Here is a 63,077-nt window from a genome sequence, read left to right as displayed (position 1 = left end):
GCAGAGGGAGCTTCCTGGGGGAGGCAAAAGTTAAGATGAGCCGGGGGATGAGGAGGAACTGGCCATGGGGAAAACAGTGAGAAAAGCATTCCAGGCAGAAAAACTGCCAGTGCAAAGGCCCTGGGGTAGGAAGAAGCTTTGTGTGTTTGGGGAATGAAAAGATGGAGGCTCTTTTCTCTGCCAGGCTGTCTGCTGGGGGAGGGGTGAGATTTCCAGTGGGAGCAGGGAGAGGAGGCAGAGTCTCTAGGCAACAGCTCCCCAGTGGTCCCACAGAGGGTGGGAGGCATTGGTGCCATAGATGTTCAGCGTTAGGTCATTGACCTTGTACGGCCCAAGGAGTTAGTTCTGGCCCTGTGCCTGCACCCGGGGCTCAGAGCTCAGCATGATGGCTTAGCAACCCACACTTGTACATCCCAGAGTGACCAACTCTACCCCTAGAACCTCTTGAATTTGCCCCACCAACATCCCCACAGCCCTTGGCCCAGGCCTTGCCATTTTCTGCCTGGACTAGGTCTCTGACCCCCACTGCCGCCCACCTGGGGGTGCTGACAGACCATAAAAGCCAGTGACAAGTCTTGCAATGGTTGGTATATCTAACCATACCCCTCCGCTGCTCCAATGCCTGCTATAGCTCCCCACTGCTCTGCAGAAAAGGCGAGCTGCTTGGCTGGCCTCAGAGCTCTCACCTTTGCTGACACCTCCACTGCCCTCCCACAGGCACCCTGCATGCCCGCCCTGCTCACTCCCCTTCTGGCTCTCTCTGGCGAGATGCAGCCTGTCAACACGCCTCCATGTTCTCTCCTTTGTTGAGGGGCACATCTCGGAAGGCTTCTCAGAGGAGGTGGCATTCTAGCAGGTAGATTTGTAGGGGTAGGGGACAGGGAAGCATACTGATGGTTCAAATTTCTGTGTCAACTTGGTCAGGCAATGGTGCCCATTTGTTTGGTCAAACACTAGTCTAGATGTTGCTGTGCAGGAATTTTCAAGATGTGGTTAACATCTCCAATCATTTGACTTTAAGGAAAGTAAGTTATCTTCAATACTTTGGGTGGGACTTATCTAGTCAGTTGAAGGCCTTAAAAGCAAAAACTGAGTTTCCTGGGGGAAAAACAATTCTCCTCAAGACTGCAGCATAGACACCGTCCCGGAGTTTCCAGCCTGCTGGAGGTAGATTTCGGACTCCCGAGCCCCCACAATCACGCGAGCCAGTTCCTCGAAACAAGTCTCTTCGCCTGTGTCGTATCCGCCCGCGGCGCCGGCCTGTGTCTCGGAGGCCGGGCAGCGGAGGCGGTGCGCTTCCCGGAGCCGGATTCCCTGCAACGCTCCCCGCGGCCGTGCCCGCTGCACCCCGCCGCTCGAGGCCGCGGACGCCTGCGGCGAGGACAGTCGTCAGAGGCCTCGGGTCCCCCCAGGCGACCGGAGCAGCCGGGAGCCCGGGGCAGCGGCAGATCCCGCCCGCACGCCTGATTCGGTCTCACCGAGCCCGCCTGATTCTCTGGCCGCAGTTTCACGGGGTTCAAAACGCCCGGGAAACGTTTACCGCCAGTCCCCAGCCCGCCCCGGAGAAGCGAGGGCGTGTCCACACAAACACGTGGACACGCGCGTGCAAGCAGGCTGCTCACCGTCGCCAAAAGGGGGAAAGAACCCAAGTGTCCGTCAGCGGATGAAGGAATAAACGAAACGTGTCCATCCACACAGTGGACTAGCGCTCAGCCTTAAACAGGAACGAAGCCCTGACACACGTCACAACGTGGATGAAGATGGAAAACACGCTGAGTGAGAGGAGCCAGACACAAAAGCTCACGCGGCGTGTGATCCCATTCACAGGAAACGTCCAGAACAGGCAAAGCCACGGAGACAGAAGCAGATTAGTGGGTGCCTGGGGCTGGGGGAGGGGCATGGGGAGGGACTGTTCATGGGTCAGGGTTTATTTTTGGGGCGATGAAAGTGTTCTAGGATCAAATGTGGTGATGGTTGCACTCATCTGTGAATATCCTAAAAACCATTGAACTGTACACTTTAAATGGGTGAATTGAATGGTATGTGAATTATATCTCAATAAAACTGTTTTTTAAAATGTTTCCCCCAAACCCCACATTACTGAGCACCCACTGAATACCAGGCACTGAGCTGGGTGCTAGAACAGAGCCCAGCAGGGGAGAAATTTTGAGTCAAAAACAGATGACCACAGTGCCAAGAAGTTCCTCTTTCACAGCACAGAGAGGGGAAAGATGACACATGTGTGTGTGTGTTGGGTTTTGAAGGATGAATAGGAGTTTGCCAAGTTGAAGGTGGGGGCTGATGGTGAACTCAACTTTATAAAAGCTAATAAACAGAATAAAATAAGCATAATTTTTAAACGGTAATAGAAAATGAATGCATTGCTCTTCGTCTGGGTGAACTGAAGGAGTGTTTATATTTGGACACTCAACAACTCACCCCAAACCACCCAGGCCAGTTCCTGAGTGACATTCACGTCCACTGCAAAACCAGCGCTGTAAACAGCATGTCAGTCTCTTGGCTCATCAGAAGCGTGGAGAAATTGGAAAATTCAGGCACACCCCTTGTTGCTGTCTCTGAGGATAAACAGAAGGTCAAATGCCAGGCCTGCCCCAGAACGTCCCCCAAGGACACGCCTGCTCTCAGCCTGGCTGGATCCTCTTGGTCTCCCTTTTCCCAGGGTGGCCAGCGCATGGCTCTGGCGGGTGGCCACAGAGAGTGAGGAGGACAGACGTTCTCATCCGAAAATAAATCGTGGCCCTGAACAGGTAAACAAGAAACTAGGGCAGAGGAGGGGCCCGGGAGGGGCTGAGGGAAAGAGAATTGGGCCTTTCCTCGGAGATGAATGCAGTCTTCAGAGGCGGGCCTCCTCAGGCTGGGCGGCAGCCATGTGCTCTGCCTCTGCTGGGCCTCCAGCTGCTCCCAAGTGCCCCCTGCACCTTTCCTGCTGAGTCCTGACCCTGGGGCCGACACCCCTCCCAACTGAGTGCAAGATGCTCCCTCCCTGTGACCCATTTTACAGATGAGGAAACTGAGGCTCAGAGGAGGGGAGAGGGGAGGGATTGGGATTCTGGGGTGGGGGTGGGGGCTCCCGCGGTCCTCCTCAGGCCTGATTGATGGCGATTTTGAAGCTGGAATCGCCTGAAGGGCTGAATATGCCAAGTCAAAAGCAGCTGAGATCAGTATAGCTCAAGGGTGAAGGCCTGGGTTCTGATCCTGGCTCTGCCCACCTGCCAGGTATGTACCTGCTCCTTCTGGGAACAGCATCTCGGTATGTATAGGGCTGACCCTCTCTCTTCTCTGGGAGGTCACCCAGGCCCTGCCAACCAATGTATTGTGGCCCTTTGGTCACTATGATTAGTTCAGAGACAGGCGTATGCTCCAGGCTGGGTCAATAAGAGGTAATCCTGGTGCTTCTGCTACAGCTATCAGACAGAAGAGCTTTTTTCATATTGCTTAAGTGGATAGGGGTCAGCTCAGAGTTGCTGGCTGCCATCTCACTTGCCTGGGAATGAAGCTGATGCGAGGATAGCAGAGTCAAGAGATGGAGAAAGACACTGCCCTGGTGAGGTTGGTTGAGCACCAGATCCAGCTGAGCCTGAAGCCATAATTTTCAATTCTATTAACCAAGTTGTTCCCTTTTCACTTTATGTAGCCAAAAGTGTTCTCCCAGATACAGCCCTTATTAGTGTGTAGTAAAGGTTGTTAAACAATCTCTCTGGTTCTTGGTTTTCTCATCTGTAAAATGGGTTGTGATTGTCTAAGATGAAAGGAGCATGTGCGGTGAGGGCCCTGTGCTGTACCTGGTGTTATCTAGGACACTCCCAGCTCACTCTGGGCTCCTGTTTACTCGGATATGGAAAGGTTTTCGGAGGGACACAGTTGAGCCCGGCCACCCCTGCCCACTGCAACAATCCGCCAAGAATGCTGAAGACAGAAGGGTGGAGGGAGTGGATATGTCAGATCTGGGCTTTGGGGTGACAGTCAGAGGCTCCAAGGCGGTAGTGGAGAGATGAGCCATTTCCAGAAAGGGCAGGCAGGCTCTGGGGTCCTCGGAAGTGGCCTCCCTTGGGCTCGGGGCTGGGGTGCAGCCCTGTGTCAGGCAGTGGCCTGAGACCAGGTTGTTCCGACGCGGCCCACGGAGACGGGAGCATCAAGGGACTGGTGGACCCGCCCGGTGAAGACACCGGGTCATTTTCCGAACAGCAGTCCAGCGCACGGGGCCTGCAGCTCTGGGGCTCTTGGCCCACAGGAGGACGTGACGCCCTCTGCCCTGGCCACCCGAGTCTGTGGCCGGCCCCCTGAGCAGAGCCTGTGATGACGATCTGTGCGTGAGCGACTTGGTAAGAAAGCTCCCAGGGGGACAGCGGAGGGAGGCTGTGGAGCAGGTCAGGGGAGCACGCCCACCCAGCAGAGCCCCACAGAGGGGACCTCGGCTCCGTCCTGCTGGGAGATGAGGGGCAAGGCAGCTGGGGTACTTGGTCCCCACGATGGTCAGCCATTGGTTAGGGCCGCCCTGGGGGCAGTCAATTCTAGACACTTCTGGCCCTCTGGTGGGCGAGCAGGCAAGGGCGCTCCAGCAGCCCAGGGCAGCTCTGCCCCCAACAATCACACAGGTGCCTCTTGTTAAATGGGGGCGGGATATTCCGGGTGTGGATGGAGCAGCACAGTGCCCGCTTCCGCTCCTGCCCTCCCAAGCTGCCCTTATAAAAGTATAAATTCAAGAAGCCAGACGCAAAAGTTCATATCTTGTGTGATTCCATTTATATGAAAGGTCCAGAACACGCAAGTGTATAGAGATAGAAGCGGATTAGTGGTTGCCAGGGGTTGAGGGAGGGGAATGGGGAGTGACTGCTCATGGGCATGAGATTTCCCTTTGGGGTGATGGAATGTTCTGGAACTAGATAAAGGTAATGATTGTACAACATTGTGAATGTGCTAAATCCCATGGATTTGAACACTTTGAAATGGTAACTTTTATGTTATGTAGTTTTTATCACAAAAAAAGTATAAATAGGGCTATGCCCCTGCTGTGCTCTGAAGCCTCCCACAGCTCTCCATTGTCTTGGGGACAAATCTCCCACCCCAGAAACCCCCCACCTCTGTCTCCCTCCCTCCTCTCCTCCTCTCCCTACAACCAAGCTCACTTGCACCTCAGGGCCTTTGCACATGCTATTCCTGCTGCCTGGCATGCTCTTATTCATCCTTCAGATCTCCAGTGAAATGTCACTTCCCAGACCGGGGCCCAGTACTGCCCTTTCTTTGTTCCTTGGATGTTTCCTTCAAATCTCTGACTGCAGTTTGTAATTTCACTGAGGTTTTAGATGTTGGATAGAAAGTTCCACCACGAAGGAGCAGTTAGGTGTTTCTCAAATGTGTGCTGAGTGAATGAATGAATGAGTGAACGAACGAATGAGTGAGTGAATGAATGAGGGAGTGAGTAAACGAAGGATGAGTAAGTGAACCAACGGACACACAGAGGAAGGTGGTGGAGAGACTGCCAGGGAGACACTGGTGGGACTTGCACAGCAGCCTGCAAACAGCGGTCCTGGGAGGAAGTGATGCTTAATCACCTGTTTGACACAGGAAGAGACTGTCTCCACTCAAATCTGGTGCTTTTTTTCTCCTAAGACCACAGCTGCCTCCGGAACAAAGACCAACAATTGGCGCCAGCACGTGCTTCGTCATTTCTACTTCCTTCAAATATTCTTCAATGAGGTCTTTCCCAGCTGCACAGGGTGCGTTCTCCGCACACGGCTTGGGGAGGGGCAGGAAGAGCCCCCCACCCCTCCCACCCCGCTTTTCCCGGGACATGGACGGTTTGGAGTGGCTCAAACACAACTGAGCGTCCGTACATGGGCATCTGTCTACACTTTACAAAATTTCTACAAAAATCACCTCACACTTTGCAACCGAATTTTATCCTCCAGGATCTAACTCCTTTGTGAAAAACTCCATCATATTTCACATCCAAAGGCCGCTTAACTTCCCCTTCCTTCCTTCTATTTGCTGTGTTCCCAGGATTCTGTCAGCACGAGCAAGGCTCCCGACACATCTGTGGACTTCGAGTGTCATGCCCTGGCTTGACCTCAGTGGGTTTGCCCCATGAAGAAGAGGAACACAGCTTTTACAGACGCCAGCCCAGATCGGTTACCAAAAAGGCTGGAGTGTGGTGCAACCCCTGTGGAGAACAGCTTGACGGGTCCTCAAAAGGGTAAACATAGAGTTACCATATGACCCAGTAATTCAACTCCTAGGTAGAGACCCACAAGAACTGAAAACAGTGTGCAAAGTAAAACTTGTACATGTGTGTTTATAGCAGCACTAGTCACAATCACCAATAGGTGGAAACAACCCAAGTGTCCATCAACTAATGAAGGATAAACAAAGCATGGTCCGTTCAGACAATGGAATATTACTCAGCCATGAAAAGGAATGAAGCTCTGACAAGCCACAATGTGGATGAACCTCGAAAACCTCATGCTGAGTGAGAGAAGCCAGACACACAAGGACAAATAATGTTTGATTCCATTGATATGAAACGTCCAGAACAGGCAAGTCCATAGAGACAGAAAGTAGATTAGTGTGGTCAGGGGCTGGGGGAGGGGAATGAGGAGTGATTGCTCATGGGGATGGGGTCTCTTTTTGGGGTGATGGGAATGTTCTGGAACTAGATGGAGGTGGTTGTTACACAACACTGTGAATGTACTAGATGCCACTGAATTTTTCACTTTAAATGGTGGACTTTCCGTTAGGTGAATTTTACATCAGTTGGAAACAAAGGTTGGGGTGATCCTCTCGGAAGCCAGCGAAGAGGGGAGTGCTGCCCCTTTAACCCAGGTGAGCACTGGGCAGTAGCAACTGTACCGCTTGCCTGGGCTGGTGGTCAGTGAGGGATTGCCTCTTCTCCAGGGTGTCTCGGCTGCCTGCACTGCTTCCTCTGAACCCCTTTCACACATGCTCTTCTCGGCTGACCTCCGGGATGGGGAAATATCCTTATCCTACAAATGAGGAAAGTGAGGCTTCAAGGGGTGAAGTGAATTTTCCAAGGCCCCCCATTGTGGCCCTTCCCTCACGTCCCAGGAAACCTTGCTTTTAGGAGGAGGAGCAGGCTATAGGAATCCTCCGTGACAGGCTCCCAGTGACACAGAACGATGGACGGAGTACAGCTGACATCCGTAAGCTTTGCAGTGTGCTGGCGCTGACTCTCAGAACCCCGCTGGCAGATACTACTGTTCTCCCGTTTTATAATCGAGGAATCTGAGCTCAGACAAGTGGATCTCTCACCCCAGGTCACACAGCACAGGGAGAACACGCTAGGACTGAGGGTTTAAACCCTCAGGTTGAGCCTTGAGCTGCCTCTGGGCAAAAACAAGTCATTAGGACATGGACGCTGAAATCTCGAAGCTGAAACCTCACTTCTCACACCTGGACCAGGAACTCCAGGAAATGGGTGGCACTCCCACGAGTCCAACCCGGGGAATCTCTGGAGAAAAGGCAAGTGAAGCAAAGCTCAGCTCGTGAGGTCCCCCTCCTGGGGTCTGAGGGAAGCGGCTGGTGCCAGACTCACTGTAGAGCTGCAGTTCCTGCGAGGGAGACATTCTCAGGGTCACGAGCCTGGGCTTGGTGGGAAATAGAAAGGGTGCATGTGCATGTGCATGCGTGTCTGTATGTGTGCATGTGTCTTTGTGTGTGCGCTCGTGTCTGTGTGCACGTTTCTGAGCCTGCACATGCACACATGTATCTTTGTTACATGCGTGCGTGAGTGTGGGTGCACACACACAGGTGTGCACGTATGCATGTGTGTGCACACACGAGCATTGTGCAGTTGCAGGTGTGAACACATACATGTGTGTATATGGGGAGCTTTGAAATCTGGTGAGACCTACTGCAGATCCTGGTGTTTAGAGGGTGGGTCTGGAGTTAGACTGTCCTGGGACTCAGTTTCTCCACTGGGAAATAGGCCAGCTTCTGCTGGAAGTGAGGAGAGACACCAATGATGGTCAGATCTGTCACAGTATATAGTCTGTGCTATGGGCCTGACATCGACCCCTGTGATCTCCTTTGACTCTCAAAGTGAACCCAAGGCTGAGTTTATCATCCATGTTTTCACAGACATTTGATTAATTTTTGTCATTCTAAAATCATACAAGACTTTGAACCACACAGAAATGTACGAGGTCAACAGTGACAATCCCTCCCACAGCTCAGCCCACTTCCCAAAGGAACCCCTGTTGAGATGGGTGTGGAGTTTTCCAGAATTTGTCTGTGACCATGCATTTATATATTTGAGTTTGTATTTCTATTCTATATAGTCCAATACCATATATTAAAATGGTGATGTAAATACTGAGGAAAACCGACTTTTCAGTTAACCATACATTGTGGACTTCTCTAGCTCATCCTTCATTATCTGATGTGACTGATGAAACAGATGGAGTCCCAGAGGCACAGGGCTTGCACAAGGCCACCCACCATCACACCCCCAAGCTGGGACTCGGCCTGGGTCTGCCCATCCACTCCAACGCAGGTTCCACTGGTAAGGAAGAGACTTCCTCGTACAGAGTGCACTCATCCACTGTCCTTTCATCAAACATTCAGTCACTGCTGAGGGTTTAAGATAAGATGCAGGCCCCGGTGGAGGAGCCCCCAGCCCAGGGGGGTCGGGGACAGGCCTGGGGAAGCCAGAGGAGAAGTCAGGCCTCTGGGGAGAGCAGGGAGGGCTGCCTGGAGGAGGGAACCTGGGACGTGGGCCTTGAAGATTGAATGGAGGTCCCACAGGCATAGTGGAGTCTGGGGGCAAGGTGGAGAGTCATCCCCATTGATGGGCAGCAGGGTAGCTTAGGAGCCTCCTCAACATTTGACATTCCGGAGTAGGAACCAATACTTGATCCCTACGCTCAATTGGAAGTCCTGACAAGCTGGAAAGGCTGCAGCCTGCTGCAATGCAGTGCCAGCCCTACCCAGATGCAGAAACAGGCTTGAGCAGGCAGGGAGACTTTGAAAGATGGCTTTGAAGAAATTGTGTAGCCTGGGACCAGCCTCTTCCCAGTTCTAGGCCTCAGTTTCCCCATCTGTACAGTGGGGTGGACAGCAGGCAGAGTAGTAGCTGGGTAGGAGTCTGGCTCCAGCCCCAGCACAGTCCCCCCAGCTCCTCCCCCTCAACTGTCCCCCAATGCCCCAAACACATGGGAGTTGGATAATTAACCCCTCTTCTGCCCGGACCCTTGGCCTCCGCCCCTCCTCTGTCGAAGGGGGACAGTTCGGGGGTGTGGCCCCCCCTCAGGCTGGTGGGGGAGGGGAGGGTGGGGTGCGCTGTGGAGGAGCTTGGGGATCCTCATGCACAAAGTCCACTTCACAAGTGGGGAAACTGAGGCCCAGGAGGGATGGACATGGAAGGATCAATAACAAGACCAATCCCTCTAGACCCTCTAAGAGGGGTCCTGGGTTACCGTATTTAACCCTGCAAACCCACCACCCCATTTCACCGGAGGAAACCGAGGCTTAAAGAGTCTCACTGCCCTACCGCCTCGGGGAGGGCCCCTCTCTGGCCCCTTGGTCCGCCGTGGGTGGGCATGTGGCCGTCACTGGATGGAGGGGGAATCAAGGCCTGGAGGGGCACGGACCCCTGCCCAAGCCCCCTCTGGGAACCCGGCCGCTCAGGATGGTCCAGGTTTAGGGGTCAGGGCAGGGATGACAGGCTCAGAGTGGGGGGACTGTGGGGGGAAGCAGAAAGGGGTGGCAGCTGGGCCCGTGCCGAGTAGAGCGCAGGAATGTAGAGCGGAGGGGTCAGGGGCCACGGGCTACAGTTTGTGGTGGCTTCCAGGGGTTCACAGCCCCGTCACGTCTTGAGGCAGCAATGGATGAGGAAACAGGGGTGCTGACAGGGTGGCCCCCAAAATCGGATGGCACAGAAACACTGTGGAGGGAGGTAATGAGGTGGGGAGACCCCGGGGAGGACCCCTTGACCCCAGAAATGCCATTTCTAGGGCTTTATCCACAAAGAGAGTGTTCTAGGATGTAGAGGCCAAAGCTTGGGAACAACCCCAGCGGCTACGGGTGAGGAGCTTGAATGACAAATGACAGCCTGTCACGTATAGATACACTTAAATTTGGGGAGGAAAATGTTTGGGCGAGAAAAAGCAACAGGCAGAATAAAATGTGCAGCGAAATGTAACTTGCATTTTTAAGGGTTATATCTAAAATAGGCCCGTATCGACAACTGTCTACACGTAAGGGATCCGAGACCCCGGTACTGTGGGTTGGGGACACTTCTTTTTCCACAGAACACACTTCTGTACCTTTTGATTTGGGCCAGGTGTTACTTACAAACAGTACTTGAACATCCTCCTCACGTGGAAGGATTGCTGAGACCTCCAGTCGTGTGAGGAAGTGAGTTGAGTCTCCAGGCAGAACGCATGGTGCGTCTTGTTATTTCGAAAAAATTGTATTCAATTTTATATAGTTTACATTTTACTTATACGTGGGACTGGGAAACAGGGGACACCTCTGCTTCCTTCTGCATATGTCTGGGGTTTGTCTTCATCTTTTACAAAGAAAATGTACTCGCATTGCTTGAATGTGCGCACTTGTGTGTTTTGCACATATGACACGCACTTGTGCATGCTTGCACACCAAAGGCCTGCTTTAAAACCCCGCCTTACTCTCAATGTGACTGCGGCTTCCGGCTTCCCCGGCAGTGCCCTCTGCCTCTCGCTGGGCCCTGGGGTGTCCAGGAGCGGGGAGGGTGGGGAGGAGGAAGGGAGGGGACGGGCCCTCCAGGCTGAGTGACATATTTAGTTTCCAGTTAGCCCTAAACGACAAGGTAGTGGAGGCAATTTTACCTTCCAAACTGGAAAAAATACTTCCCAGATTGCAGAGGAGAAACCGAGGCCTATGGAGTGACCTGCCTGAGGTCACAGCCTGGACGGGTATCCCAGGCTGGAGAGCCCCACTGTGTGTCCTCCTCTAAGCGACCTTCACCAGCCCCGGGCAGTAGTAAGAGGAGCTGGGGTGGGCAGCTGCTGGGGAGCAATGCCCATTGCTGCTCACCCCACCTCCAGTCTCCCAAGAGAGGGTGGGAGACACGGTGGGGTCTGGCAGGTTCCGGGTGATTTTCTCAGGGAGTAGCACTAATGCCAGCAGTCAGACACCCACCACCCAGGCTCTCACGAAGATGAAGGCAAAAGTGTGGCAAGTTCTTGGCTGATGATAGCTCCCATCATGGTCAAACGGGTCACTGTCACTCCTGAGTGTCCTCTGGGACACAGTGGGGAAAAGGGAGGCTCAGGAGTCCCACATCAGCTTCCTGGGGACCCTGTCTCGTCTGTCCCCCTCTAACCTGCCGACAGACCCCCCCCCCCCAAACCCTTCCCAGGCTCCCTGCTATGAGGCACAATGGGCACAACCACTGCCTGACTCCTGCCTGACCCGCCGCACCCAGGTGGAGGCCCCTCAGGGCCCCAGGTGCCACGCTCACCCACCTGCTGTGCCCTTTGCCCTCACTCCTCACCCGAAGGACCAGGAGCTGCTGGTGGAGGAATCAGACACAGGCCGGGCTGCACATGGGAACAGCAGGGAGCTCAGAAGATGCCCCGTAGGCTGGCTCCTCAGTCAGGGGTAGGCCCACGTGGGCCTTGGTCTAACTCTGGTAGCTGGAACCCCAGAGCAGGCAAGGCCTTGAGGGGGACAAGCGAGTCGTGGGCAGCTAGGGCACGGCTCCCACGTCCCAACAAAGGTGGGTTTCTGTACCTAGCAGTAAAGGCCCCTCCCCAGAGAACAGGGTGCAGCGCCCCCATTGTGGTTGGCCCTGATCACGACCTGCTCTCTGGCACCCCTGGGTCTTTGCCGGTGACTCACCAGGCCCCCTGCTGGGGTGAACCAGGCAGAGGCCCTGGCAGAAGAGGGCATGCCCAGGAGGCAGCAATGTTTCTGATGTGGTTCCACATAGGCTACATCTACCGTGTGTTCCCCGACAGGTCTGATTTTAAAAACATACCAATGGAGACCATGGAAAATTGGGTTTCCTCTATGTTTATTGCAATTGCTAAATGATTAACAACATTCACAACTTCTTAGATTAAAAAAAAAAAAAAACCCAAAAACTTCCATTTTGTAACATCACAAATGTCTTCTAGGTTTTACCAAGGACCAAAAATGCTAAAATTCTCTATATGATTTCCAGTGATGGAAACAAGCCAGAGACAGTAAGCACCCAAAGTGGCGAGTTAGCACTTTCCGGATGCCTGTTGTCCTCACGGAAGAGACCCTGGAACTAGAATGACAGAAAAGACACTGTGACTTTGACAAGGCCACGCAAACGCACATCGTGCTCGCACACATGCTCCCTGCAGAGCGGCCTAGGCCAGAGAGAGCAAGGGCAGGCACAGAGCGTCAGCACACTGGTCCCCAGCCAACAGCTGGCACAGGGACACACCACCACGCTCTGCCTGGCTCCTGCAATGCCTTCACTGCCTCAACATCAACTCCACAGGAAAAGCGTCACCTGAGTGCTCAGAGGACTTCCAAGGCTCAAGAAGTAGGTGTTCCCTTTGATGTTTGCCAAAAGCTCACAATCACTGTCAGCTCAAAGTGCGACGTCCCCAGGAGGAGAAGTGGCAGGAGGCTGCACGGACAGGGCTCACACCCTGGGAATTCCTAAAGCATTTTACTTATAAATAAAAGTGGAGAAAGCCCAGAACGAACATACTAGGACAAAGCGAATATGACGGGCAGAGCTATCTAGGCTCGAGAGAAAGCTAGGACCCATGCTGGGGGTGTGCGCCTCCCTCAGGGCCAGCTGGCACTCTGAGAAAGGCCACGGCGGACTGAGGCCCTGTTCTCAGAGTTCTATCCATCCGCTCAACCCTTGGCCAGCATGGAAGGCTGTTGGAAGAATTAGCAAAGAAAGGAGCAGAAGATGAACCTCCGTAGCTGTGGTTCCCCCAAACTACATGCCCCTGCAGGCTGGTTCAACTCTGCTGAGGCACCTCCAGCATATCCACGGCCATAAAAACCTGCCAGTTGCCAAAGCAACAGAAGCAACCAGAAGCAGAGCCCTGGGGGCTACACCTGACAAGAAGAAAGGCGCCACAGGGCGGGCACGTGAGATGCCGGCACAGGCCTGTGACGCTGTGCCATGACTGCAGACCAGACAGACAAGACAGAACCAGAGGGGCTTGGGACTACAGCCCAGGAGAGCTGTGGCTATGAGAAAGCAAGGATTTAAAGCCAATAAAAGAGGCTGACATGGTAACTCATTGCCATGTCCCCCAAGCTTGTAGTGTCAGCAGGATCCCAAGTTTTCCAGATTTTAATACATATTTAAAACATCAACACTGTTGCTTTATGAGGAAGGGTTGAGATTCCCACAGCCTGAGAATTTCACATGTAGCTGCAAGAAGCAGAGCACTGGGAGAAGCTGGAAGGGGCAGCAATCATATGCCTTGAAATAGCAAACAGCTGCCGAGCCCACCCCAAGAGGATCCTTGCTGTTCTGTACAAAGGCCCTAATAAAACAATTCTTTACACTGCCACACATGCAAAACAGAAAGACTCTTGAAGAGTTTATACCCTCCCCCACCCCTTTGTAGGAGAGACTCCACATGTGGTTTAAAAAAAATCAAACTGTAGTTTGCTTTCTTTGTGGATTCTAAAGAGACATGTCAATCTGGGGAAAGTCTCATCAGTGTGATGATTACTCCCCACTAAACACAGCTATGTTATACTGTTGCTAAAGTTCGTTAGGTCTCTTGGGATGCATTTAAGAGCTGAGACTCCAGGAATAACATGGTCATCCAATCAAGTATCTCCACCTGTTCAAAGAGCTTCAGTGTTCTGACCAACAGGCTGTGGTACCAGAGCACAGACTCCACTATTACCAATTTATACCCCCTATTTAAATTCTGGAAACAAGAAGACACAATGTGTAATCATTTCGCTTCAAGTTTAGAGCACTTCTGGAGAGCAACGTGCCCTGGGATGGGAAGACCGGCATCACCACCTTCTGAGGGAAACCAGGAAAGATCTGGGGGGGACTTGCGGCTTAAAGCATTCAGAAGAGCGGGGAAAGGCAAAAGGAGATTGGAAATGGTGCATTCTTGTTTTCTTTAAGAAAAGCCAGTGGAACCTCCGCCCCAGAAACTGGAGAGACATTTGTTTTTTGTGTACACACCAAACCTACTTGGGCACTGGCTCCAGGGCAGATCCGGGGCAGAGGTGGCGTTTTAAGAGTAATTGCTGCTTCAAGCCTTATCTTTCTCACCCATGGTTCTGATCTATTCAGGGAGAGAACAATTTTGTTCAAAACGGAGTTGGAAATTATGGGGGGGAGGGCAACTGAAAAAAAGAGAAGGAGGAGGATATTTATAGGCTCACAGCCCTACAGAAGGAAAAGGGCGTTAAGACCCTCGGAAAGGGACGTGCGTCGAAAAGTGGCCAGTCCTCTGCAGCGCCGGCTGCCAGCTTGCCCCTACACCTTTGGGATGCAAGGCCACTCTGTGGCGGCCTGTTTCCAGGTGAGCTGGCAAGAGGCGGCCGTGTGCAGTCCATGGGCAGCCCTGCACCCAGGCCCCACTGGTGGGCCGCATGCAGTTCTGCTTGGCAGTGTGGGGCCCACTCCTTCGGCTAAGCCTGCAAGGTGAGAGGTGGGACACATCTGCAACCAAAGACCCCTGTGTTTCCCTCACAGACTTTTTGTGTGTGTGTGGTGGTATTTTGATGCTTGGTGTTTGGGAAGTGGGGAATACTGATTTTTCTGGAGGAAAGGTCTCTGCGTACCAGAACCTCAGCTTAGGCAGAATGCCCCATGCACCAGCTCACGCACATACCTATTTGTTGGCCCGCTTGTGTCTGTACATCTGCATCATCCTCTGACGGAACACGTCAAACGTGTCTTCTTTGTGCTCCTGCCCGTCGGCACCCAACCCCTCCCCTTCCGAGGCAGTTCCCCTAAGGAGCAAAATGGAGAGTTAGCCACACCTGAGCCCCAGAGCCTGGCCACCAGGAGGCTGGCAATGGCACGAGCAGTCAGAGTGGGACGGAGGTACGCGGGACACACAACAGAGACAGGGAAGGGAAAGAAAAATGCAATCCACAGTGGGGAACAAGGGGTACTCACCTGTGCAGGCGTGAGGACCTTCTGAGGAGCGTGCTCAGAAGCCCGTGATTACAGCAGAAAGCCTCCCCTAGCAGATGCTAAGCTCAGTTTTAAATGAAATGCCTGCTAGATGTTAACAGGGCTTAACAAACCTTGGGCCGTGTTCTAGCCTGAGATGGGTTCATGGAAAAGGGAAAGTGGCTGTTGGTATGACTACCCAGAATCAGCACTCAGCTTTTATTACAATAGTAAATGTGGATGGAATGCCAGGGGCCAAGAAGCCATTTAAATATCTATGGAAGCACAGACTATTAATCTGCTTCTCATCTCATCTGAAGACTCCCTTTGTTAAAATACTGCCAGCTTTTTTTTTTTTTTTTGCGAGGAAGATCAGCCCTGAGCTAATATCCATGCTAATCCTTTTTGTTGAGGAAGACCGGCTCTGAGCTAACATATATTGCCAATCCTCCTCCTTTTTTTTTGCCCCAAAACCCCAGTAGATAGTTGTACGTCACAGCTGCACATCCCTCTAGTTGCTGTATGTGGGACGTGGCCTCAGTATGGCTGGAGAAGCGGTGCGTCGGTGCGCGCCTGGGATCCGAACCCGGGCCGCCAGTAGCAGAGCGCGCACATTTAACCACTAAGCCACGGGGCCAGCCCAAAATACTGCCAGCTTTAAGCCACGGTCAACATGAGGGGAACCAAGAATCAGGCTGCAGGTCAAAGGACTTAGGACTTGAATCCCAAAGAAAGCCTCATCTCCCCAGGCCCGATGCCCATGCCCCACCCCGGCCCTGAGCCCTGCCGCATACACGCTGACGGGCTCCCTGATGCCCTTCCCACAGGAGCCCAGGCCGTGGCCCTCCTTCCAGCCCATCTTCTGCAGCATCTGGAACCCCAGGTTCTTGTCAGTCAGCTTCTGCTGGGCGAAGTCTAAGTCCTTGGGTTTCTGAGGAAAGAGAAGAGTGTGGCACATGGGCTGCAGCAAAGTGCCTGGAATGAGGGCCTGCCCCAGGCTGTGCCTGGACATGGTCCAGCGCTGACACCCCCTAAAGCCTCCCTAACTCCCCAGACACTCAGGAGTAAGCCATGGTCACCTCCCTGGTTTTTACCCTAGAAGGAGACAAACCACCTGGAGAGGCACTGAGAGTTCAGCGACATGAAGTGGGGTGTGCCTGAAGGCACAACGCAGCATGTGTGCACGAGCTACTCAACGGAGCCAAGGGTGCTGGGAGGCGAGGGTACCAGGGGTCTTAGCAGGACAGTGTGGGCCAAAGTCAGTCTGAAGGGCATTTAGAGGGACTTAGGGAGGGAGGAGCTATGCTGCTGGCTGGGGTAGGAAGAGGAGACAAACAGCACTGCAAGAGAGATGTGTACAGGCTGAAGGCTGGGGGAATGACGTGCAGAAGCTGCTGACCCTTGGGGCCCCTCACCATCAGGAGGTGACCTGGAGAACAGAGGAGGTGGAACTTGCCCACTGAGATGACCACAGGGGCATCTGTCATGCCCTCTCAGGCCCAGAGAAGAACAGCGAAGACAGACAGAGGGTGGGAAAGGCAGGGCAAAGGCTGGCCATGTCCCCAAATGGCAGGCCTGCACCCCTTTCAGGAAAGCTGCTCAGGTGGGAGCAACGGCAGGGGTCAGCTTGGCTGGACAGATCCTTGTAAGTGTTCAATTTGTGTCTAAGAATCACCCTGTCCAGTTTCCTGGAGCTGTGCGCTGTGCTGAAGTGTGCACCCTTGGCCCTGCTTGCCGTTGCCACAAGGCAGGACTTGAGTGTGCAGGACACCCGCTGTGCACTGAGTTAACATGCATTTTGTTTACTCCTCAAGGTATTCTACCTGCAGGGTGGGTGCAACTGCCCCACCTCACAGATGTACAAACGGAGGAGCAGGAGTTACATGCCAAGACTAGGTGACCAGGCGGAGCCTGAACCTGGCTGCCTCCTCACCAGACTACACCCTCACCCAGGCCACCAGATGGGCACCTGGGTGCTGGCGTACCAGTTAGGACCACAAACTCTGGGTGCACAAAGGTCCCTCCTCCCTGCTGTAACTGGGATCACACTAACGCTTCACCTGGCTGTTGAGACTGATGCGGTGCACTTGGAACAGATCTGACCTATCGTGGTGCTGCTGAACGGGGTTTCCTCACCGCCAGACACCTACAGAGACCTCCCCGGCTCCCCACTCACCTCCCTGACCTCTAGGGACCTGCGATGACTCCACGTGTCCCAGGTGACTTTCCCTGGCCTCACCTGCCCCCACACGTCTGCCCAGCCACTTGGAATTCACCTCTATCTCTTTCCAATGACCTGCTCCTCATTTCAGCCATGGCAGCTCCATCCTCCTAACTGCCCAGGCCGACAACTCAGGAGTTGCCCTGGACTCTTGGCGTTGGCTGTTCCATACCCAATCCATGCTTGAGTCTCACCAACTCCACATTCACCCCTCCTGGCCCCTCACCACACGGGCTGGTCTCAACACAGCAACCATGGTGGCCACATCTTCTACCCAAACCCCACCATAGGTCCCCGAGGGCCTCCCCCAGAGAAAGGCATCCATCTCCAGGCACCATGTGACCTGGGACCTCACAGCCTTTACTTCTCACCTCCCACCCTCATCACTCCACTAGGGCACAAAGGGCTCCCTGCTGACCCGTGAGCCCCCTGGGGCCTTTCCCAGGTCCTTCCCAGATCTCCATACAAATGTCACCTGTCAGGGAGACTTTCCCTGGCCTCCCTGATTAAATGGACCCCCTGAGCTCACCTTATTCCCGGTCTCCCATCGACCTGCTTCTCTGAACCCACAGCAACCCCATGACCGAGTTTGCACATTTCTCTGTCACTGTTGGCCCTGCTCGCTACTGCCTCAGGGCGGGCAGATGGGGCCTGGAACAGAGCAGGTGCAGACAGGCTAATGACACACACATGCTCGGCTTACAAGCAAATGAGCGCACTCTTTTTAACCATGATCACAGTCCACTAAATCCAAACTTCTCAATGGTCTCGGTCATCTCCCATCCAGTGCACATATCAGGCCTTACCTATCCGTTAAATGGACTTGTTACCACCTTCTAACAGTTTTAAGAAGTCCCCCAGGGAAAAGTCTGTTTGTTGTGCTTTGTACATTAACACTCAGTCTGAAGTACAAGTGTAGCTTCAGCACAGCCACCTTGTCCCTGAAACTCAGACAAATTCCAACCAACTATGTCTCAGTTTGGACTCACAAATGGTCACGCTCACCTTGTTTTTGGACACAGGACGACCCCGAGGCCTGTCGTAGGCGATGCGAACTGGTTCGTGAACTGGAAGACAAAAGAAACGTGAAAATACACATATACACACTACCTTGCCGGCAGGAGGTGGCTGTGGCCCGGTCCCTCTCACGACCGCGTGACCATGGGGTGCAGAGGCCCAGTGCGCGGGCTCCATGGAAGGCTGCCCCGCTGTGGGGGGTCTGCTTAAACTTACACTCCCCATGTTTATGACGAACAACTGATGCACGGACCCTTCACTGTGACCACAGGAACACACTTGGCTTCAACGAATAACCTGTTTGCAACGCCATGCCCTCCTAGTGTCTCTGCGACTACTCCACTGACAAAGAATTAAAGTCCACACAGAATTCTCCAGTAAAAACAACCACGCTTCTCACACTGAGCACTGAATCACATTATTATTATTATTTTTGATGAAGAGGAGATTGGAAGGTCTGGTTTTGTCTCATCAACCACCCGATCAAAGAACTGAAGGCTTCCAACTTAGAAAGAACTCCACTTTTCTCTCACGAAGAACACACTTAACAAGCATCCTTTTTTTTTTAAGTTTACATCATTATATTTCAGCTTCTGTATAGACTGCACTGTGTTCACCACCAAAAGTCTGGTTTCCATCCATCCCTATACACATGTGTCCCTTTACCCCTTTTGCCCTCCTCCTCAACAAGCATTCTGATATGCTACCACCATCTGTGGTAAGTTCCAAAGAACGTAAGAGTTTGGCAGAACAATTAGCAATTCATTGGAACACTAAGGGTTCTGAACACGAACCATGAAGACTGTTCCATTAGGGGGAGAAACTGAACTGACACTGTTGGGTGTGAATGTGATGGTCTCAATAATGTAGAACGCACAGGTGACACATGACAGGGCACTCACTGTTCACCTCAACTACCTCACATGCAGGTATTGCAGCAATGGCCCCACTTGCAAAGCATGGCCCACACCTGGCCGTGTGGAGACATTTGGGTGGGTGGGGGGCACGAGGAATAACCTCGGCCGTGGCCAGCCCATAAAAAGGCCCCACACGATACAATTCCACTTACTGACAGTCTAGAAAAGGTAGAACCACAAGGCCAGAAAACAGTCAGTGGTTGCCGGGGCCAGGAGGGGAAGGGGACCGCAGAGGGACACAGAGACATTTCTGCGGATGGACTCCAGCTCTGCTGTACTGGGGGATTCATGCCTGTACACATTTGCCAAAACTCCTCTAACTGTCCACTTGAAAAGGGTGCATTTTATTGTTGGTAAATTGTACCTCAAGAACCTTGATCCTCCCCACAAGAGAGCAGGAGATGGCCTCCTATGGCCAAGGCAGGCAGAGCACAGAGTGCGTAGCTCCCACTGACTGCTGCCTGAGACTGGCCCCATCCTGTGTCCTCCTGCCTCATTGTCTCTAAGCAGGTATCACTACCCTGGGCCTTCTGGGGGCTCAGAGGATGGGCACCCCCAAGGTCATGGGCAGGAAACAGCAGAGATGACCCCTTGTCCCGTCTACGGCCAGGGCTCCCCCACTGGAATCTGAACGATAGTGGAAACACTGAGCAGCATGTGGGGTGCTAGAAGCCACAGACTGACAAAGCAGTATCTCCTTAGAGCACCAACTTTAGACCAACTAGAAACGTGAGCTTCATATGAACATTCTGGAGTGGTATGCAAAACCACTAGGACTATTGTAGTTTAAAGACACAAGACCAAAGAAACTCATGTTGTGCTGGCCACTGCGGGGCATGCACAGACTTAGATTCTCTGCCATGGGGCCCTAGTGGGATTGGGGGAGGTATTATTCAGGCTGGCATGTGTAATCGGAGGCAGGAAGGGTGACAGGGGGCCAGCTGGTCATTTTTTGGCTGACCTTGGGCTGGGGCCAGTAAATTCTTCAAAACAGTCAAGCAATGTCTCCACCCATCTCCACTACCTTTCGTGGCCCACAACTGAGCACTGCGATTCCTCCTCAGGTGCTAAATGGAAGCCAGTGCTGAGGACGCTGTGCTGACAACTGGACACTCACCTTTGGGCTCCTGGATGAGACACAGCCTCTTGGGAGCTGGAATCATGCCAACCTTCAACGACTTGCTGCTGACCCTCTTCCGGGGGAAGCAGGCTCCTGAGGAGGCCTGTGACAGGGCAGGCGTGCCTGCTGGGCCATCCTCAGCCACCTCGCTCAGGATGCCATCGGCACTGGGGCTGCCTTCGGAACCCTCAGACTTGGCAGCCCCTCCTGCTGGCCTGGAGGCCCCTCTGGAAGCAAGGGCCTCCTCACCTCCCTCCTCGTCGTCGTCCTCCTCCTCATCCTCGTCGTCGTCCTCGTCTTCCTCAGGCATCGCCTCTGGGCCCTCCAGCTCAGCCTCGTGCTGAGGGGCCTCATCGTCAAACTCTCCTTCCCCTTCCATGGGCTCTAGGGCACTCCCACCAGCATAGAGGTTCAGCGGAGAGGATGTAAAACAAATCGATGGGCAGAGTTCAAATACTTTCTTTCGATAGAATTTGAAAGCTGAACTATTTTGGTCATGTAGAAACCTGGAATAAAGATGAAATAGACTGGTTAACCAGAAGGTTCTCTGAACAATCTTATTCACTGAAACTGTCCAAATGGACCCAACGAAGTTAGGGGCAGGACAAAGGCGTGAATAATCTGACCTCTTTCCATCAGCTATGGTTGATGCTGCAGCTTCGCAATGAGACAGCAAGTTTGAGGAGTATTAGTAATTTAACAAAGGAGCCAGAATGTCAGAGGCCTAATTGCTTTTTTGGGAAGGGAGGAGGAGGAACAAGGTATGTGGGGACCACCAGGGAATAGGCTGGGATATAAGCCCCAACACTGCAGCCAGGAGATCTGAGCGGAGCTTCACCTCATCCCCTTCTAGTTACGTCACTGGCTGCTCTGGGCTTCTGTGTGCTCACTGTGACTCTGTGGTTCCTCTCAAGCTCCTCATGTCTCATATGAGATAGAAGGCACGTCACCCGCAGCAACCCCTGCCTCACATCCTGCAGGGAGGCTGCGTGAGTGTGGCAGTGATGAGGACTCTCTGTGCCTCAGAGTCCAACGGCCACCTTGACTTACAGCCACAGCTGGGTGCTGCGACTGGTGTGGGAAACTGAAAACCTGCCCAAAGACACAAAATATACTCGGACCAAAGGAAAGACAGCCCTTGTTCTTGGAGAGTACAACTCAACCTCACGAAGATGTCAGTTCTCTCCTAATGTGTTAATGTATAAAAGTATCTCGATAAAAGCATCATTTTTTTTCTGGATCTGGACAAGATGATTCTAAAGTTCATACAGAAAAATAAGTGCACAAGAACATCTGGGAGAACTCTGAACATGATCAGTGGGGGTTCCAGCCCCACCAGATAGTACAAGGTGCTTGAAACTTCTACAGTTAAAATAGTGTGGTAATGGTCCATGAACAGACTGATAGGCCAAGAGAAAAGCCAGAAACACAGTAACTGATGAAGGTGGTTTATCAAACCACTGCAAAAAAGAAGATCTTATCAATGAATGGTGTCGGGACAACTGGGCAGCTTTTTCTTTTTTTTTTGAGGAAGATCAGCCCTGAGCTAACATCCATGCTAATCCTCCTCTTTTTGCTGAGGAAGACTGGCTCTGAGCTAACATCCACTGCCAATCCTCCTCCTTTTTTTTCCCCCAAAGCCCCAGTAGATAGTTGTATGTCATAGTTGCACATCCTTCTGGTTGCTGTATGTGGGATGCGGCCTCAGCATGGCCGGAGAAGCGGTGCGTCGGTGCGTGCCCGGGATCTGAACCTGGGCCGCCAGTAGCGGGGCACACGCACTTAACCGCTAAGCCACGGGGCCGGCCCTGGGGAGCTTTAAAGAAAAATATTTAATTAAATTTGGATCCATGCTGCACCCTCTGCTCCCAAATAATCCCAGGCTGATGGGGGATCTAAACGTAAAAAACAAGCCATACAAGTTCTAGAAGAAAATACATAAATGTCTTTAACCTGAGTGTAGGGAAATTCTTTTTAACTATGACTCAGAATCTTGGTGCAATAAAAGAAAAAGTTGAGAAATGTGACCACATGAAACACTTCTGCATTGCATTCTATACACAAAGTGAAAGATAAATGTCAAACTAAGAAGGAAATACATGCAACTACATCACAGAAAAGAGCTCATAAAAATCAAGAAAGAAAAAGTCCAACAAACTGAATAGAGAAAGGGCAAAGAAAACTTCTGCCCTCCAAAAGACACTGCTGGAATGAGAGGACAAGTCACAGACTGGGCAAAGGTATCTGCAAATCATATCTCTGACAAAAAACTTGTATTGAGAATATATAATGAACACTCAAAAATCTAATAAGTAAATAAACGACCCAATCAAAAAATGGGCCAAAGATCCAAAGAGACACTTCACTAAAGAAATATGGAAAGTACATAAGCACACTCAAAGATATTCAGCAGTGTTAGTCCTCAGAGATAGAGAATCACAGTGCGACACCTCCTCCCCTCGCTGGGAGGAGAACATGAAAAAGACTGACACTGTCACGTGCTGGCGAGGATGGGAAGGAACCAAGACTCCAGGCTGCTAGAAATGCAAAATGGTACAGCCACTTGGCAAGGCAGTTGGGCAGTTTCTTCACAAGTTAAGCATGGACCCACGATGCAGCCAGCCTTTCCCCACCCTGGTCTTTACCAGAGAGAAATGAAAGCAGACCTGGTACATGAATGCTCACAGCAGCTCTATTTGTAATTGTCCCAAACTGGAAACATCTCAATTGCCATCAACAGGTGAACTAGTGAATAACTGGTTCAGTCATACGATGGGATACACTCAGCAGTGAGGAAGAATGAACTACAGATACACACATGGCTGAATCCGAAGAGTGATGCTGAGTAAGATGCCAAAGGAGAACAAACTGCTTTTACACAAAATTCTAGAAAATGCAAACTATTTACAGTGAGAGAGAGCTTATCAGCAGCTGCCTGGGGTGAGGGATAACAAACGGCACAAGGAAACTTTGGGTTGTGGATGTGGTTACCATCTTGACTGTGGCGATGGCAGCACAGGTACAGACATGTCAAAATTTATCAAATATATGCAGTTTACGGTATGTCAATTATACCTCAACAAAATGTTTTTTCTAAAAAGGTCAAATGATATGAAGTTACAGAAAGATATACAAAGGACATTTAAATTTATGAAAAGGTGTTCAATTTTACTCCTAAGAAAACCACAGGGCCGGCCCCGTGGCTTAGCGATTAAGTGCGTGAGCTCTGCTGCTGGTGACCCGGGTTTGGATCCCGGGCGTGCACCGACGCACCGCTTCTCCGGCCATGCTGAGGCCGCGTCCCACATACAGCAACTAGAAGGATGTGCAGCTATGACATACAACTATCTACTGGGGCTTTGGGGGAAAAAATAAATATAAATTTAAAAAAAATTATAAAAAAAAAAAGAAAACCGCAAACTGGGCCAGCCCCGTGGCTTAGTGGTTAACTGCGCATGCTCTGCTACTGGCGGCCTGGGTTCGGATCCCGGGCGCGCACCGACACACCGCTTCTCCGGCCGTGCTGAGGCCGCGTCCCACATACAGCAACTAGAAGGATGTGCAACTATGACATACAACTATCTACTGGGGCTTTGGGGAAAAAAAGGAGGAGGATTGGCAATAGATGTTAGCTCAGAGCCAAGGGTCTTCCTCAGCAAAAAGAGAGGAGGATTAGCATGGATGTTAGCTCAGGGTTGATCTTCCTCATACATAAAAAAATAAATAAATAAAAAAGAAAAAAGAAAACCACAAACTAAAACTTCAATGAGAAACTTAGAAATTTCTCACCAATCCTATTGGCTCAAAGGCACGCCAAAAGGTGAGGGATGGGGACAGGCACTCCCAACAGTCCTGGGGGAGTGGCCCTGGGGAGGCGAGTCTGCATTATCTAACAAAACTTCCTTTGCATTGACTTTGGACTCAACAATCCCCCTTCTGGGAGATACTGAAGATTCTCTCCACAACCACAAAGCCCACGTGAATGCCACAGATGGCTGGGGAGTGAGCCTCAGGGTACAGGTAGGACATGCAGGGGGCCTTCTAGATAAGCGGTTAAGGGAAAGAAGCAAGATGTGAAAGAATCTGTTATATGCAGAAGGCTACTTGTAGTGTCAGAAATAAGGGGGAAATACATATACACACACACTAGAAAGAAAAGAAAACAGTTTCCTGTCGATGGTGGAGGGACTGAGACTTCTCTAAGCTTACCTTTTGTAATTTTTACTTTAGAACCATGCTGTACTTATTTTTTAAATGAAATTTAAAAGAATAGGAAAAAAAAAAAGCCCTAAAACTGAAAGTTCACAGAAATAAACGAACCTGACTGTACGTCAAACTGATAACAGAACCACACACACAAAATGAATTAACTCAAGCAACTACTGAGCCAATTAGAGCTATAATTTTTCTAAGGGAAAAGAAACACAAAGTCATCTTGGCCATTATGAAATAGGCGTGCTGTTGGGTGCAGTCATTTTCGTTCTGTTTTACAAGCACTGGGGGATGGAGTGAATCACCCCGCCTGGTGTTGCTGTAGGATCCAGGGCTCTTGCTGTGGGGAAGGATGGGACAGTGCCTTCTGAGGAACACTGTTCAGAAGAGGCCATCACAGAGGGTGGGAATAACCCCAAACCCTGGCAATGCCAAGTGCCCAGGATAATGCAGAGTTCTCTTTCAAACTGCAGTTTTCATTGGGGGAGAAAAGGAACCGATGAAATGCTCCTGGCTGCCCTGCACTGAGCTGAGCTGTCCCGTTCGCCTGGCCCTGCCAAGGTGAGGACTTGCATGCTGTGGGCAGCCCAACTCTGAGGTCTGCAGGGCCCAGCAGCCCCCGAGGTCACCAGGCCTGTAAAAGGCAGAACCAGGCTGAGTGCCCGTGAGGCTGTCAGTGTTCTCCACGCCTGGTCTGGGTCTCACAGAAAGCAGGAGGTACCCCCAGTGTCAGACCCCTCAAGGTCCCAAACAAGCTGGAACAGCATGCTCTGTCACTACTGGCTCCCAGGAATGCGACGTTTTTAACTGTATTTTTAATTAGACTATGGCTTGACTCTCCAGCACATTTGGAACACGGCAAGAATCCAGAGCCCCCAGTGGACTGTAGGATACAATCCGCACAGCAGGTGCACCCCACCTGCTCTGAGTGGGAGCCCAGCAGGGTTAAGCCTCAGGAATGGGAACACATGGCCTCCAGGCAGCCTCCCCCTGAAGGAGGAGAACCCACACCCCACAGGCAGAGCAGCCTCCACCTCTGGGCTGTGCGGTGTTGAGTCTGAGGGACAAACGGAGAGGATAACAGCACCCCCTCCTGGCACAAGGGTGCCAGGCCATCGCCACATGGAAGAGCTTGTTGCCCACACCTGGCAGCAAATTCTCATGGGTCCAGAGCAGCTGCGTGACCAGGGACCATGCCCCCTCCTCCTTTGGCTCTCGGGCGAGGATATGCCCTCCTCCTTCTGCTGCCACAGATCTGCCTCTCCTCATCTGCGGAAGCCATCCCTCTGCTCAGGGCACTCTCTCCCCTTCCCCTGGCCAACTCCCACTCAGACTTCGGATCCAGATTAAACATCCCTCCATCCCTGTGGGGAGCTTTTCCTAATGGCCCAGATGAACACTGGTTCCCCCTGACACTCCAGAACACGTTTCTCCCTCACGGCCCAGCAGAAGTGAAGCCATGACTTATCCTGGGGTGACACGTGGGACAGGATGCATCTGCCAGGCCACCTGTGGGTTCTCAGGACACTCATGGGGTGAACACACTCAAATCAAAAGGGTGTGAAGGGCACATACCACAGGTCAGGGTTGTCGGTGCTATTTTCTATGCTGAATTGTTCGATCTCTGGTCCCACCTGAGCAACAAATTTGGCCAGTTTCTCCGCAGTCTCCATTGTCTTTGAGTCAACTACAAAACAAAGCAATTGCCATGCGTCAGTTCTGAGCTGCCGCTTCCCATGTGAACATCTTCCTGTGTGAACACCCGTGGGGCTGTGGAGACTGATTACAAAGATGGCCCCTCATGTCTCCTCACTGCCTCCTCGCCCTTTGCTACATGACCCTGCAGCTCTGTCCAGCAGAGGATGACCCTCTTCTTTTCCCTTGAATTGGGGCTGGCCCTGGGACTCCTGCTGGCCAAAACAATGTGGCAGAATTGTAGATCCTGGGCCCCAGAGGCCTTGAGCACTTCCACTGCCTCTCCTGGAGGCCCAACCCTGACTTTCAGGTGAACAAATTCCAGGCTGGCTGCTAGGGGGTGATAGGCATGTGGCCCAGTCACCCCCATCATCTCAGCTGATGGCCCCAGACAACCAGCCATTGCCTGCAGACACATGCAGGCCGAGCCCGGCTCAGCAGACTCTGAGCAACACCGGATCCCTCTGATTAAAGCCATAGTTTGGAGTAGCTCGTTATGTAGCAATAGCTTGAGAATGTAGCAGTCATATAGATTTTTTCCTCTCTACATTCCCACCTAGGGCTGAGGGGGAAGCACTGGTCAGGAGCAGGTCTACTGCAATGGGAGAAGGTTACAGCCAGGAGAAACAGAAGAAATTGCAGGTCAGCTAACCCTGAGAAGGTAAACATAGAGACTGTGGGGAAAAGGAGGCAGAAAGAGAGACAAGGGCAGCCCTATGGAATGTAAAAGGGGGCTAGAACAGAGAGAAATGGATCAAGGGCTGAAGCCCCAGGCACGGGCACACGGCATGCGCTGCCGGCCAGCAGTAGGACCCTGCAAGGAGGCACAGAGTCATGGGCAGCACCTGGCATCAGCTCCACCCTCAGGACAGGAGGAAGGGTGCTACAAGTTCACAGGCCTCCCCTTTGAGGAGACAAGAGGAGAGAAAGTGCTTCCTGTCCTGGTCAGGTCCCTGTTGCTACTGCCCGCTGCCGAGACCAGACCACCAAGGTTGCCCCCCGCCCCCTGGAGAGAATCCTGGAGATTGGAGAGTCGGGGCTGGGTCCAGAGGAGGGAGACAGGAGTGAGCACCAACCGTCAGCAGGCAGGCAGGGAGAGGAGGTCTGAGGGGCTTCAGAGACTTCCACTCCTCCTGGCTTGGGGGATGGGCTCGAGGCTTCTGTGCTGGCGTCCTGAGAAGAAGGTCCTGTTGGATCTGGTGGGCAGTCCTGGGCAGCATCATTTCTGTCTGGCTGGGGCGTCTTTCCTTGCAAGGAGCCTGCAGCCTGCCGGCCGTGGTGTTTTAGTCTGGTGCCCGAGGAGAGGAGGGTCTGGGTCCCGGTGGTCGCTCTCCTCACCTTCCAACCCCGGAGCCCTTGAGCTCGGAGCACCCCTCGCCGCCGCCCCGGAAGGAGCCTCTTCTTGAGGTTCCGGACTGCCCGGGCGTACAGCATGGCTCGGACTGCACACTCAGCCGCCACCGGCTTCTGATCCACTCCTGGCAAGGTCTGGCTCATGCGCTGTGTTTCTGCCAGCTTCAGCTTGTAATATTTATACTCCAGACTACTGTCATCTGACAAAAACCTGTAAAACAAAATGGGCACAGCACAACATTTGTTAAAACACCAGCATGACCCAACTGCTGCTGCAAATACACCTCTGCAAACCCTTTCTAAGTGGCACCATTCCTGCTGTCAGACAGGCTCCACTGGCTCTGCCAAGGACCCAGAGCCGGGCCCAAGTCACCCTCCTGCCCAGAGTGACCACAGGGCAACCAGGAGCTTTGACCAAGCACTGGTCGGGATTCCTCCTTGATTTCTGTTCATCACCAGCCATGAAGGAGCTCACAGCTCCTGGTGGCCTCGAAACATAAACCAGTCATCCTGGAGCCACAGAAGCACTCTGCTACCAGCACATGGCAGGCATCGCCCCTGGAGCCTGTTTTCGGGGGGTGACACCTTTCAAATGCTGTGCACTCAGTGACCTTTCAACTGCATTACTGAGGCCAACATGCCACTACTGTGGAATCATGTGCCCGAGTCTTAATGAGAACAGCACAGAAAAGAGAAGCAGTTTGAGTTACACGTACTGACCTAGAAAGACATCCATGATACGGTCAGTGGAGAGCAAGCTACAGAAGAACAGAAACGTTGATACGTGCGATATGAAACCGCTGTGTACACACATCCACGCACATTTGCTTTTTTCACACAGGCTGAAAGAACCTGAGGCAAACTGAATAATTCACTCTGGGAACTGGGATGGAGAGGGGCATGGAGGCGGCTGTCACATCATTGACTTCATTTTCCATTTCATTAGCACCTTCTTTCATCTCTACTAGCCCTTTCCTTCCAGGGTCTGGACTTTTTCATCATTTCCTTCTAGCTTCGTGCACTGAACACCCACCATCACTCTTGATTTCCGGTGAATACATCTAAGGTTGTACCATCTCCCTGAGCGTCGTCGTGGCTGCGTTTGGGGTGCAGCGATCTCCCTGCTACTTCCTTCTGCAGAGTTTCTAATTTCACTTCTGGTTCCCCTTCACTCAGAAGTCATTTAGAAGCATGTTTTATTTTGGCTGCTGCTGGTTTCGATGCTTATGTGTTTAATGTGGCCCACGTGATCTGCCTTCCCTAGGATTGCTGCGATTTTCTCCGTGACCTCAACTATAACAGGCGTTTGTGAATGTTCAATTTCAGTTTGCGTTAAAGAATGAATATTGTTTGGTGAGAATGGCAATACTTCAGGTGGCTTTCAGATTGTTTCACGTTGAGACCACCTATTAGATGAGGTTCCCAATGACAGAAGCCAATTGGAAGCAAGGTGGCAGCGTGTAGCAGGGTATTGGCAGCACCACGTGGCGTGGCATGTCCCTGGTGGGCAGCTCCGCATGAAGCTCCTGCTGATTTGCAGAGTCAAGGTCCGGCTGGGTCTGAGGAAACAGGCTGCGTGCTGGCTTCTCCACTGCCCTGGATACTCTGCTGGGCCAAGAGCAGCATCCTGCAAGATCGTACCCTAACAAGCAAGGGTCCCCGCATAAGGGAACCATGGCCAACAAGGACGCTCGGGTTCTCAAGTCAAACACAGCCCCAGCAAGGCCACCCCTTACCCAGGGCAGAAAGTGGAGTCATCGCCCAGGTGACCCAGATCCCCATGGTCTAAGTCCTTTTCCCCTGGAGGGTCTGATGCCAGTGGCAGTCTGAGGATGTCAGCCACAAATCCATCTCCCCCAGTTCTGGTGGAGCATAATATCAAGAGCAGAGAATATCTCCCCAAGCTAGCCGGCTGGGTCCAAATCCCAGTGAAGCCACTTAATAGCTGTGGGATTTTACTGAACCTTTCTGTGCCTCAGTTTCTTCATCTGTAAGATGGGCAGATGATAATAAGAAGCCACTTCATTGTGTTGTTGTTAGGCTTGAGTTATACACTTTTCATTATAAGGAAAGTGCTTTGACTACTGCCTGGCATTCGTTAACTGCCCAACAGATATCAGCACCTCCTCTGTTTCTGCCCATTCACTGTGTTCTAAATCCTCCACGACCATATTTGGATGACATCATCTACCCATTTCAGAGAAATATATTCAAGTCTCTTACCATGGTAAGGACTTAACAATCTCTCTTATATTTCTAAATGCTATTTACATAGCTCAAAGCTCTGTGGTTCCAGCATGGAGAGTCCTGACTGTTGTAGCTTCTGATGACTTTCCCTTGTCAGTAATCTCTTTTGCCCCTCTGAATGCCCCCCTTTCTCTGTTTGGTCTGAAGGAACAGTTCCAAACCTCCTTTCTCTCTGGTAGCATTCACTTGGTATGTAATCTTCTGTTTTTGTTTTTCACTCCCTGAGTTTTAAGTATCTCTGAGAGTAAGCAACAGCTGGTGCTTCTAAACTCAAGTCTGGCTAGCAAAGGTAGCGTCAACCCATGGACACTTTCAGATTACTGATAAGGTTGAATGTATTCAAACTCGTTTCCTATCTGCCCTTCTTTCTTCATGTCTTTTTTCTTTTCTTGCTTTTCGTTGGACTGAATAGGTTTTTTTTTGCTCCCCTGTCCATAGTAGTATGGAAGTTATAATCCCATTTCCATGCCTTTTATGGCTAATCAATATATATTTAAATTCTTATTTCCTCTCAATGTCCAGAGTTACTCACTAGCTATACCCTCATTCTGAACAAGATAAGAGCCCTAGCACTCACTTCCCTCCTTCCCCTTGCCACCTTGCATATTTAGATCTGGGATTTTAGTGGTCTTTCCCCAAGCAGCAATTATTTAGATTTTGTGTTCACTTCCAGGCCCTTGGACAATCCTGCTGAGGCTGGCCGAGGGATTCTTGGCCACCTGCTTTTTTCCTGAGTCTGCAAACATGTGCACCTGGTGGGCTCTCCCTGGAGAGCATGGTCCAGCAAAGGTCAGGGTCATCCCACTCCCGGGGACAATTCAGAAGCTGGGAGAAAACAAAGTGTGACGTGTTCCTTCAGTTCTATGTCTGGCACTGTTGGGACCACTCTACAGGCTTGTTTCTTTGCAGTTTCTCACAGAGAATGGAGGAAGCCTGCCAACTGGTGCTCCAAATGAGGAAGCAAAGTCGTAGTGGGTGTCTGTCTGCACTACTGACATTTTAGTGCACAGGAGGGGCAGGCTGCCTTGGTGAGAGGCTGTGGCCAGTTCTCTCCACAAGGCTCAGCTGTGAACAAACTCACGTTTGCCCCTCCTCGTGGGGAGGGGGAAGTCTCAAATCTCTCCTGGACCTTGGAGGGCGAAGATAACAGAAACTCTTCTTACACCTATCTCCTAAGGTCTGGACCTTTACTCACTAACTAAAAAAAAGCACCTATTAACTGTAGTAGGGCCTAGCAAGAAGTGGGTCTTCTGATCAACAACTGGGAATTCCTTAAATACTGGGAGGTGAGTTAACTAAAATCCTCATTTATCTTGGTAGGGTGTCAACAGTAATGCATAAAACTGAAAGATCAAGAAAGAGCAATATAGGCTTATCATCGAGAGATATGGAGGTAACTGTCAGAAGTAGCTTAAAGAACGAAAGGTGACAGCCTCCAGGGAGTGGAACTAGCAAGGGAACCGGCCACAGCAGAAACATTTTGCTTTTTGTGATTAGTTCAGTGGATTTCTTGGGTAAACCACAGACACGTACTACTTTGATTTAAGAATTCAAACATACACACTAAAAACCTAAGCTTACTAGTTTCTTATCACTGTTTTTTGGCAGCACACTCTTTCTCATATAGTCTCTGGGTAATTCCTTCTGAAGGAGTTCATGGACAATCAAGTCTCAAGTCCAGCTCCCTACACTGTTCTTCGTCTGGGTCTATTCTATCAGCCAACCAATGAGATTTTTATCTCAACAATCAGATTTTTCTTTTCCAAGATCCTTAATAGGTTCTTTTCCATAACAAGTAGCTCCTGTTTCATGGATACAATATACTATTATCCACCTAAGACTATTAATTACACAAACATATTTTTAGATTACAGTAGTCCACCTTATCCTCGGGGGATACAGTCTAAGAACCCCAATGGGTGCTTGAAACTGTGGATAGTATCTAACCCTATATGTATAAAATATATATATACTACGTTTTTTCTATATATACATACCTGTGATAAAATTTAATCTATAAATTAGGCACAGTAAGAGATTAACAACAATAACTAATGATAAAGTTGGCTTTGAAGCCATTATTAAGTAAAGTAAGGGTAACTTGAATACAAGTTCTGTGATACCGTGTGAGTCAACCTGATAACCAGCTACTAAGTGACTAATGGGTGGGTAGTGTGGACATCTGGACAAAGGGATGATTCACATCCCGGTAAGGAAAGAGCAGGACAGTGCAAGATTCCATCACTGCTACTCAGAATGGTGCACAATTTATAATTTATAAAGTGTTTATTTCTGGGGGCCAGCCCAGTCACGTACTGGTTAAGTGCGCACACTCCACTTCGGTGGCCCAGGGTTCACAGGTTCAGATCCCGGGCGCTCACTGACACACTGCCTGTCGAGCCATGCTGTGGCGGTGTCCCATATAAAGTAGAGGAAGATGGGCATGGATGTTAGCCCAGGGCCAATCTTCCTCAGCAAAAAGAGGAGGATTGGTGACGGATGTTAGCTCAGGGCTAATCTTCCTCACAAAAAAATAAAAAAATAAATAAAAATAAAGTGTTTATTTCTGGAATTTTCTTTTTTTGTGTGTGTGAGGAAGATCAGCCCGAGCTAACATCTGTGCTAATCCTCCTCTTTTTGCTGAGGAAGACCAGCTCTGAGCTAACACCTATTGCCAATCCTCCTCCTTTTTTTTCCCCCAAAGCCCCAGTAGATAGTTGTATGTCATAGTTGCACATCCTTCTAGTTGCTGTATGTGGGACACGGCCTCAGCATGGCTGGAGAAGCTGTGTGTTGGTGCGCGCCCGGGATCCAAACACGGGCTGCCAGTAGCGGAGCGCGTACACTTAACCGCTAAGCCACAGGGCCGGCCCCTGGAATCTTCTATTCAATATTTTTGGACTGCGGTTAACTGGGGGGAACAGAAACCATGGAAAGTGAAACCACGGTTAAGGGGAGACTACTGTCTCCTTTTTCTTATAGTAACTCTGTCTTCTAAGGTGTCAGCTCTGTTTGTTAAATGTGGTGACTCTCCTTCATGATGTTGATTTTCCTCAAATATTTGATTCCTAGTTAAATGCTTATTTCTGATTTTGCACCCCCCTCCCCATATGCACACCTAACTCTGGCTGTGGTTCTGTCTGCTGCCCCTGGCTGTCAGTGATTATGAGCCTGCTGGGCTGTGTGCAATAGTCATGGGGCAGAGGCATATGCCTCCAGTCCTCTCAGGGTCCCCTCTCCCTCCAATCCAATCATCTCGTCAATCACCTGGAAATTGCCCCTGGGCCTTATAAGTCTGGATGGCACCTTACCCGGAGGGTTAGGTCTCTGCTTTCATCTGTCAATCTGAGGCTATGTAGCTTCCTTCCTTCAGCATACACACTGCTGAGAGCAAGCGCCTGGATGTGAATCTCAGCTCTGTCTTTTACTATCTAAGCATCCTTGAGGCAAGAGGCCTCTTTATCCTGTAAAATAAGGATGGCGACATACCTACCTCAAAAGGTTGTTTATGAGGATTCGGCAAGCTAGTGCTTAAATCAGTAAAGAACTGAGAGGAGTACCACGTGCACAGAAAGCAAAAGTGTTTGCTAAATAAAAAGTATTTAATAAACAATACTGGGACAATTAGGTTATTGGGTTTTTTTTAACTTTTAAGTTATATGCCTACCTCATTCTATACATGAAAATAATCCAGATGAATTCAAGACTTCTGTGAAAACAAAACCATACAAGTTCCAAGACTTTCCCTGGTAAATCATGCTGGTTAAGACAAAGCTCTGGTACTGTTACATGGAAACTTACACCTTTCCAGCATCTTTAGTAATTACGACAGCAGGAATACTGAGTCCGGCATGGTCACGATATTGACTACACAAGACCTGAATAGATCACTCAAAAAGAGGAACTAGAGGAACTAGGGGCCAGCCCCACGGCTGAGTGGTTCACGTTCCACACACTCCGCTTCAGCAGCACAGGTTCACGGGTTTGGATTCCGGATAAGAACCTACTCCACTTATTAGCCATGCTGTGGAGGTGTCCCACATACAATATAGAGAAAGACTGGCACAGATGTTAGCTCAGGGCTAATAATCCTTAAGCAAAAAAAAAAAAAAAAAAGAGGAAGACTGCCAAGGATGTTAGCTCAGGGTGAATCTTCCTCACCAAAAAAAAAAAAAAGAGGAACTACCACTAGATGTCCTATGAGAGAACATGTAATCTCATTAATCAACAAAGGAATACAAGGTAGAACATCACACTATGAAATTATCTTTAAGTCAAACACTCAGGTGAGGGCACAGCACACTTAGAGCAGCAGCGAGAGCATCAATGGGCACAAATCACCCACAGCAAGTAACCTGATGATACAGATCAATGATCTCTACCAGGGCAACTCTGCATCCAGGGGACACTAGGCAGTTTCTGATGGTATTCTCTCCCAGTCACAGCTGGGATGGTGGATTCTACTGGTGTCCAGTGGGTGGAGGTCAAGGATGCTGCTAAACATCCTGCAATCCCAGGACAGTCCCTACCACAGAGGATGATTCAGTCTCAAATGTTAGTAATGTTGCAGTTGAGAAACTAACATAGATCAAAAGCCTCTAAAGTGAGCTCTCCCTTTAACCCAGCAATTTCACTCCCAGATATTACCCCAATAAACTGCCAGCAATGTAGACGAAAATACAAGCAAAACATTGTTCACCGTTAACGTTAGTGAAGCGGGGAAAAACTGGAAAGAATCTACAATCCATCAATGGGCAACAGTTGAGTATGGTATGGTACCTGTGTGTGATGGAACTGTATGCAATCACCGATAATAAGGACAATTATGTCAACTTCAACACACAGGACACACTACGGGAAAGTGGTGGGGCTCTGAGTGACTACATGGTTGCCTTTTTACTCTTCTCTATTTTTACAAATGGCATATGCCACTTTCATATTAAAAAAAGTTAAAGTATAAAACTTTTCCACTTCCACCAATCTACTCTAGAGATAAACCTAAACACACAAGAAAATATAATGCTTTAAGCTATGCACAGAAAAAAATTAAAAACAGCACACAATCAAAAACATTTTAGAAGTCCAACAAGAGAGAAATGACAACATAAACTCTGACCACTACTCTATGGACTAGTAAACACAGTGTCTGAATCAATGTTTACAAAGAGTAGGGAACACATTTTCCCCTGTTACCTAAAAAGAATAGGCTATATCATATCACAGTATACAATTATGTTAAAAGCAAAAAAACCAAACAGCCCGTGGTGAGCAGAAAGACTGGAAGCAAATACCCAAAAATGTCAGTGGATGTCAATGGGCACCAGGTGGCTTCCCCTGACTTTCTCTTCTTCTTTACTTTCTCTAATAGGTACCGCACTTATGACGAAAGCTTTAATTTTAAAAAGTTGTTCTACGGGGCCGTCCCCATGGCGTAGTGGTTAAGTGTGTGTGCTCCGCTGCTGGCAGCCCGGGTTCGGATCCCAGGTGCGCACCAAGTGCTGTTTGTCTGGCCATGTTGTGGCGGCATCCCATATAAAGTAGAGGAAGATGGGCACAGATGTTAGCTCAGGGCCAGTCTTCCTCAGCAAAAAGAGGAGGATTGGCATGGATGTTAGCTCAGGGCTGATCTTCCTCACAAAAAAAAAAAAAGTTGTTCTATTCATATGAAGAGGAAATAAGGCAAAAGGAGAAGACAGTTTAGCAAACAGTAGCAATAAGTCACAAAGAGCTGCTGTGCCATATTCCTCATCTGACATGCACTCTTGCAGGCACCTCTCACCTCTCCTTAAACCAGCACAGCAGGGCCAAGGAGCTCCAGGCCTGGGTGAGAGAGGGCCACACGGCAGGGCTGCAGCAGGGCTAGGGCTTGAACTCAGGTGAACCTGAACCACCTTCATTCATGCTCTTTCCACTGGCAGACATCCCTGCTCAAAATAAACATCATCCCCTCTGCTCTGGACAGCCATGTGCTCTATGGGAGGGATTTGCAGGGCTGACAGTTAAAGACTTACCAGTAAGCAGGGTCCTCCTTGAGAAGAGCTCTCTCTTTGGGAGACAAGCTGCCTCCGACGACACGTGTGACCAACTGGTCAATGGCGTCCACCACTTTGTGATCTGCTCGCTGGGGGACTGCTGTAACACACAGAAGGACATTTCTGAGAAACACACTGGACCATGTGGGGTTTGGGAAGACCAGGACAGGGTCAGGGGTTTAGGATGGAGCCTAAGCTGGCACCAGCAACTGAAATCCTCATTCACAAGAGATCACCATTGAAAAAAGGAAAGTGGTGGGGCCGGCCCGGTGGCGCAAGCGGTTAAGTGTGTGCTCCGCTGCAGTGGCCCAGGGTTCCCCGGTTCGGATCCCGGGCGTGCACCAACACACTGCTTGGCAAGCCATGCTGTGGCGGCGTCCCATATAAAGTGGAGGAAGATGGGCACGGATGTTAGCCCAGGGCCAGTTTCCTCAGCAAAAACAGAGGAGGATTGGCAGATGTTAATTCAGGGCCGATCTTCCTCACAAATAAAAAAAAAAAGGAAAGTGGATGTCATTCTATTTTTTTTTTTTTTTGGTGAGGAAGATCAGCCCTGAGCTAACATCCATGCCAATCCTCCTCTTTTTGCTGAGGAAGACCAGCCCTGAGCTAACATCTATTGCCAATCCTCCTCCTTTTTTTTCCCTTTTTCTCCCCAAAGCCCCAGTAGATAGTTGTATGTCATAGTTGCACATCCTTCTAGTTGCTGTATGTGGGATGCTGCCTCAGCATGGCCAGACAAGCGGTGCGTCAGTGTGCGCCCGGGATCTGAACCCGGGCTGCTAGTAGCAGAGCGCGCACTTAACCGCTAAGCCATGGGGCCAGCCCCTGGCATGTCATTCTAGAAACCAATATGTAAAATATCCTCCCAAAAGCTTACAGGATAACCACTAGGAGAGAAACAGTCACAAGCTTACAATGACTGTGCAGAGCAATGTACATATATATTCTATAGAAGGAAATGGTATGTAGCTTAACTTGAACGTCCACCATATTAAGGGGAAAATATAAAGATATAAAATGTATCTAGGTATAAAATACATAAAAAGTGTACCTAGGTTGTGATTCCCCATAGGAAAGATGGAAGAAAAGCTACATTAAGTATGGACACATAGAAAGATTAGAAGGAACTATATCAGAAAGTTAACAGAGCTTATCTATGGGTGGTAGATTAATCAGGGATTTCATTTTCTTTGTGCTTTATCTATAAAAAAATAAACATAGGTGTTTTTTGTAATCAGAAGACACACACACACACACAAACTCACAAAGAAAATTTCCCAATTAAAAAACTCAAAGGTCCCAAGATAGGTGTTCACAAAAAATATTTGCTAAATATATGAAAAGAAAACATATTTTAAAGTGTGAACTTCCTCCAGTATGAATTGTAATTTACAACGCCACCAGCAACACAGAAGAGCATCTGTGTCCTCAAATAATAAGATTGTGGGCCAGCCCCAGTGGCCTAGTGGTTAAGTTCCACACGCTCCACTTCGATGGCCTGGGTTTGCATCCTGGGTTCAGTTCCTGGGTGCGTACCTACACCACTCGTCTGTCAGTGGCCATGCTGTGGCAGCAGCTCACATACAAAAAGAGGAAGGTGGCAGCAGATGTTAGCTCAGGGTGAATCTTCCTCAGGAAAAAATAAATAAATAATAATGATTGTTTAGTTTTCTGATACTTGCTAGTTTTAATAGCACAGAATGTCCTATTTGTTCACTTATTCAGTAAAAAGCACCCCTGAACTGGAAAGGTTTTCCAGTTTGTTCTGTGGCGTAACTGCGCTGTCCTGTCCTTGCCTATGTCCAAGTTGCAGCTTTGAGTTTATCAGTGTGAGCTCTTTATACAGGATAAGTTGATCCTTCAATTGTCATGTTATTGCAAGTATTTCCCCTTTGAAATTGCTCTCTTGTTATTGGCTCTCATCTTACAGAACTGCTAGTTTTTCATGATTTTACAGAAGAATAAGAGGTTCGAAGTCAGAAGCTTTCCAAGACAATGCAATCTATGGATGGCTACAACCATCTCTACAGAGGGTGACTGTAAGCGAGGGCCGGAAAGTGGGTCCCAGCTTTGGCCCAGCAATCCTCCTCCTCAGACCATGGCCTATAAAGGAGGATTTAAAAATAAAAAATAAAAATAAGAGTCATAATCAATATATTCAACCAAAGATGTCATCCCAGCATTTCTAACAGTAATGGAAGTAATGAGACATGGGCGCTGGTGCTGTCCACCTGCTGTCCAGACAGCTGAGGCTTGCAGATGCCAATTACAAAGGACTCAACTCTGCTCAGCCTCAGAAGCCTCTAGTAAAAGGCAGCATGAATACGACGTCAAGGGAGGTGATTTACGTTAGGTCAGTATCATGATGCAGCAAATGCTATAAAAATACAGACAAGGACCTTCGGTAACCCCGTAAAAGAGCACACTAGAGCCTGCATAGCAGCACACTCAGGGGACGGCGGTGGGCAACTTTAGGTGATGGATGACTTTTTCCTCCTTCATACAAAATTCTTCAGTATTGTTCTTTTTTTTTTTTTTTTTAATTTTTATTTATTTATTTTTCCCCCAAAGCCCCAGTAGATAGTTCTATGTCATAGCTGTACATCCTTCTAGTTGCTGTATGTGGGACGCTGCCTCAGCATGGCCAGAGAAGCGGTGCGTCGGTGCGCGCCCAGGATCCGAACCCGGGCTGCCAGCAGCGGAGCGCGCGCACTTAACCACTAAGCCACAGGGCCGGCCCTTCAGTATTGTTCTTACACTGACTTTCCATTCCACCACTTTGGAGGTGTGGGGAGGAGGGGTCCCGCTTCAGCCCTGATGAGCCCACTTCTGTAAGGCTCCCTCTCCAGGAGTAAGTGTGGCCGCCCACCCATGGCAGGACCTACCCAGTGCCTGGTGCAGTCAGGGATCCGAGAGGAGGTAGAGAAGTGAAGAGATTCAGGGATGAGACCTGCCCACTCAGGTGGGGCACTGAAAACTGCATCAGGGGAAAAGGGACTTCCTCCTGACGTATAGGGGGAAAAGTACTTCCTCACTGGTCACATGGCCACTATGTCTGCTCATGACCACTGGGATGTCTGGGCTGAGAGAGCACCCATTCTGGGAGCTAAGGGGGAGGGAAAAGGGACACCAAACTTCCAGTTGCTTCTATTTCTATTACCTTCTTCTTGGCCTTTCCTCTCCCTTGTAAGGTGACTTGTTAACTACAGGTTACCAGCTGTGCCTAAGTGCTGTCAACCTTTAGCCAGTCTAGAAAAGTGAGCGGGTGGAATGGTGCGGGTGGAATGGTGCCTCCACCACCTGGACTCACCTTGCTGATCACTGTCCGTCTCTCAACACAGCTCAAACATGGCCTCCTTCGGCCTCCCTGACTCCCCAGACTGGGCTGGGGCCTCTCCTATGTTCCCCTAATCCCAGCACAGGAAGGCTGAGTTGTGTGATTTCTTTCCCTTAGGAGCCTGGGGACTCCTCAGAGACAGTGCCCAGTGTTTACTCTTCCTTCTAGTAATACTTGGGGTAGGGGCAGGGGGGCGCCTGTTGGAACAGGGCTTCTTAACCTTGGTTGTAGGACTGTACAAACCCCCAGAAAGTGTAGACAAAATTGCGTACAAACATACGTGCATTTTACCTGGCAAGGGCCACAGCTTTTCATCAGATTCCCAAAGGAGTCTGCGACCCAAAAATGTCTAAGAATTTCTGTGGTACACAGAAGATTTCTAATACATGTTTACAGAACGAATGCAGACATGTATACTGGCTGAGAGTTTTCTGCTAAAACTCTGATTTGTTTTCAGTTGGCTAAAGACCTTCTGTGTAAAAACCTCAAAGAGAATAAGAGACGTTAGAAGAAAACATGAAAAACCAACAAATCACAACAAATAGAAGCTTTCACTGCTTTCCTTACCATCACTCAGAGCACCTGCAGCCGTGGCCTCAATCTCGGGTTTGGTAGGAGGAACAGTTTTCTCCTCATCGTGAGTGGGCTCGGGTTCACCTTTCCTGACCTGGAGTGGACACCCGCTGCTGACCAGCCAGGCCTTCAGGTGATCGATGTACTCTCTCCCAAACAGAGTGGAGTCCTCGAAGTTTGGAAACGCGGCAGGAGATGGAGCTATATCTTGGAGGCCAACAGCTTCCAAGATTTTCTCTTGCCGGAAAGAAGAAGCCAAAGAAAATGTCTGTCCCAAAAGGGCCAAAGACTTCCGGCAGAGAGAATTGGTGGTCTCCAGAGCAATAGCCAAGTCCAGGGGGTTACTGAGGGTCTTCATCTTGACACTCAGCTCGTAGGCATTGCAGGCCATGAGCAGGGGCGTGACACTCTTCAGAAGCCGGTCTTGAAGTCTCATTATATACTTGTCAAAGGGCTTTATGATTTCAAAAAAGCAATTTTTGGTCTTCACAGCACCTCTGTCTAAAAGCATGTTTAAAAACTCATTATCGACTCTGGGTGTTTTCAAAGCGGAGTGCTTTAAAAATTTGATAGTAAAAAAGCAAAAATCTCTGTGCTCTGGTTTTAAGGAGCATTTGAATGAGGCAAGCATTTTAGCGCAGGTTTCAGTTTCAAGTTCAAAGAGAGTCTGGAAAAGCTGGGAAAATTTAACATCATCTTTTATGGTGTGGAATCCAGCCCATTTGATTATTTCTATCCCAAATCTTGAAAAAACATCTGACTTATCTATGAGATCAAAGCTCATCTTTCTTCTGGGGAGCCGAATATCCTTCAGATTGAGCCCCAGAGGGATCTTCTGAGCAGGGAATTGGAGATCTTCTGTCCCTGGGTTTGTCCCCAGGGTCACATCAGGACTTGGGGCGGTTTTCTGGATTTGGTTAGTGCCCTGAGTTTTGGGAGTAATACGATTTATAGTGGGTACTTTTTTCGTGCTCACACTTCTCAGCGTGACAAGTTTCCCGACCCCCCCTTTAGGTGTGAGCAGGCCCTGAGTCTCTCCCTTTCCTAGGAGGGCACCCTCCTGGTCAACAATGTGTAGACCTCGGCCTCTGCCCTGGACTTGGCCGCTGCCCCTGAGCACAGAGTCTGCTTCCCCTGGACGGTCCACGTCGAAATCCCGACTCTCTTTCTCTAAACACTCTTTCTCAATCAGCCTGGAGGAGCCAAAGTCCCCCAGTAGTGCAGAAGGACCAAAATTACACTCCTGTGACCAAGAGGATTCTTGAGAAACTGGGTGGCCAAAGTCTTGTTCCCAAGAGCCACGGAGTGCAAACTTCCAGTCCTGAGAACGGAAATGTCCCAATTTCCGGTGGCCAAAGACCTGGTCTCGGGAGTCAGGGTGGGAAAATTCCAGATCCCGGCCACATTCCTTACGAAAGTAGTTGTCGTCACTTACAGAAGGGTTGCTTGATCTGAAGGAAGGTCCTGGAAATACATCACTTCTCAGGCCTTCTCTCCCAGTGTCTCGAGAGTGAGCTACAGATCCGCCCAGAGTGTATCTGCTGTCACTGTGAATGTCATCATACATATCTGCTCGGGTTCTTGGGACTGTCCTTAGAAGATCTGAAATAAATGATCCAAAAAGAAACACAAAGGTACTTTAGACCTGAGGTTGCAAACGGACACTCCACAGACCACCAGCCAGCTGGAGTACTTTATCTGCCTCAGTGCATTTTACAAATTCGTATTTGTTGCCAACATTTAAAACGTGTGTGGTTTCCCTTAAAAATCTGGACTTAGTCCTTTTAAAAGCAGAGACCTACAAGTATTGGGCCTGTATCTGCCCTGAAATCAGTGCCCCGAGGCTGGGCAGCAGTGCCCCTCTCTCATTCAGACCCCTTGCCCTGGCTCTGCAGGCGTCTGGTTTACAAGGCCTCTTTCAGACTCAGGGAAGGGTGTTTACTGGACTTGTTTACTGCGACCAGAACACCTGTGTATTCTGACCTCTATCACACAACACATAGGTCTTCTGGAGGCTGCCCATCCTCCCTGCCTCCCAGGAGGAACTCTCCGCCTACGGTGCCACTGAGGCTGGAGCCACTCTGAACCGCACCCACCACAGCCAACCGGGCCATGGCTGAGCACCTGACCCAAAGCTGGCTGATACGCTCTCTCAGAAAGGTCCACTGGGTGCACCAATCCTCTGAATAAAGCAAAGACTGAAGCAGATAAGAGGAAAGGGGGAAGTGAAATAAGCCACATCAATAGACGCCACGATGGAAACTGAATAGTGTGTGCTTTTGTCCTCCTCCATGTAGAAACGAGGAAAATTGGAACCTAAATTTGCATTTGCTTGTTCATGTATAAAGAAACTCTCTAAGAAGCTAGGAACATAAGGGAACTATGGGCATATGGAAACAATGGGCCTCAGAATTTTCATGGAATACCTTCCTAACTTTCCAGCTTTTGAATCAGAATCTATTATCGAGTCAAAAAGTGAAATGGAAAGGGAGGGAGAGATGCCAGGAGTACAGTAGTAATGGGCCAAGAGGCCACGGGAAGTCAGAGCCTTGTATAAATTCTCAACAAGTACTTACTGAGCACCTACTCTAGGCACTGAAGTGACATCAGGAAAAGGAGACAGCAAAGCCCCTGCTCTCCAGGACTCGTCTTGAGGGAACCAAACAATAAACAAAAATCTATCAGCCGTAAGGATGTGCTCATAAGAAATATCAAGCAGGTGGGAATATGAAGAGGGAAAGCCATTTTTAGACAGGCTGGTCAAGGAGGGCAGCTCTGACAACAATGCATCTGAGCAGCAGAGGTCTGGCCCCTCGTTATGGGGGAAGCCTTCCAGGCAGAGGTAGTGTGAGGACAAAGCCCTGAGGTGTGACCAGTAGGGGACATATGTGGCCAGAAGGGAACAGAGGGAACAAGGGGCAAAGAGGTAAGAGGGCAGCTCCTAAACTCTACTGCACATTGGAGTCCCCAGGGACCCGCAGGCAGCCTGATTTAATTAATCAGGATGGGGTGTGACCTGGGCATCACGGTTCTTAAAAGGTCCCTACATGATTCTACCATGCACAAAGTTAGGGAACCACTATGATAGGAGATGCAAACAGAAGGGGGGTACCAGATCAAGTCAGGCCCTCAACGGAACACTGGAGTTTTCTCTAAGTGAGACGGAGAGCCACAGGAGGGTTCTGAGCAGATGGATGACCTCACTGGCTGCTGTGCAAGGAATAGACCAAAAGGAATTAGAGTGGATATGGACGTTTGGGCAAGGAATCCACTGGGATAAGCTAGGTATTGATGGCCTGGTGAGGGCGGTAGCATCAGAGGCAGAGTGGTGGTTGGATTCTGCACAACAGGATTTTCAGATGCCTTGGTTTACAAGGCATCAAGGCACTGGAAATGTTCAGAGAAGAGCAGAAACAGAGAAAGCCTGACCGATGGACCATGCAACTCTGAGACAGAGAGATGGTTCCATAACCGCCTAGCATCTTGCTAGGATTCTGGTTCTCCCCTCCTCAATTTTTCTTGAGGTAACTAAGATATGTATTGGTGTTTGAGTCTCTAGGTAAAGATAAACCAAGATCTAAATCTCCATATATACATATATATGTATACATGTAGTGATGTGTGTGTGTACACACACATATAAACACCTATGTATTCAGGATTGCGTAAATATATCACTAAAAGAATTGAAGGATGCACAAATCACCACAGATATGGTTGCCGCTGAGGGGTAAGGAAGCAGCTAAGAGGGTTTTTTATGTTTTACTCAACTACTTCTTAATTCTTCCTATCTTTTATAACAGGAAGGTCTTTATGTACTACTCATGTAATTTTTGAAAACTCAGAATCCAGAGACAGCCTCTGAGCCTCAGTTTCTACAGGTCCAAAGTGCATAATAACAGTTACCCCTATCCCAAGCACCCAGACTCACTCAACCAACACTGAGGGAGCCTCCCCGATCCCGAGGCTGGCTGAGGGGCTGGTGCAGCAGGGAGCAAAGCAGCAACAGGCTGAAGGAGGCCTGGATGAGGCAGACCCACAGCAGATTCCCTGGAAGGCACCTGTGAGCTGGGTCTTAATGCCTGAGGGAATTACCTAGGCAAAAGTGGGATGGGGAGGGATTCAAAGCACAGACAGGCAGCACAGTATCACCGAAACACAAAGCCCAAAGCAGGGAGTGTGGGTCAGAAGCCTCCTGTGTGGTGGCGAGGGACTTCCATGTCATCCTGCAATCTGTGCAGGCACTATTTTTGATTCTGCTGGCATGAGGTTTCAAAACTTTCCAAAGGGAATGTTTCCAGGCAGGGCCTACACAGGCAGCTCCACAGGCCCCCCGACGCCCTCCTGTCTTGCACATACCACTGTTACCTGGCTGCTCCTGCACTTGTCTGAGGCTGTAACCCTGAAACGAGGAGCCCCAAGAGTCCAAGCAGGACCTTGGCCCAGCAGATTTGCGGGGAATGAAGCCAGAACTGTTCAGGAGGAGATTGTTACAATAACGCAGGCGAGAACTGATAACAGCTGAGATGCAGCCAGGCGATGGAGTTAAGAATCCATCCTTCTTTAGGTCGGAGAGGGTGCCTGGGGAGAAGTTCCAGATAATGACAATACCTCCTTCTGCACAGTGATTTGACAGGTGGACCCAGAGAAAACTTTATCTCCCTTTAACAAATAAAAGGAGTCGCAAGGTTGTTGCATAGTTTGCCCAAGGCACTGAAATCCTCCGCTCCCAAAAAAACAAGCACTTGAACTTACCTTGAGCTTTAAACTGAAGAGCTTCACCTACAGCCTCACTACTGGGGTCCATGTGATATCGGTTAGCTTTCTCTTGTAATACAGCATCAAAAGTCTCCTGCACAATTCGCCTTGCTGCCATATTTCCCTAACCTGTAGTGAGGGGGGAAAAAAGACACTAAGAATGACAACTAACGCTCACAGAGCCTGCTCTCTCTCTTTCACCTAATCCTCAAAGGAACAAGGCAGTAATCCATAACCCCACACGGTACTTCAGAGGGAGATCGGATTATTTTAAGGGGGCCTCTGCCCTCATCAAGCTCACAGGTGTGTGTTGGCTTAGGAGCAAGACGAGCATGGCGATCTTGGATAAGTTATTTTGCTTCTCTGAGTCCATTTCCTCAGAATCCCTTAAAAGTTCTATAAAAGCAGTCCTATCTCCTTGGGATTGCATGAAGCAACACACGAAACTGGACATAACACTGCAGGGAAGTGGGACCACAACCCTCACAAATGGTGGTTAGGAAAGACACGATCATTATTTTCCCTTCTCACAGACAGTGCGAGGAAGCTGGGAACTGACTTCCCCTCTGAGAGAAGCCCCTCAACGAGTGAAGGAATCCCTGACTAGTGACAGTGAGCTAGTGACAGAGCTTGCTCTGTGCCAGGTCCTGTTGTAGGGAAGGGACTCCCACCATCTCGTTTACTTCTTGCAACAACCCAGTGAAGAAGTGGGTCCTGTTGTGAATGACATTATACAGAAGAGGAAAAGGGGGACTCAGGCCATGTGACCCACCCAAGGTCAGCCAGCTCGGACTGGAACCTGGCAAACAGGGCACTGGGAATGGGGACAAAGCCCTGAAGACCGAGCAAAAAAGATTGCGAAGCAACACTGAGGAAGCCAGCGGCGGTGTCCTTAACCACCAAGATATCCTTTCATCCTGAAACCTCCGACCTCAAGACCTAAGCCTGCCCCCGCCATATAGTCTTTCTTATACCCATCACCCCCTTTTCCCACCCTTCAGCCCTTTCCCTGAGGCGCCTCTTGTTCTCTGTAGCAAAGGGCAGGGTCTCCGGGCCAGGAGGCCACGGATCAAATCAAGTGACCTACCCTTGCTGCGCCTCCGTTTCCCCATCTATGGACTGGGCACCTATGGGGAACGAACCAGTTAAAAAACGGCAAAGGGACCGATGCAGCGCCCGGCCGCCGTTATCGGCACACGAGCGAGGCCGCTCCGGGCTCCGGCGGGGAAATGAATGAACGAGTGAACGAATGCACCCCTCGGGCGTGGCCCGCCTCCTACCAGCCTCCGAGGACGAAGAAAAGGGGGCGTCGGGCCCGGGAGGCCGCAGACCGCCCCCCAAGCCGACCCAGCCGGGACGTGGCCGCCGCACAGCCCGAGGGCCGAGCCCGCGGCGCCACTGCACGGACTCCGGGCCCTTGGGGGTCGAGCCCCTCCCCCCCGCGGCCCGCCCACGGACGACGCCCGGGCCCGAGCCTCACCCCGAGCCCACCGCGCGCGGAGACACCCCCACCGTCGTCTCAGGCTCTTCACCCGCCGCCGCGCGAGGCGGGGACATGCAAATGAGCCAACGGTCTCCGCAGCGCCGCGCCGCGCAGGCGCAAGCTGCCGCCGAGCCCTTGTGCGCAGGCGCAGGCGGCCGCCGCCGAGCCCTCTTGCGCAGGCGCGCTGCCCGCTTCTTCAGGGACTAAGCTCCCGAGATGAAAAGTTTCCCTGCCCGGGGCGGCGCTAACCGTGAGCGGCCCGGAACAGGTGGCAGAGACGCCGCCGCTGCGCAGCCGTTGGTCCTCTTGGCTTTACCTGCGCTCACGGTCACTTTTGGTCACCTCGGGAGCGGTTCGCCCGGCTGAGGGAGGCCGAGGCGAGGCGGCGCCAGCGCGCCTGCGGGTACGGCGGCCGGAAGGGATCAGAGGCGGCGCCGCCGGTGACAGCCACGAGCCACACCCTTTCCCCACGTGGCCGCGGAGACCGGGTGAGAAGTGGCGGCCGCCGGGCCCCCTCGCGCGCGGGGCGGGGAGTGGGCGCCGCTGGGGCGGGCTGGTGACCGGCGCCGCCCTCGGGCACTTCGTTTTAGGGAAGGAAAGACTCTTACAGAAGCCGCTGAGGGACAAAATCGCCCACTTCCTGGCCTCCGCTTTCTTTTCATTCATTTATTCATTCATTCACAGCCCCTGTACTGAGTGCCTTTTGCCTCTCCGGCCCCATCCTAGGCAATAGGGGAAGGTGGTGAACAAAACAGACTGGGCTCCAGATCTCATGGAGGTTACATTTCATTGAGGAGGAGACTAGGCGGTACCAGCAAATAGATAAATGAACGATGTCGCTCCAGATAGAGATAATTTGTAAATAATAAAAGAGAGTGATGTGATAGGAGAGGGGGGGCTGCTTTAACCAGAGTGGTTATAAAGGATGTCCCTTGGATAGCTGGGAAGGATGAGAAAGAGGTGGAGAAGCACAGGCGAGAAGGTCTAGGTAGGGAAAGTTCTGATAAGGAGACTGGGTTTTGTCCTTGAGAGGGTTGGAAAGCCACTACGGGATTTTGGGCAGGTGGGTGAATTGGTCTCTGTGCTTTCAAATCTCCCTTGGGCTGCTGTGTGGAGAATAGACGTGCAGGGTGTGGCAGGGAGGGAGCAGGTGAGGCCACCCATCTGGGAGGATAGGATAGTGCCTGAACCAGGGTGGGTGTGCCAGATGGAGGAAGATGAGGAGTCATTCAGAGTCCATGGCATGTCAGGGCACCGTTTTCTTGATGAGCAGAACCCTGGCTTAGAGAGAGAAATTGGTTGTCAGTTGGGGGCCTTGCTAACTCCCTTCCCCCCAGCCCACGTTGGATGTATCGGGACTGGAGTGCTGTTTCTCCCATCTCCTGGCCTGGGCTCTTCCCCAGGTGGCTCCTAGATGACTGTTCCCAGGCACTATCTTTCTCATGAGTTCTAGGTCTGTACTTTCACCCCCACCACCCTCAGCCCTGTGCCAGACCTAGGGGACCCTGGAGACATGCCTTAGGGGTGGTCCCAGAGCCGGCCACTGACCTCTCCAGCTCAGAGAGCTCAGGGCTAGGCAAAGGGAGGTTCATGGGGGTAGGAGAGCCAAGGCCAGAGAGCAAGGCTCTGTCTCAGTGGCCAAGGAAGTCTCCCAGGAGGAGGCAGCCTGGAAGGGCTAGCGGAAGCCCCACAGAGGATCCAGGTGGAGGGAAGGTGTTAATGAGGCAGGATAGTGTGATGGCCAGACCTCTTACTGCCTGTGTGACTTCCAGCAGGTTCTTCCCCTCTTTGACCTTCAGTTTCTTTATCTGTGAAGTAGGTGGAATGACATTATTCCCCTTTAAGACCGTGCCTCTGACAGAGTGGCCATTCACCCTTGGCCCACTCGGGTCTGAAGCATGGCTAGAGAGGTGGAAGCAATGTCTGGTGGCAGAGCAAGGAGCAGAGTCCCTCCAGCAGCCCCCAGCTGAGAAGTTCCTGCCTTTTAGAGCTGGCCAGGAACACCCCTCACACACACACCAGCCTGGGTGCGCCACTGAGAAACCGTTTATCTTTGTAAACAGAAAATCCTTGCTCTTTTCCTCCACCTTTGACCTTGGAAATCCTTAGCAACCCCTAAACGGGCTCCTTGTCCTTCTGGGGCAGAAAGGAGGGAGGGATTATCTACAAGGGAGTGGGGTGGGGTGTATTATGCCCTAATGCCCGCCCCCCCCCAATAAACTGGCCGAATTCCCTCTTAAACAACAAAGGAAAGGAACTTTTACTCTGTGCCAAATCCTTTTAAGGAATTAACGGGTCCAATTTTCACTACAGCCCTATGAGGTAGATTCTGTATTGATCCCCGTGTCACACATGAGGGAATTGACCAACAGTGAGGTTAAGTGGAGGGCTTGGAACTTGAGTCCCCCTGCTGGCCCCAGAGCCTGTCTCCACACATGCCCCGCCCCCCCCCCCCGAGTGCCTGCACAAACAGGGATGGAATATTTACATCCTGTGCCACCTCTGCAAAGAGAAGGGTGCACTAGAGTGGCCTGTTTCCCACACTGCCCAAATTTGCACTTGGATTTTTGCCACATTCCCCTACCACTGTCCTAGTATCCCTTTGTCCTCCGAACACACTTTCTGTGATGCATGATTCTAGAATGGACCCGAGACCGTAAAAAACCAAAATTTTTTAAAAGACGATATTAGGACTATTGAGAAAGTCAATCAGGGACTGTATATTAGAAAATAGTATTGTATCAGTGTTCGATTCTCTGTGTTAAATTTCAGTTGTGTTGTGAATATGTGAGACAGTGTCCGTTTCTTGGGAGATTCATGCTGAAGTCTTTAGGAGGGAAGGGGTGTGATGCCTGGAACATACTCTCAAATGGCTTAGGTTTCACACACTCGCAGGCACACACACACTCACATAGAGAGATTAACTGGCAAAATGTTAAAAATTGATGAAGCTAGGAGACGGACATACAGTGTTCTTGTACTCTTCTTGCAACTTATAGTAAAGTTTAAAAAGTGATGTATTTTAAATGAAAACTTGATACAATTCCAAAATAGAAGTGTAGTGTTATTGCAATAAAAAAGGTAGATATAGTAATACAAGTAAAATGAAAAAAATTGTTAACCTCTGTTAGGCTCTGGGCCTGAGACCTATTCCCTGCTTTGTTAAAAAGAGAGAGTGGCACGTATTAGGTATTAATGAACCACTTGCACCCCGGAGACCTTCTTGTTGAGATCACTGACTGTTTTTGCTGAGAGTTTTGTCTTATTTAGCTCTGTGATCTGCCCCAGCCCTCCGGAGGAGAAGGCACTGCCCCAGGTCAGCGGGTCATCTAACTGCTGATTCTGTCCCTTGGCTTCCAGCCTGTGCCTGTGCTGGGTGTCATTTGTTTTTTGTTTTTAAACACAAGAGTACTTGTTTTTATTGAGCTATAATTTACATACTATAATATTCACCCATTTAAAGTGTACAATTTTGGGGCCAGCCTGGTGGCGCAAGCGGTTAAGTGCGTGCGCTCAGCTGCAGCGGCCCAGGGTTCGCCAGTTCGGATCCCAGGCGTGCACCGATGCACCGCTTGCCAAGCCGTGCTGTGGTAGCGTCCCATATAAAGTGGAGGAAGATGGGCACGGATGTTAGCCCAGGGCCAGTCTTCCTCAGCAAAAAAAAAAAAAAGAGGAGGATTGGCAGATGTTAGCACAGGGCTGATATTCTCACAAAAAAAATAATAAAGTGTACAATTTAGTGATTTTAAGTATATTCATAAAGTTGTGCAATCATCACCACTGTCTAATTCCAGAACATTTCCATCACCCCAAAAGGAAACCCCATCCCCATTAGCAGTCACTTCCCATTCCCCACTCCCCGGCCCTTGACAACCACTAATCTGCTTTCTGTCTCTATGGATTTGCCCGTTCTAGACATTTGCTGTAAATGGGATCACACACTGTGTGGCCTTTTGTGTCTGGCTTCTTTCACTCAGCATGATGTTTTCGAGGTTCATCCACATTGTAGCGTGTATCAGAGCTTCATTCCTGTTTATAACATCATTATAATATTATATAATATATAGTATATATAATACATACTGTATATAATATTGTAATCATGTCACTTTATTATATGATTATGTATTTTGTGTATAATTATGTTATTATATATATATTCTAATCATATAGTATATAATCTTAAGATATTATTTTATCCATACTTTATTTTTTCACTATAAGGACATACATTATATTAGCATTTCCCCTTTCTTAGATAAAGTGTAGTAAACTACCTGCCCTCTTCTGCACCTTTAGAAGGTCTCTGAATGTTGGCATATCACCCTGGCCTGTGATCCAGGTTGTAAGAATTTTTCCGGGCTGGTTGTAAGCTCTGGCGCCTGGTAGATGCTGCTCCCTAAATGGTGGCCAGGCTCCCATCTGCCCTCTTGCCCTCAATAAAGCTTTCTTCTCACCTTAACTTCTCAGCTTGAGAGTGTCTGAGGGCCGCGGCCCCACGCAGAAGGGCTGAAGATGACCTCCAAGCGCATCACTCAGGAGACCTTTGATGCTGCTGTCCGTGAGAACATCGAGGAGTTTGAGATGGGGTCGGAGGAGGCAGTGAAAGAGGCTGTGGAGCAGTTTGAATCACAGGGTACAGCGTGTGGCTCGGTCCCAGTGCTGCTTCGGGTCTTTGCCCAACAGTCACTTCCGGTCCACCACTCTTAACGTGAGAGTGATGTCCTGCCGTGGCCCCGTCTAGCCTGGCATGGCAGCCCTGGGCCCTCTCCCCTCTCCACGCTCTGCCCCAGACAGGCTGGCCTGCTCCCACCTTGCTGGTGCCCACCCTCTACTTGCCTAGACCTCACCTAGACATCTGCAGGGCTGGATCCTTCGAGGTGGGTCTCGTTTTAATTGTCACTTCCTTTTCCTGACCACCTCCCAAGAAACAAGGCCTCCCTGGCCCACTCGCAGCCCTGCTTAAGCTCATGGAGGCAGAAGGGGGTGTCGGTTACCAACCTGTGGAAACAGGTGGCGTACTCAAACCAGGCTGTGGCGGAGAGTCGTTCAGAGGGGCTGTTTGCAGTGGTGTGGGCAGGGTTAGGAGACCCTGCCGCCACAGCAAGGACACTCCACCTCCACTGCAGGCCACAACAGGGGTGAGGATCACCTGATAGAGGCAGGGAGCTAGGAATGAACACCTCTCCCTCCTGCTATTCCTGCTCCTGCTCTTGTGTCCACCCCTCCCATTGGCCAAACCCAGTCAGACACCAGAGGGCAAGGGAACCTGGGGGTCCAGCCTCAGGTCAGAGGCCAGTGTCCTTGGCACAGAGTAGGGTAGACACTGACAGGGGCTGGAGGGGCACCCAGAAGTGTCCTGCACAGTGGGGGCTTCCTTTGAGGGTGCCAGTGAGGGCAGGGATACAGCCAGAGTGAGGAGCATTGGGAGCCCCAAGGGAGAGGGCAGTGGGGTCCCCTCCCCTCTCAGCCCACACAGAACGTGTCCCTCACTGCAGTGATGGGGTGCAGCCTCACTACTGCTCTGCTCCCATTGGCTGGGTGGGGCCGAGGGGCAAGACCCCACCTCCCCACCCCACACCCCCATGTGGATGTGGCTACTGGGCCTGGCCCGGGTGAGGAGGGGCATGGGGTAGGGAGCTGGGATGGTCCCAGTGGGATGGTCGAAGGCCTCTGGAGTGGGATGGTCCCAGTGGAAGGGACATACGGTGTGACTCTAGCAGGCCCACGAGGATGATGGCTGTCATTTGTTTCCTGACCCCCACCCCCTGCAGGGGTTGATCTGAACAACATTGTAAAGATGGCACCCAGAGTCTCTGCAGACGGACCCCAGGAGCCCAAACACGACATCCTGCAGGTAGGAGAGGGCAACCCATGTGGGCAGGGCTGACCTTATGCGTGATCCCACACACATCACCTCGAAACAGTCTGTCAGGAGCATCTTTTCCTTGGTTCCCAGATGGCAAACACAGGCTCCAAAGGTCAGGGCCTGCCCAGCATGTGTAGGCAAGCCAGAGTTTGCAGCCAAGGCTCCCTGAGTCCCTGTCCGAGGGCCTCTCGAGGGTGGACGGCACTCACAGTTGTCCCCTGTATTGGGAGCCTTGGGGTAGAGAGCACCATGGAGGACCCTTTCCCTGGCCTCCCAACCACCGAGTTTGCTCAGAGGGAGATGAACAAGAATTGCAGAAAGAGAGAATGGGATCATAGTAAGGCTGTCACCTACTGAGCACCGACTGTTTATCAGCACTTAAACTGGCCTGTGAGGTAGGTGGTGTCATCCCTGACTTACTGATGGAGAAACGGAGGCCCAGCGCCTGCCCTCGCTCTCCAGTGACCCAAACAAGGAAGGTAAGCTCACAGAGGTTAAATGCTTTCCTAAAGGTCATCTGTCAGACGGTGGTAAGCTGTTGGTAAAATGGCGGAAGGCTCTGGTGTTTATTGAGAACTGACGGTGAAGTCAGTTCTGTGCAAGGTGCTTTCCTCGTGCTGTCTCAGGTGTTCTCCGAAAGACACCTGCAAGGTTGGGATTATGATCTCCCTTTTAAAGATGGATAATCCAAAGAGAGAAAATGATTTCTCTGGCAGCAAGGGAGTGTAGTGATAAAAGAGGAAGTTGGAGGAGACAGCCCTGGGTGTGAACCCAGCTCTGCCTAAGGCAAGATGTTTACTTCTCCCTGCCCTCAGGGTCCTCACCATCTCCTGATTTACAGAGGTCTTATGAAAATTACCTTATTGTTGTTTCGACTTTCTTTGCTAGTAAGGATGAATGTATTTTTTATTTATTTATTTTTTATTTTTTGCTGAGGAAGATTGGCCCTGGGCTAACATCCCTGCCCATCTTCCTCTGCTTTATATGGGACACCACTACAGCGTGGCTTGACAAGTGGTGCGTCGGTGTGTGCCTGGGATCTGAACCTACGAACCCCAGGCCGCCGCAGCGGAGAGCACACACTTAACCGCTGCGCCACTGGGCCGGCCCCAGGATGAATGTATTTTAAAATGAGCTTTTCTTCTGGCAGTTTTTCTATTGGGTTGTTCATCTTTTTCTTATTGATTTTTAGATGCCTTTTTTTTTTTTATTATTATTTTTTTTTGTGGGGAAGATCACCCCTGAGCTAACATCTGCCAATCCTCCTCTTTTTGCTGAGGAAGACTGTCCATGCTCATCTTCCTCCACTTTATATGGGACGCCACCACAGCATGGCCTGACAAGCGGTGCGTCGGTGCGCGCCCGGGATCTGAACCAGCGAACCCTGGGCCACCGCAGCGGAGCACGCGCACTTAACCGCTTGTGCCACTGGGCCGGCCCCTGTAGATGCCTTTGGTATATGAAGGATCTCAGTAACAATAGTCTCTAGCAATCACTGAGTACTTCTTAAGTGCTCAGCATTGTGCTGAATTCTTAAAACATGTTATCTCAATCTGTAGTTAGCCCATTTTGCTGATCAGGCATCTGAGGCTTCCCAGGGATACATGACCCACCTTTGGTCACAGCTGGTGAGGGGCAGAGCTGGAACTCACACCCAGGTCCCTGTCCTAGGACAGCTAAGCCTGGAACAGCTCTATTGTCTTCTACTAGCAGTACAGGAAATTCCTTGTTTACCTTTAATCTTTGCTCTTTTATTCTTAATTTGACTTTTTAAATTTTATTTTTCATTACAAAGAAAGAACGTGAATATGTTTTTGGCATAAAAGATTCAAGCAATACTCAAGCATTTATAGTAAAATCTGAAAGTCTCTGTCCTGTCTCTCCCACCAGCCCCTTTCCTGCCCTTCCCTGGGAGTGGCACCGCACACATTGGGGTTCACATCCTCCCAGCCCTTGTTCTCACCTCCCAGCTGAACCGACCCCTTCTCACATGCCCACAGCACCACTGACCTCTGCTTGTGTGTTACGGCTCTGATGCCTGAAAAATTCTTATCTGTAGAGGGAGAAAAATTCAACTTTATGATGCCTTTTGAAACAAATCTGCTAGAGTTGTAAAATTTGTTGCAGACAGACTTGTAGAAACAAAATGGAGATGAAGTCTTGGAACTCTCTGAGTAGAAAGTGAGCCAGGCCAGTTTTGTACGTGAGAAGTTGCAGAATAAAAGCAAACAGTCACAGGGGCCGGCCCGGTGGCGCAGCAGTTAAGTGTGCGCACTCCGCTTTGGTGGCCCGGGGTTTGCGGGTTTGGATCCCCTGCGCACACCAGCGCACCACTTGTCAAGGCATGCTGTGGCGGCGTCCCATATAAAGTAGAGGAAGATGGGCACGGATGTTAGCCCAGGGCCAGCCTTCCTCAGAAAAAAGAGGAGGATTGGCATTGGATGTTAGCTCAGGGCTAGTCTTCCTCACACACACACACACGCGCGCGCACACACACACGCGCGCGCGCACACACACACACAAACAAAAGCCAACAGTCACAGAATGAGCCCAGGGTTGGTGGACAAAGCCCCTGTCACCACACTGTCATCACAGGTGGAGCACAGTTGGCTTTGCCACCTTCCTTTAGCAACGGTTCTCTCCTCAGCCAGCGGCGAGGTCTGGGGGTTGCAGGAAGCAAGCACTTAGGAACCACGAAGAGACAACGATCTTAGCCAGCCCACTCCAAGACTCGACTTTCTGATAAGATCCAAGATTCCCGTAAATTTGATGGATACTAGTATGCAAATTTTGGTTATTTTTTTTTTCCTTTCTTTTTTGACTAAACAGAGTAATTGTAACTCCAGTACTATGCATTCTCAATGGTGCTTGTGTCACAAGCTTTCAGGTTTTTTGCAGCGTTCTTGCTAAAATGACACATCCTCTGTTGGTGTTTATTTTTGTGGTAAAATACACATAACATAAAATCTGCCATCTTAACTATTTCTCAGTGTACAGTTTAGAGGCATTAAATATGCTCACATTGTCCTGCAACCATCACCACCATCTGTCTTCAGGACTTTTTTATCTTCCCAAACTGAAACTCTGTCCCATTAAACACTAACTTCAGTCCCCCTCCCCCAGCCCCTGACACCCTCCATTCTACTTTTTGTGTCTCTGAATCTGATTCCTCTAGGGACCTCATATAAGTGGAATCATACAGTACTTGTTCTTTTGTGTCTGGCTTATTTCTCTTAGTATAGTGTTCTCAAGGTTCGTCCATGTTGTAGCATGTGTCAGAATTTCCTTCTTTTTTAAGGCTGAATAATATTCCATTGTATGGATGGACCATATTTTGTTTATCCATTCATCCGTTGATGGACACTTGAATTGCTTCCACCTTTTGTCTATTGTGAATAATGCTGCTATGAACATGGTGTACACACACCTCTTCGAGATCCTGCTTTCAGTTCTTTTGGGTATATACCGAAAAGTGGAGTTGCTGGATCATATGGTAATTCTATATTTAATTTTTTGAGGAACTGTTACATTATTTTCCACAGTGACTGTACCATGTTACATTCCCACCACCAGTGCACAAGAGTTCCTATTTCTCCACATCCTTGTCAACACTTGTTATTTTCTGGTTTTTTGATGGTAGCCATCCTAATGGGTGTGATGGTATGTCATTGTCGTTTTGATTTGCATTTCCCTAATGATTAGTGATGTGGAGCATCTTTTCATGTGCTTAGTGGCCATTCGTGTATCTTCTTTGGAAGAGTGTCTATTCAAGTCACATGCTCTGGTTTTAACCTATTTCTTAATATTCTGTTTCATTGTAACATATACTCAGTTAAGTCCACAAATGTGAGCTCAGTAAGCTTGGCTGACTGGCATCCTTGCCTTTCAGGGCAGCCGAGGTCAAATCAAGCCCTTTGGGCTGATGGTGTCTGTAGAACCACCCTCACTGGTGCCAGGTGCAGATGATTTCATAAGCTCCTGGGACGCGGGTTCATCTTGGGCTCATGCTGAGGCAGGTTCAGAGGTCATGGAGTGGAATGGCAGCTAGACTTGTCTGCCCTGTTCAGATTGTGTTCTCTCATTATAATTTTTCCCCCAAGGGCTTAGAGTTGAATTGGGGAGAATCAACTGTGTGTCCAGTGTGGTTTCATTTCGCAGATGCTCAGTAAATACTTGTGGAGTGAATGAGAGAGAGAAACGAGACATCTGGTATGGGCAGGTCTGGCGAAGATGGCTTTCTTTTGCCTTCCTTGGAGAGCTGGCCATTGGCGGGTGTGTTGGTTAGTTATGGCTGCATAAGAAACAACCCCAAAACAACAGCCATTTTATTGTTTCTTACACTTCTGCTGAGTTGACCTAGCTCAGCTGGATGGTTCTGCTGGTCTCACTTGGGGCCTCCATGCAATGGCAAACAGGGCTGGAATGTTTAAGAATCTGCACTCATGTGTGTGGCTCCTTGGCAGGGACACTGGGATGGCTGGGCCTCTCCCACTCTACATGGCCTTTGGAGCTCAAAGCTCCTAAAAGCACAGATGTGGAAGCTGCCACAGCTGGACTGAACTTCCACTGCAGGCCTAGATCCCAGGGGAGGGAATCTCACAGGGGTGCAACCCTTCGCTGTGGCCCTTTTTGGGCTGAGCTGACCCTGACATTTCTCCTCTGTGCCGTAGGCCCTGGATGACCTGCAGGAGTCCGTGGCCCGCTCTGGCCCTCAAGATGTGTCAGCTCACCTTGCCCGCTTTTGCGAGCAGTGCAAGCAGCACAAGGCCTGCCGCTTCCTGGCAGCCCAGAAGGGGGCCTACCCCATTCTCCTCGCCACCTGGAAGCTGGCCACAGCTGGTGACCGGGGCCTTCTGCTCCAGGCCCTCAATGCCCTGTCAGCCCTGACCGATGGCCAGCCTGACCTTTTGGACGCCCAGGGCCTTCAGTTGCTGGTGGCCACGCTGGCCCGGCATGCTGATACAGCTGATCTGACCTGCTCTGGGATCCGCTGCGTGCGCCATGCCTGCCTGAAGCATGAGCAGAATCGGCAGAGCCTGGTGAAGGCCGGTGTGCTGCCCCTGCTGACCGGTGCCATTGCCCAGCACGGCCACTGTGCTGATGTGGTCAAGGAGGCCTGCTGGGCCCTCCGCATCATGACCTTCGACGACGACATCCGTGTGCCCTTTGGCCATGCCCATGACCACGCCAAGATGATTGTGCAGGAGAATGGAGGCTTGAAGGTGCTCATCGAGGCTGCCAAAGGTAGGAGCAGGTGTCGCAAGAGTGAGAGTCAGGGCTTAGGAGTGCTTCAGGCCTGGCTGGCTCCAGGCTCCACTTGCCTCTCTTGGCTTAGTCCCACCCACATGGCAGCCCTAGGGGAACAGTGTCGTTATTCCTGGTTGCTGCAGGGGGGTTCCAGGCCAGCACTCACTGGCCAGCATCAGGTCCCGTGCCCATCTCTAGAGCTGTTTAGGGAGGGGGCTCAGCTCTATCCAGACACAGACCGAGAGTGGGGAAGGGAGAGTTTCCCAAAGGGAAGAATAAGGGTGCTATTTCCCAAGATGGGGGAGTGTTGCTGGCACTGACCCTGGTCAGTTCCCAGTGGAAGTTTACGCTTTGGTTCATACCTGGCCACCAATTCTTGAGCACACACATGTGCCTGACTCCGGGTGACCATGGTGAGCTGGCCACAGGAGGTCACAATGCTGACGGATGGATCCCAAAGCCACTGCCTAGTATCCACTGCACCCACCATAAAAGGCCTGACTGGGGTCCAGTGCACAGAAGGGGCTAGAAGAATGAGTTCCCCTTCCTGGCCCGCCCTGCGGCTCTGGCTCCGTGGCCAGGCCTGTGTTCGTGTCTCTAGCACTGTCTGCCGGGGAGGCAGGCCTGCCTCAGTCTCCTCTCCGCACCTCCAGAGAGAGTGAAAACGGGTCCTGACTGTCTGCAAAGTCAGGCTCCTTGTTCTGAGGGGTAGTTTGCATCTTATTTATTTATAGGAGCGTGTGTCAGGTTTCTACCAGAGAGATAGAACTGGTAGGATGTAAATATGTACGGGTATCTGTATAGACACATACACACACACATATACACACACACATATCAGGAGATGTGTTGCAGGGCATTGGCTCACGTGGTTGTGGGCTGGTGAGTCTGAAATCTGTGGGGCAGGCAGGAGCCAGCACCATGGTCCACAGGTGAGCTTCTGCCTCGTCAGAGAGACCTCAGTTTCCCTCTTAAGCCCTTCAGCTGATTGGATGAGGCCCACCCAGACCATCGAGGGTCTCCTCCTTCACTTAAAGTCAACTGGTCGTGGATGTCACGACATCTAGAGAATACCTCTAGGACATACCCAGATTAGTGTTCATGGCGTCACTGGGGGCTGTGGCCTGGCCAGGGGGCACACAAACTGACCATCCCAGAGCTCTGTGTAAATTACGGCTATTTGCTCCCCACCCTGTGTGGGCCTTAGTGCAGGCCTCTCCTCCCGCGTGCCTCTGCGCTCCGTCTTCGGTGTCTGTGTTCAGTTTTGCCCTGGTCAACTCTATCCACATGCCCGTCTACAGTTTCTGGGTTTCCCGTTGCACTTAGAAAGGTCATTCCCACCCCAAGATCATAAAAATAGTCCAGGACGTTTGTTTTTTTTTTTTTTTTTTTAAAGATTTATTTATTTATTATTTTTTTACCCCCCCAAGCCCCAGTAGATAGTTGTATGTCATAGCTGCACATCCTTCTAGTTGCCACATGTGGGACGCGGCCTCAGCATGGCTGGAGAAGCGGTGCGTCGGTGCGCGCCCGGGATCCGAACCCGGGCTGCCAGCAGCGTAGCGCGCACTTAACCGCTAAGCCATGGGGCCGGCCCAGGACGTTTTATTATAGCACTATTGCGGTTTTCTTTTTTTAGTGGAGATCATCAGTTGGTCTGGAATTTATGTGGGACATGGTGGGGCAGAGGGTGCGTTCCCATGTCTTCCCCGGAAGCCAGCAGGGGATGCTGCAGGCCCAGGCAGCCCTGGGCAGGCCCTGGTTCACTGGGGCTCTCCTGGCACAGGCGACCACTGCGCCAGGCAGAGGGGCCCGCTTCCGTGGTGGAGCAGGATTCTCGCCAGGACCTCTGGCTCTGAGTCAGGGCTGGTTCTCCCCCTGTCCTCACCCCTAGCAGCTCCTCTTCCTCCTCTCCGCAGCATTCCCTGACAACCCTGGCATCCTCAGTGAGCTCTGCAGCACCCTGTCCCGCCTGGCCGTCCGCAACGAGTTCTGCCAGATGGTCGTTGACCTCGGGGGCCTCGGCGTCCTAGTGGCCCTGCTGGCTGACCACAGCGACCATCAGGTGGGCATCCAGAGCTGTCTTAGGGTGTGAAGCCCCCTCATGTGGGTTTCGGTGCATCATTTCTCTCGATGCCTGGGGAAGGCTCCAGGCCTCCCAGTGAACTCTGCCCCTCTGGGCCCAGGAGCCGGACAAGCATGAGTCAGAATACTCAGCCCTGTCTGCCGACCCCCGGCACCAAAGTGCGGTTTTTGCTTCTCCTCGACCTGCAGGCAGGAACTGAAGTTTCGGGGGGAAACCGACCCACCCACCCCTTACTGTCCTTTAGCACCTTTGTGTTTTCTACCAGGAGCGGGAGGAACGGGAGTGGGTGTTGGGAGGGCTGGCCCAGACTGCAGCTCAGGTGTGTGATGCTTTGGTGAGGCCCACCTCTCGCTGCCTGGGTCTCTGCACCTGTAAAACGGGGCGAAGACCCCTACCCATCTTTGCTTCATCTAGAGGTCACTTATCCACCCCTCCCCACGTGCCTGGCCTAGGGCAAGGGTGCCTGGCCCATGGCAGCAGTGGTCCTGCTGCCCCCGATCTTGCTGGTGATGCCGGCCAACCTCCTGTGCAGGTGGCAGAAAGCTGAATTTGAACCAGCTTAAGTAAATGAGGAAAGCATTTTGCTTGTACTCCTGGTCAGTTGCGGGATGGGGGCTTGGTTTCTCTCTCTCCATCTTTCTCTCTGCCTCTGTCTCTCTCTTGGCTCTGCCCCTCACTGGGGCGATCAGCAGTCCCAACAGCGTCTGGTCAGCTGTCCTCATCTGAGGTTGGTCACTGCCTACCTGGGGACTCAACTGTGGCTGGGAGGTCCGTGCTCTGATCTGAGCCACATGCCGCCTCTGTGTGTCAAGGTCATCCACATGCCTGGCCTGGACGCAGGTGGCCTGAACCACAGGGTCCACTTCCCCGAGCCTCCCGTCTTCTCTATACAGCGAGTAATATCCCTGCTGTTACCTGCCACCTGCATGCTGCAGGGTAGCCCCACCTGTTGTTCAGACAGCGAGTGAAACAGCCTCAGACCTTCCCTCGAGACCCCCTTCCCACAAGCCAGCAGCCAAGCAGTTAGTGCCTGGCACAGCGCAGGAGTGGCGGCTGGCCGGGGGTCACCCCCACATCTCTCTCGGTGTAGGACCTCGTGAAGCAAGTGCTGAGCGCCCTGCGGGCCATCGCAGGCAACGATGATGTGAAGGATGCCATTATCCGTGCTGGCGGGACAGAGTCCATCGTGGCTGCCATGACTCAGCACCTGGCCAGCCCCCAGGTACCCACCCCAGCGCACACAAGTTGGGGCGAGGGGCTGGAGTCTCAGATCAGTATCCATACCTGCATGATTGCTTTCCCATTTCCTCAAGCAGGGTCAGGGCTAGGGTGAAGCTAGGGGTCCGGGCGGGCGAGGGGGCTGGGACCTGTCTGTCTGCCTTGTCTCAGCCGTCCCCGTGACCGACCCTGCAGGTGTGTGAGCAGAGCTGTGCAGCGCTGTGCGTCCTGGCTCTGCGCAAGCCAGAGAACAGCCGCATCATTGTGGAGGGCGGTGGAGCCCTGGCTGCACTGGAGGCCATGAAGGCACACCCGCAGGAGGCCAGCGTGCAGGTGGGCATGGGGGACGGGGAGGGGGCAGGATGCTGGTGGCAGGTGGGTGTGGGGGACAGGGGGAGGGGTAGGAGGCAGGTGGGTATGGGGGATGGGGTGGGGGCAGGATGCTGGTGGCAGGTGGGTGTGGGGGACAGGGGGAGGGGTAGGAGGCAGGTGGGTATGGGGGATGGGGTGGGGGCAGGATGCTGGTGGCAGGTGGGCATGGGGGCCAGGGGGAGGGGGCAGGAGGCTGGTGGGCAGGATGCAGGCCCTCCTTGTCCCTGTCCTCTCATGGCCCAGGCCTCACAGAGTCTCCTTCCTCCCCAGCCCACATGGTCCTACGTGTACTTCCCATCCTCCAAGATGTGTCCAGGGCTGTCTCCTTTCCTGTTCCTTTGCTGTTCCTGCATTTAATCTTTTCCTTTCGTAACAGTCCCTTTAGAGGGGTCTGGAGAGGAGGAGGAGGAGACGGGGGAGAGCAGATGGGGATCTGCTGGTGTTTTGGGAAGGTTCCCTTCCCTGCCTTGGGCTGGGTCTTTGTGTTCTGTGTGTGGGAGCCACTGTCCACGCCTGCCTGGAGAGTCGGCAGAGCTGCACTGTAGACAGGGCCACGTGCACCCCGCCTGAAGCCCACGCTCCTCCCTGCAGCCCCCAGGGCTCTCCCTGCTCCCCGCTCGCACCCTTCCAGCACAGGGCCCTCCTTCTTGGTCCTTAGACACTCCAGGTTCCGTTCCCACTGGAGGCCTTTGCTCTTGCTGGTCCCTCTAGGATACTGTGCCCTTGGCTCGCCCGTCACTTTGTTCACTCCTGACCACCCTGGCCGGGCAGCCCCTCACCTGCAACTCATCTGCGCTCCTGCTGACCATGGATGCCAGGTTGGGATGCTTTGAGGTACCCACCCACACGGCAGATGCACAAGGCACAAATGTTGACTGAGTAACAATGTAACTGACAGATGGGCCCTGTGCACAACCTCCCTCTTCCTCTGTCTCACTGTCCTCTTCCCCTGGGGCCCCTGACCATGCTCTTGCCAGCCTCAGGGAATCTTGCTCTGAGACTGGGGGTCCCACACCTGAGGGATCGGCCCCACCTGCCAAGCACTTGGCCACCCTGAACTTCAGTTTTCTCTTCTGGAAGATGGGGGAATAAGCCCTGCCTCCCAGGGCTGCTGAGAGGATAAAGTGGAGAAATGAGTTAGCCTGATGAGTCACAGTGTAGGCACCCGCTGAATGTTGGCTGCAGTTGTCATTGCCCGATGATATTATGATGAGGACCCCGAGGTGAGAGTGGACCCCACACCAGGGTTCCACTTGCCAGTTCACAGCCGCTCACCTTCTGCTCTCCCTTCCAGAAACAGGCCTGCATGCTGATCCGTAACCTGGTGGCCCGCAGTCAGGCCTTCTCACAGCCCCTCCTGGACCTGGGGGCTGAGGCACTCATCTCACAGGCCCGTGCCACCCACCGAGACTGTGAGGATGTGGCCAAGGCCGCCCTGCGGGACCTGGGCTGCCACGTCGAGCTGCGAGAGCTGTGGACGGGCCAAAAGGGCAACCTGGCGCCGTGACCCCAGACTCAGTCTGCACTGTGACTCTGGATGAGTCATGTGACTCAGGAAATGGGGGGAGATCTGTGCCTGCCACTCTGTGCCCCAGATTCCTTCCCCCTCAGCAAGAGGTGTTTGTTTTTTTGTTTTTTTTTTTTTATTGATGTTTTAATGGTTTCTAACATTGTGAAATTTTTGGGTTGTACATTTTTGTTTGTCCATCACCATATATATGACTCCCTTCACCCCTTGTGCCCACCTCCCACTGCCCCTGGTAACCACAGTCCAGTTTTCTCTGTCCATGTGTTGGTTTATATTCCACATATGAGTGAGATCATACAGTGTTTGTCTTTCTCTTTCTGGCTTATTTCACTTAACATAATATGCTCCAGGCCCATCCATGTTGTTGCAAATGGGACGATTTTGTCTTTTTTTATGGCTGAGTAGTATTCCATTGTGTATATATACCACATTTTCCTAGTCCAATCGTCAGTCGAGGGACACTTAGGTTGCTTCCACTTCTTGGCTATGGTGAATAATGCTGCAATGAACATAGGGGTGCATAAGCCTCTTTGGATTGTTGATTTCACGTTCGTTGGATAGATTCCCAGTAGTGGGATGGCTGGATCATAGGGCATCTCTATTTTTAATTCTTTGAGGAATCTCCATACCGTTTTCCATAGAGGCTGCACCAATTTGCATTCCCACCAGCTGTG

The 63,077-nt window shown here is 51.1% G+C and overlaps 2 protein-coding genes across 10 annotated transcripts; one reads left to right on the top strand and one right to left on the bottom strand.

Moving 5' to 3' along the window:
- Positions 1–6,293: 6,293 nt before the first annotated feature.
- On the bottom strand, positions 6,294–46,541 carry SUGP2 (SURP and G-patch domain containing 2). Of its 7 annotated transcripts, XR_015555129.1 has the most exons (12): positions 46,081–46,192; positions 44,598–44,729; positions 39,837–41,444; positions 35,909–36,029; positions 27,374–27,861; positions 26,178–26,289; positions 20,388–20,896; positions 18,342–18,403; positions 15,910–16,046; positions 14,829–14,949; positions 14,183–14,276; positions 12,013–12,274 (listed from the first exon to the last, which is right to left on the bottom strand). XR_015555129.1 is itself a non-coding variant. In XM_087443465.1 (11 exons), the coding sequence occupies exons 2-10, from the start codon at positions 44,716–44,718 to the stop codon at positions 14,829–14,831; spliced, it is 3,279 nt and encodes a 1,092-aa protein (XP_087299591.1). In that variant the 5' UTR covers positions 44,719–44,729; positions 46,081–46,192; the 3' UTR covers positions 6,294–7,001. The 7 variants fall into 7 exon arrangements, 6 of the variants coding, with proteins under 6 accessions (XP_087299591.1, XP_087299588.1, XP_087299587.1 ...); XM_087443465.1 differs by lacking the exons at positions 12,013–12,274; positions 14,183–14,276 and adding an exon at positions 6,294–7,001; XM_087443462.1 differs by lacking the exons at positions 14,183–14,276; positions 46,081–46,192 and adding an exon at positions 46,400–46,541.
- ARMC6 (armadillo repeat containing 6) lies at positions 46,429–62,566 on the top strand. Of its 3 annotated transcripts, XM_087443466.1 has the most exons (9): positions 46,429–46,571; positions 50,554–50,719; positions 51,858–51,940; positions 56,623–57,196; positions 59,119–59,264; positions 60,376–60,507; positions 60,699–60,836; positions 61,587–61,693; positions 62,170–62,322. In XM_087443466.1, the coding sequence occupies exons 2-9, from the start codon at positions 50,599–50,601 to the stop codon at positions 62,186–62,188; spliced, it is 1,320 nt and encodes a 439-aa protein (XP_087299592.1). In that variant the 5' UTR covers positions 46,429–46,571; positions 50,554–50,598; the 3' UTR covers positions 62,189–62,322. The 3 variants fall into 3 exon arrangements, with proteins under 3 accessions (XP_087299592.1, XP_004422984.1, XP_087299593.1); XM_004422927.3 differs by lacking the exon at positions 61,587–61,693 and having other exon boundaries at positions 62,170–62,566; XM_087443467.1 differs by lacking the exons at positions 46,429–46,571; positions 61,587–61,693 and having other exon boundaries at positions 50,559–50,963; positions 62,170–62,566.
- Positions 62,567–63,077: the final 511 nt, after the last annotated feature.

Source organism: Ceratotherium simum, chromosome 18 (assembly GCF_057802395.1).
Source record: "Ceratotherium simum simum isolate JZ-2026a chromosome 18, ASM5780239v1, whole genome shotgun sequence".
Classification (NCBI taxonomy): Eukaryota; Metazoa; Chordata; class Mammalia; order Perissodactyla; family Rhinocerotidae; genus Ceratotherium; species Ceratotherium simum.
The sequence above is the reverse complement of the archived record's forward strand: the minus strand, read 5'-3'. Positions and strand labels throughout refer to the sequence as shown.

Coding starts and splice junctions, on each gene's coding strand:
- SUGP2 (XM_087443462.1), bottom strand. CDS start 44,718: ATGGCAGCAAGGCGAATTGTGCAGGAGACTTTTGATGCTGTATTACAA. Junction 36,030..39,836: donor TGCAGGTGCTCTGAGTGATG/GTAAGGAAAGCA, acceptor TGTGTGTTACAG/CAGTCCCCCAGCGAGCAGAT. Junction 27,862..35,908: donor AAGGAGGACCCTGCTTACTG/GTAAGTCTTTAA, acceptor TTTGTTTTACAG/GTTTTTGTCAGATGACAGTA.
- ARMC6 (XM_004422927.3), top strand. CDS start 50,599: ATGACCTCCAAGCGCATCACTCAGGAGACCTTTGATGCTGCTGTCCGT. Junction 50,720..51,857: donor GGAGCAGTTTGAATCACAGG/GTACAGCGTGTG, acceptor CACCCCCTGCAG/GGGTTGATCTGAACAACATT. Junction 60,508..60,698: donor AGCACCTGGCCAGCCCCCAG/GTACCCACCCCA, acceptor CCGACCCTGCAG/GTGTGTGAGCAGAGCTGTGC.